This window comes from Hypanus sabinus, chromosome 4, assembly GCF_030144855.1.
Source record: "Hypanus sabinus isolate sHypSab1 chromosome 4, sHypSab1.hap1, whole genome shotgun sequence".
Lineage (NCBI taxonomy): Eukaryota > Metazoa > Chordata > Chondrichthyes > Myliobatiformes > Dasyatidae > Hypanus > Hypanus sabinus.
The window spans coordinates 162,637,347-162,709,435 of record NC_082709.1 but is presented as its reverse complement, the minus strand read 5'-3'; the positions used below and the strand labels follow the sequence as shown (position 1 = coordinate 162,709,435).

Sequence of the window (72,089 nt, the reverse complement as noted above, 5' to 3'; positions counted from 1 at the left end):
TTTCCACTGTCAGTACTCTGGCTTAAATTTAGAATGACGTTCGCAAATTCTGTTTAGGTTGTAACCACATAATTAAAAAGTTTTCAGTATTTGTATTAGAATTTTATTTCACATTTTAAATCTTGGCCTGCAAGAAAACTACAAGGCCATGGTGGGTAAACAAGCAGCCCAATCACTCTCAACTTGAATTAGCCAGTTGATAAACAGAATTAGAATATGGCTCTTCATGCCCCACTCCCTCGGCAAAATAATAATTTTACCCAATTTTGAGCTTGTGTTGTAATGCTAGTTAACCATTAGATCCTAAATCAAGCAAAAACAGCCAAGGACATTAAATGACACCAGTGGAAAGTACCGAGAACTTCCAATAAAATGGAGGCACACTTAGTTGTAGCAGCCTCTCTGGGTCCACCAAATTTATCTAAAATATTTGTCATGTCATTGCAAGAAATTGATGGGAATTGATAATACAAAATATTGTAAGTTCAGTTCATTGGCAAGACTGATGGCAGAGGGCCTGTGTGGATCAGACTCTTATGCGTGACGTTGCTGGTTGTAGCCTCCCAGGGGAGGGTAGTGTGGAAGAGAATGGGGGTATGGTTGGTATACTGGATCGAGGGCTGGTCCCTACTGGCCAGTTCTCCCATCAGTGCTGCTGTCCAGTGTTCACTCCCTGGAAGAAACTGGATTGCCTCTGTTTCTGGCTGACCCAGCAGGAGATGAGGAACCGCTGCATGTTTGTTCTTGCAGAAACATGGCTCCAGGACTAATTCCAATGCACCACCAATCTTGAGGGCATACTACCCAGGGTCTTGTGCTAATGTCATCTTGTGGCTGTGCGATCGGAACTATATGTGCTGTGTGTGACTGTATGGATTGTCTTGCACCTTGACCCTGGAGGAACAATGTTTTGTTTGGCTGTATACATGTGTCGTCAAGTCACTTTTTATTGTCATTTCGACCATAACTGCCGGTACAGTACATAGTGAAAATGAGACAATGTTTTTTCAGGACCATGGTGTTACATGACACAGTACAAAAACTAGACTGAATTACGTAAAAAACAAACCAGGAAAAAAACACTAGACTACAGACCTAAGCAGGACTGCATAAAGAGCACAAAACAGTGCAGGCATTACTATAAACAATAAACAGGACAACAGATCAAGGTGTCAGTCCAGGCTCTGGGTATTGAGGAGACTGATAGCTTGGGAGAAGAAACTGTTACATAGTCTGGTTGTAAGAGCTTCGGTGCTTTTTCCCAGATGGCAGGAGGGAGGAGAGTTTGTATGAGGGGTGCGTGGGGTCCTTCATAGTGCTTTTTGCTTTGTGGATGCAGCGTGTAGTGTAAATGTCATGATGGCGGGAAGAGAGACCCCGATGATCTTTTCAGTTGACCTCACTATCCACTGCAGGGTCTTGTGATCCGAGATGGTGCAATTTCCGAACCAGGCAGTGATGCAGCTGCTCAGGATGCTGTCAATACAACCCCTGTAGAATGTGGTGAGGATGGGGGGTGGGAGATGGACTTTTCTCAGTCTTCACAGAAAGTAGAGACGCTGCTGAGCTTTCTTTGCAATGGAGCTGATGTTGAGGGACCAGGTGAGATTCTCCGCCAGGAGAACACCAAGAAATTTGTTGCTTTTAACTATCTTAACCGAGGAGCTGTCAATGTTCAGCAGGGTATCTCTTTTGTTTTGTATGGTTGAATGACAATTATACTTGAACATAGAACAGGGTTAGGCTGTTTTTCCACAAGTAGCAGCCTCCTAATGGTTATTGGTACATGTGATGTGAGCCATTTTCAGAGGAGTTCTAGAGCCCTGCAAGTAGCTCATACCTAAGTTTAGCTGTTGCTTCAGTACTTGCGTGCTTCTAAGCAATGTACAAATGCATTTTTCAAGTGGTAATTAGGTGTAGTTTGCTAAATCAAAGATGCATCTTTGTAGGACATCGAACACCAATTAAAAATTTCAACTGAAGCTTTTCTTGATGGTGCTGAAAGCTGCCAAGTTGATGTGGCCAAAAAGGAACTTCGTCTGAGTCAAATTTTCAAATGGTACAAAGTTGATTTTGGTGGAACAGATGAAAAGGTAAGGAAGTAATCTGCAATTTTCATTTCCCGCCTATGTCATCATTTTCAGTGAACCATGTAATTGTACTTTGAGGTCACTTTGTTCCACAATATGCAATGAATGCTCACCCTGACAAGTAAATCCTACGCTGGCATGACTTCCCAGAATGTATTTTACATTTGACCAAATTGAAAACTTTGCTAATTCTTGACCTATTTATCTAGTTGAATAAGATCCCTTTGTAATTTTTAATAACCATCACTGATAACACCTATTTTACTAACATCCACAAACTTAGTAACTATGCTTTGTACCTGTACCTCAAAAATCATTAATATAAACAGACATCCCAAAATCCACCTCTGTAGTACACCACTTGACAAGGGACCCAGTCCAAGAAATATCCTTCGACCATCTCTCTACTTCTTATCATTGAGCATATTATGAATCCAGTTAGCCATCTCTCTGAGTATCTCAAGCATCTAACCTTATCAGAGACCTTGCTAAAATCCATATAGCTAGTGATTACTGCTTTTTCCTAATCTATCCTCTTGCCAAAACTGAGATTTGTCAGATACAATTTCCTACACACCAAACCTCACTATCCCTGACCAGACCTCGTCTATTCAAATTTTAATAGATCTTGTACCTCAGAATCCCATCCAGTAACTTTCTCAACACTGATATCAGACTTACCGGCCTGGGTTTGCTGCCTTTCTTAAATACCAGTACATTAGCAAATTACTCTTCTGGAATGTCAGCCAAAGCTGAAGCAAGTATCTCTGCAAGGGCCTTTGTACTTTCTTCCCTAGCTTTCCACAAGATTCAAGAATACAAACTTGGTAAGGGCCTGGGGATTTATCAAGCTTAATGTGCTTTAAGGCCACCAACACCATCTCCCTGGCAAGTCATATGCGGTCTTAGACAGCACTCCTTTCATAAGCTGTCCTTTTCTCTATAGTAACATCTGATGAACATGGTCATTAAAAATCTTACTCATCTCATGTGGCTCTAAGCATTGATTGGCCATGTTGATCTTCAAAGAGACTATTCTCTTCCTAGACAGCATTTTACTCTTAATGTGCCCGCTGCGTATCTTGAGATTTTCCTTAACCATGACTGCTGTTCCATCACATTTTACTGTTAAATGTACAATATTTCTTGTAAGCCATCAAGGAACTTGCTTGTTTTTGGTTCCTTAAGCTCAATCTGTACCTTTTTTTTCTAACAAGAGCCTGAATATCTCTTCAACCAATATTGTGTAAACTTGCCAGCCTTCTCCTTCAAGAGCATGTTTCTCTTCAATACTGAAAAGCCTCCCACTTACCAGTCTTTATGGGTTAAATATCCCACCTAATAAGACCTTTGCGTCCAAAATTGTCCTTGCTCCAGTTTGAAAGATGGACCAGTTCTTGGACAAGTCCTTTGTTCATAATTCTATTAGTTTTAGAATATTAATAGTTGTAGTCACTGAGGTCAAAGTGCTCCCCAACTGACACTTAAGTCACTCCATTATTCCTGAAGTTATTTCAAAACAAAGGTAGAAAGATTTCTGAGCATCAAGATAATCAAGTGACATAGAGCTAGTGCAAGAAAATAGTGATGAGATAAAGGATGAGATGTGTTTTCAACAAATCACAGAGCAGACTTGAAGGAGCAGTAAGCCATCTAGTCCTATGGCCCAGTAGCTGAATGAACATTAACAGTGGGGAAAATCAACCTTCCTTAAATTATTATTATTTAAAGATGCAACACAGAATAGGCCCGTCTGATCCTACAAACCACACCACCCAGCTACCAAACTATTTAATCTTAGTGTAATAGAGTCCTAGAGAAGTATAGAACGGTACAGAACATAGAGAAGTACATCATGCCCTTTGGCCCATCATGCCTCGACTTGCACCTATCCAAACTTCTCTGTAACATCAAAATTGAGCTTGTGTGCACCACTTGTGCTGGCAGCTCATTCCACATTCTCATGACCCTTTGCATGAAGTTTCCCCTCAGGTTCCCCTTGAACTTTTCACCTTTCAGCCTTAGCCCGTGACTTCTGGTTGTAGTCCCACCCAACCTGAGTGGAAAAAGCCTGCTTCCATTTACCTCAGTCTTGTAAAGTTCTATCAAATATTCTCTCAATCTTCTACTTTTTAAGGAATACAGTCTTAACCTATTCAGTGTTTACTTTTAACTCAGGTCCTCCAGACCTAACAACATCCTTGTAAATTTTCTGTACTACTTCCACCTTACTTATATTTTTGCAGTAGTCGGTGACCAAAACTGCACACAATACTCCAGATTATGTCTCTTCAACATTGCATCCCATCTCCTGTACTCAGTGGACTGATTTATGAAGGCCAAAACCTCTCTTTACAATGAATTGTGGACCTATATTCACAGATCCCATTGTTCTATCAAAGTGCAACATCTCGCACATGTTTCTATTAAGATCCATCTGCCATTTCTCAGCCCATTTTTCCAGTTGATGCAGATCCCTATGCAAGCCATGATAGCCTTCCTTGCTGCTCACTATACCCCCAATCTTGGTGTCATCCACAAATTTGCTGATCCAGTTAATCACATTATTATCCAGATTATTGATACAAATGACAAACAACAGAACCAACACTGATCCCCACAACATAACAGTAGTCACAGGCCTCCAGTCAGAGAGACACCATCTGCTACCACTCCCTGGCTTTTCCCACAAAGCCAGTCTCTAATCTAATTTACTACCTCATCTTGAATGCTGAGCAACTGAACTTTCTTGACCAAGCTGCCATGCTGGACTCTGTTACATGCTAAAGTCCATGTAGACAACATGCACTGCCTTGTAACTTCCTCAAAAAAAAAATCAGATTGGTTAGACGTGACCTACCATGCACGAAGATATGCTGACTATCCTTAATCAGTCTCTGTGTATCCAAATACTTATATATTCTGTCCCTTAGAAAACCTTATAACTTCCCCACAACTGATGTCAGACTCACTGGCCTGATTTGCCTCAGGATACCAAACACTTCTTTGTCTGTAATCTACAGTGTCCATGAAGTTGATGTCACTTTGCCTCATTTCTATAGTGTCTGTCCACTGAGTAAGTACAGGTGTGTAAAAAAAAAAATTAGGATTTCCCCCATCTGTTTTGACTCTACACATGGATTACCATTCTGATCTTCCAGAGGGCCAGTTTTGTCCCTTGCAACCATTTTGCTCTTAACATATCTGTAGAACCCCTTAGGAATCACTTCCTGTCTGCTGGAGCAACTTCATGCCTTCTTTTAGCTCTAATTTATTTCATAAGTGTTTTCTTGCATTTCTTAGACTCCATAATTAATGATTGCCTGATTGAGTTTTGTTGAAGAGGTAACAAAAGAAATTGATGAGGGTAGGGCAGTGGATGTGGTCTACATGGACTTTAGCAAAGCATTTGACAAGGTCCCTCACGAGAGACTCATCCAGAAAATCATGAGGCATGGGATAAGTGGAACCTTGGCTGTTTGGATAAAACATTGGCTTAAAGGAAGAAAGCAGGGGGTAGTTGTGGAAGGAAAGTATTCTGCCTGGAAGTCGGTGACTAGTGGAGTGCCGCAGGGATCTGTACTGGGACCGCTGCTGTTTGTGATTTTTATAAATGACCTGGATGTAGAAGTGGAAGGATGGGTGAGTAAGTTTGCGGATGACACAAAGATTGGAGTTGTGGATGGAGCTGTATGTTGTCGAAGTTTGAAGAGGCTTTAGACAGAAAAATGGCAGATGGAGTTCAATCCGGACAAGTGTGAGGTGATGCATTTTGGAAGGACAAATCAGAAGACTGAGTACAGGAATAACGGTCAGTTACTTAAGAGTGTGGATGAACAAAGGGACCTTGGGGTTCAAATCCATACATCACTCAAGGTCACTGGACAGGTTGATAGGGTAGTTAAGAAGGCCTATGGGATGCTAGGCTTCATTAACAGGGGGGTTGAGTCCAAGAGGAGAGAGGTCATGTTGCAACTCTACAAATCTCTGGTGAGACCTCACTTAGTGTATTGTGTTCAATTCTGGTCACCTCATTATAGGAAGGATGTGGAAGCTATGCAGAGAGTGCAGAGGAGATTTACCAGGATGTTGCCTGGTTTAGAAAACAAGTCATATGAAGCAAGGTTAACAGAGCTGGGATTTTTCTCTTTGGAGTGTAGAAGAATGAGAGGGGGCTTGATAGAGGTCTACAAGATTATGAGAGGCATAGATAGGTGGATAGTCAGTACCTGTTTCCCAGGGCACCAGAAGCAAACACCAGAGGGCATATGTACAAAATTAAGGGAGGAAAGTTTAAGGGGAGATATCGGGGTTTTTTATTTATAAACACAGAGGGTTGTGAGTGCCTGGAATGACTTGCCAGGGATGGTGGTGGAGGCTAAAACATTAGAGGTATTTAAGAGTCTCTTGGACAGATGAAAGAAAAATGGAGGGTTATGGGGTAGTGTGGGTTTAGTACTTTTTTAAAGGATTATATGGGTCGGCTCAACAAGGAGGGCTTAAGGGCCTGTACTGCGCTGTAGTGTTCTATGGTTCTATAAGCACCTCATTTGTCCCAAGCTGCCTATATCTGCTATGCACCTTTTATTTTTTTAAACAGGGCCTCAATATCTCTTGAAATCCAAGGTTCCTTACTTTACCTTTTATTCTGACAGGAAAATACTAGCTTTGTACTCTCAAAATTTCGCTTTTGAAGGCCTCCCATTAACCAAGTATACCATTGCCAGAAAACAGCCTGTCCCAATCCACTTTTGCCATATCATTTCTAATACCATTAAAATTGATCTTTCTCCAACTTAGAATCTCAACCTGTGGAACAGACCTATAGTTTGCATATTTACTTTTAAACTAATGGCATTGCAGTCACAAACATCTGACATCTGCCGTCTCATTCCCTAATAGCAGATCCAGTATCGCGCACACTATCTTCGGGAGTTCTACGTATTGAGTAAGAAATCGTCTCTGAACACATTTGACAAACTATCCCAGCTAGTCCTTTTACAGTATAGAATTCTGTCAATATATGGGAAGTTAAAATCACCCACTATCAACCTTATGTTTTTTGCAACAGTCTGCAATCGTTCTACAAATTTGTTCTGTTGGGTGGTCTCTTATATTCCCATGAACGTTGTCATATCTTTCTTATTTCTCAGTTCCACCCATAATGCCTCACTAGGCGAGTTCTCCAGAAAAATGTACAATTACAGTTCTTAAATTAAGATTCTTAATTTTAATCACAGAACAATTTGCAATGACCAATTAACCACCTAACTAGTACATCTTTGGAATGTGGGAGGAAACCAGAGCAGCTGGAGGATGCTCACGCACTCACGGAAAAATGTACGACTTCAATACATTTATTCAGTGTGTAAATTTAGGATTCTGAACAACTTTGTATAAAGGAGGAAGTCGTTTTCTTGGTATCCCATTTCCTTATACCTGCATCCAAGTTCAAAGGTTTGTTTATTATCAAAGAATACAACTCGGAAATTCTTCTTCTCTGGTTAGCCATGAAACCAAGAAAAAACGACAGCATAATCATCCCTCCTCACAGAAAAAATTGAACAAAAATGGAAGAGGCTCATCAACCCCCCCTCCCCCACACAATAAAACCGAGAAAATTCAAGTTTAATTGTCATTCAACCATACGTGAATACTAATAAATACAGCCAAATGAAACCGCATTAATGGCCAGATTCAAAGCACAGTACTAAGTCACACACAGCACAAGGCACATATCAGTGAAGTAGTCACACTGAAAAAAAATAGTCCAAGAAACTGAGTCCAGGAACATTGCAGCAATCTATTATCGAACACAAAACATTTTTGCTTCTGTCAAGTGGGGGGGGGGAGCAATACCGACTCCAGCTTGGTCCAGTGGAGCGCACCAGCTCTGATACCTCTCTCCTGGGCAGCTGTAAACGGGTCACTGCTACAAAAGGAGGGCATGTAGTGCCCCTGCTGTCTACTAAAATCAGTGAGTTGGGCTTGCAGCATTCTGCATCTACATCGTCCACTGCGGTCTTGCAATCACCAGTAAAGAGACAAAGACAATCACTCACCGTTATACTGCACATCACCTTCATGCACTGACTCCTCCAAAGCCTCTCTGATGCAGGAAGTTGCACAATCTGCACAAGTCCAGCTCCTTCAGTTTCTCCACCAACGAGCAACTAGCTGAGGATAAACCCCAAGTACTTTGTTCTTAATGTCCATTAGGGTCTTGTGATTGTAGAAAATACATTTAGAAAGGATACCACCACCCTTTGGTTGACCCCATAGAAGCTGCTGCAATTGCACTGCACTGCCATTATACCTATACCTGCCATTCACAAAGTGTTCACTAAAACAGGAGGATTTCTGCTTCATTGCCCTCTCAGACAGTGGATTACTCTGTTCCCCTCTAATTACTGTACTTAAAAAATAAAAATCGTGCTACCTAAAATCGTGCTATCTAACCATTCGGTTAGATACAATTATGGTCTGAGCACTACAACATAAAAATGGGCTCTTCGGCTCACCTAGTCCATGCCAAACTGGTATTCCTCTTGGTTCCTTTGACCTGCACCTAGATCACAGCCCTCCATGGTTCTCCCATCCATGTATTTAGTGACCAGAAATATTACAAAAGTACTTTAGGCTGACAGATTGCCACTTCCCTTAAATATTAAAATATTCATTTTCAGTTTTTAAAAATGTATTCCTATTTTCACTTTTAAAAAAGTATATTACTCAATGTAAAAGACTGTGCCTTATTTAAAACAATTTGATCTCTGTTTAGTTGCTGCAATGGGTGTTTGAGCACCTACAAGATTCACCAAAGAAGAAAGCACTGAAAGAACTCAGAGACCATGGAATCATCAAAATTGTTTATCTTCCATATAACTGGTCAACAAATTCTAAAGACTGATGCTGGCTGGGCATGGAACTTATTGCCCGATGCCTGAATTATCCCACTATGCTTATCCAATCGAATTAGTTTGACGTAACTTCACTTATGAATTTCTGACTTTATAGATTTAGTCAACTAAAGACGTGCTATAATTTAATCAATGTAATGGTGTAATCCAAATTTCTTATTTTTAAACTACTAATTTCCATTCTTTGAAAATGATTTTATTTCTGAATTTAATGATTCATTGATTGCAAAACAGTAGTTTTTTACAACTTGAATTCTTAGTTTCAATAAAGAGAGATCTCATCTATTGTAAGGTTTTGTTTCATGGAATTAAATGGACCATTAGAACTTGTTTCAACAATGTAGGTCAACGATTTTTTAAAATATCTGTGTAACACCAAAGAAATTTTCCTTGACCTTGTTTCAGCTCACTTGGACTACAGTACATTTTGTATTGGTCTTTGCCATTGGCAACTATCACCAGGCACTTGTCCAAGAAAGAATTACTCAACTGCCAGTGGCTTTTAGAGCTAGAAGATATTTTGAAAGCAAATTGTAGGTGGGATTTAGTGGCAAGATAGTGAACATGGATATTGATATAGCATAGGAATGAGAATCATGGTTTTAAGTAGGTTGAAAAGAAAGTTTCAGAAAAGACGAAATCAGGAAAGACTTAATCCCTTCTAGAACATTTGGAAAAAATGTTACTGTTGTCTACAGCAAATATTTCCTTCCAGAAATTCCTACTTTTGCATAAATTATTAGGCTCAATTTAAACCAATACAATCAACTGCTCATAACAAGATCTACTAACTTGAACGCAGCAATTACATGCTAGACCACAAGACACAGAAGTAGAATTAAGCCATCCAGCCCATATTCTTCTTTGCCATTCCAACATGGCTGATTCATTATCTCCCCCCCTCCCAACCCATTCTCCTCCCTTTGCCCTATAATCTGTGATGCCCTTATTAATCAAGAACTTATCTCCATTTTAAATATACCAAAGTTCTAAATTATGAGTTGCTTTTCAACTATGCTGGCATTGCATATTAATTTTTTTTTGTAACCACTTGTGTTCAACACCAAACATATTTAGTGGCTGGATGGTTCAGGCAAATTTCACATTGCAGTAAGAGTTAGTTACTCTGCTTATCTCATTGTGTAGCTTACAGAAATTTTGGTCAATAATTTTACACAACACTGTTCCTGCCAAAGTCAGGACAGCCCCGAATAATTACCAGGCAGACGTTTGCACATTTGGACGATACACCTTTTTAAACTCAATTTTAGTATTTTCCTTTCATAGTGTACATGGGCATGCCTATTTTAAAATGTCTCAGTCAGAAAGTTTGAAGTTAATAACTCATCCCCTTATACCGTAGGCCACGAACTTATCAATCACTCTGATGATTTAAACGGATGAGTTATCAACTTCAAACTTTCTGCATAATCACTCAGAGTTGACCTGCATGTAACAAGAGCTGTACAGTTCATCTCCTACCTTAGGCCATGAACTTATCAATCACTCCTCGTAATATAAAGCAGGATACTAAAAGTTTTTCAGTTATATGAGTAAAAGGGAGGTGAGAGTTGATATTGGACCACTGGAAAATGATGCTGCTGAGGTAATAATGGAGAACAAAGAAATGGCAGATGAACTTAAGTACTTTGAATCAGTTTTCACTGTGGCAGACACTAGCACTGTGCCAGAGGTCTGTGACTGTCAGGGAGCAGGAGTGAGTGCCAATACCTTCAAAAGGAAAAACCACTAGGCAATCTCAAAAGGTCTTAAAGTGGTTAAGTCACCTGGGCCAAATGGACTATGTCACCGAATCCTGTGAGAGGTTGCTGAAGAGATAACGGATGCATTGGTCATAAACTTTCAAGAATCACTTGATTTTGGCATGATCTCAGAGGACTGGAAGATTGCAAATGTCACTCCACTCTTTAAGAAGGAAGGAAGACAAAATAGAGGAAATTATAGGCCAGTTAGCCTAACCTCAGTGGTTGTGAAAGTGTTGGAGTCTATTAAGAATGAGGTTTCAGGGTACTTGGAGACTAATGATAAAATAAGTCTAAGTCTGCATGGTTTCTGTAAGGGAAAATCTTGCCTGACAAATCTGTTAGTACTTTGAGGAAGTATCAAGCAGGGTGGACAAAGGAGAGGCAGTGGATGTCATTTACTTGGATTTTCAGAAGGCATGTGATAAGGTGCCACCCATGAGGCTGCTTAACAAGATGAAATCCTATGGTGATAATGGCATAGATAGAGCAATGGCTCACAGCCAGGGGGCAGTGAGTGGGAACGAAGAGGGCCTTTAGTGGTTGGCTGCCAGTGTCTAGTGGTGTTCCTCAGGGGTCAGTATTGGGACTGCCACTTTTCACATTGTTAATTATCTGGATAATGGAATTGTTGGCTTTGTGGCAATGAAGGTAGGTGGAGGGGTAGGTAGTGCTGAGGAAGACATGCAACTGCAGCAGGACTTAGACAAATTGGAAGAATGGGCAAAAAAAGTAGCAGATGGAATAATGTTGGGAAATGTATGACAATGCATTTTGGTAAAAGGAACCTTCTCCCCAGTATCTAAATGGGGAGAAGGTTCAAACATCAGAAGTGCAGAGGGACTTAAGAGTTCTCATACAAGTGACTGGAGAAAGTCCAAAAGGAGGTTTATGAGGATGATTCTAGGAATGAAGGGGTCAACATGAGGAATGTTTGGCAACTTTGGGTCTGTACTCACTGGAATTTAGAAGAATGTGGTCTGATCTCATTGAAACCTACTTAATGTTGAAAGGTCTAGAAAGGGTGGATGTGTTTCCTATGGTGGTGGTAGCCACAGCTAGAGGGCACAGCCTCAAAATTGAGGAGGGCAACCTGTTAGAACAGAGGTAAGGAAGATTTTTTTTTAGCCAGAGAATAGTGAATCTGTGGTATGCTCTGCCAGACTGCAATGGAGGCCAAGTCCATGTGTATATTTAAAGTGGAATTTGATAGTTTCCTGATCGGTCAAGGCATCAAAGGATATGGCATGGGGTTGAGTGGGATCTGGGATCAGCCATGATGGAATGGCAGAGCAGACTCAGTGGGCTGAATGGCCTAATTCTGCTCCTATTTCTAATGGTCTTATGGATGTATACTGTCTAGTGAACTTTGTGCAAAAATAAAAATCATGAATCTTGACATACTTCTAAGATTATTAAGAACATCATCAAAACTTCTTTAACTTAGCCCTGCCTTTTACTAACTTTACCTTCACTTTTTAAAAAAAAACTTACTGAAACTCCTTGATTGTTACACCCCTCAGCCAATTCTATATATTATTGCAATTTTAAAGACAATTTTCAAACATTGTGCTGATAGTGAAAATCGTTTAAAGCAGAAAACTGTCACTATGACAGAGAGACATGGCCAAATCTTTGCATGTAAGTAAAATCTTCAAAAGAGAAGAACAGCAGTTCGTTGGAAAATATGCTATATTTTAAAAATGCCAGTCAGGCATCGATGGAGAGAAATGAGCAGCCAATGATTTGAGCCGAGACGTTGCATTGGGACTGAAAAAGAAGGGAGCTAAAGGCAGAATAAAAGGGCAGTGGCAAAGGAGCATGAGCTGGCAGGATAGATGGAAGAGGCAAAGGGCTGAAGAAACTAAGAAATGTAGCCCATGGAAGGAGGAAGCTGAAGGTGACAGTGAGTTATGAGGGTAGGGGAGGGGAAAGAGGAGTACATGAGCCATAAGCAGAAGAGAAAAATTGGAGGGGAGGGGCATAGTAGTTACAGAAAGTTAGAGAAATTGATGTTGATGCCATCAGACTGGAGACAACAAAGACAAAATATGTGCTGCTTCTCCAATTTGCATCTGGCTTCAACATTCCCATATCGGGAACACGAGATGCAATAATTGGCACGGATAGATTCACAGGTAAAGAGCTGCCACAGTTGGAAGGACTGTTTAGGGCCCTGAGTAGTGGTGAGGAAGGTGGTGTAGGAGCAGGTATAATATTTAGCATTGTTGCAAGGAGATAGATGGGCAAAGAGGCCCAAATAGTCAACTGTTCTTTCCTTCCATGGATGCTGCCTAACATACTGTTCCTCCAATGATTTGTGTGTTTCTCCAGATTTTTGCATCTGCAGTCACTTGTCTCCAAACTGTACTGTCAATTTGCACTGTTTACAAGTAATGAATTGCCAATGTTAACTTTTTACTATCAATTGAGAAAACAAAATCTTTTAAATGTTCTCACTTTTGTGTCAGTTACAAAGAGAAAGGAGAAGCTTAAAAAGGTCACCAACACATTGTTCTCCTTAGGCTAGGAACATTCACTTTTGTGAAGAATAGGATAAGAGAACAACATTTATAATCAAACCACCCATGAATCTCTTAATTCATTAGAAAACACGATACAAGTTACTCACCATAAGTTTACTTCCATTGATTTTACAGTTACTTCAGAAAAATAATAACCACAAATAGAGACAGTGATTTTTTAATCAATAAATTCAGGCAAAATACAAAAGAAATGCTAATTTTTCAAATCTGTTTCAGAGAACTGCATCAAGATTAAATGTTCTAGGCCGCATCCACTAGAATGACTGCAGTTCAATTATGGCTCAGCTTGAGCTTTGTATTAACAAACACAAAAGTAGAATAATGTACAAATGTTCAACAAGGAAGCACAAAATGTAGAACTTGCTAAACCAGATATAATCTAATTTTAAATAGCCCCAATACAAATAATCAATAGAGAAAAGTGCAAAAGTTATCATTTCAAAAGTGTATTTAATCTTGTGTGGAAACCTTTACCAATATCAATTTACAAATATAAGAAAACATTGATACCATATAAGGCTTTCCTCTCTTAGTTGTCAGTGCCTTTTTTGATAAAGAAATAAATAGTTCTTTAAAGGCTTACTCTTAAATCATAAGGAAAATAATGCTGTGATGGCTTGAGCATGACAACTGTACCCCAAAGTGCCAATGAAGGACAAACTTCTACCATGGACAGAAGGGCAATTTATTATGATCTGCAATTGGTTTCTTCTAAGCAAGCAAGCTCTATTTCCATGTAATCCATCTATATTTTAAAAGACCACCCATTCACAATTTAATCTCTAATAATTACAATAATGTTTGAATTGAAAATATGAAACCAAATTGTATAAATGGTAAAAATGTCTTCAAATGTACACTTTACTACTTAAAACAGTAGTTTATATTATTATTTTACAGGCACCACAGTAACTGTGAATGGATAAATCATACTCGGAAACAGTGTAATGCTCATTGGGAATTTACATTATGCTTCTCTGCAAATTTTACAGTAACTACCTCTAAGATACAATTACTTCCATTATTTGCTGGAAATTATCAATAGAAAACATTTTCCAGCATAGTTTAGTGCACATGTTAAAAATAGACAATTAAGCATACTCAATTCTAAAAGTAGGAAAAGGCCCAAATATAAAGTTTAATCTCTGAACATTTAACAGCATTTTTTTTTTAAACGCCTGCATGATTTACAATCTGGATTTAATAGCAAATGGCCTTGTCACAAGATGGTATATCTGCAAATGGGCTCAACTCTTTTTCCAGTTTCATTTATACCTACTATATGTGACATTTCTCACCATATTTTCTTTTTTTTTCAGACAATTATCAAATTAGATGAGTTACAGCTGTCTAGCAGTTAACAGAAATTCATTCTCCAAGTTTAACACTGACAATTTTCAATATGCCTTTTATGGGTAAAGATCTTCTGTTCAAGCCTTTATCCAGCCGTGACTTTAATGATTTAAATTATTCTAGTGTTGATCCAAAAAAGTAAATTGAAGAGAATATTGAATTATGTGAAAACAATCACACAGTAATATGTGACACAATATATATTTTAAACATAAAAAGCAAATTAGTCTTCAAAACTTAGTTGGATTACATGCAGTTTGTTGACCATAAAGACTGTTCAAGGTGAATGAAAAACAAACTATAAATATTGATTGACCCTTTTCATCATGTTACTGGACAACAAAATTGCACTGTGTAATCTACTTTTGCATCTAAGAACACTTTGTTTTAAAAAAAAAAGGTGCACCCTCAGGTCATCATTGTGGTAGTCATCTACTGCATCGCATGCTTTCAAATATACAGTGAGAAGTATGTTATTTTCCAGGTCCAAATGTGAAAAAGTGACCATTTCCCCTATCTCCATTCAGAGTATTTATTTTGGTGCACAGCAACCAGCTTTTCCAACAGGTTATTATCAATGAGTCAAAGAAGGGGAGTGGAGTACGCACTTTTAACTCTGCATTTACACTGGTTTTTGTTTACAACTTCAATGGTAAAAGTTAGAGGGAGCAAATTACCATAGGCAATACTCTGAAATGGCTGATTTCTTCAGCATTAGAGTGTTCAGTACATTTACCTTTTCACCTACTTTGTTTCCTAAATGCATTAATCAACTAGCACAGAGCATTAACACAATTTTTTTCAGTTGGCGATGAGGTCTTTAAATATTATGGTGGACTTTCAGACTGCTGGCTATAATGGAATATAACAAAAACTCAGGTTATTTTCTACAAATTAATTTAAAGCCTTGTACTCGTCAACAGCCAAGGATCCCTGCGCACAACATAAGGCATCTGAATTGAAGTCTTGTTTGCCCAAAAAGTGAGTTTTCTATACAAACTCATTTTTCATATATCACAAATGTGGCTTTATTGCTTTAAAAAAATCCTTGTAATCGTTAGAATACATTTAGCTTTTCAGAGATTTTACATAAAGGCAACCTCTGGTCATTCTGATCTTCAAGGTAGATTTTAAATTTCACTAAGCATTGCTTCTCTTCCCCCCCTCCCCATTTAAAAATTTATAAAATAATTATTATGGGGATGTAATTTAATCCCCAAATCAATCTGATTTGCAAATAACTAATTCAACTTTGGAAGTTTATTGTGAAGATGAACAAAATGTTCAGAACTGACAAGCTTCAAGAGATATTGCAGTGGATTAGGAGAACATTTAACACATTTGTTGTGGTAAACAAACAAAATCTATTAATAGTTTTCTTCGGGAACCATACTAATGACATACTGATCTGCATGCTACACTTGCCACTTTATCAAAGTAACTTTAAAATGTAATGTAGAAAAGCAGGGAGTCAAAGTCCACTGTTTTATAAATGATAGGATTAGCCTTAACAATACTAATACATACACTAATATAGTATCATCACTGCATTACAGCAGAAGATATTGCATCAAGAAAAAATATTTATTAAGCTAGTCAAATTTGAACTTTGTGTTCATCCCTTATTTCTTCAGCAAATGCAGAGAGCAGTAACTCTTCAACACTGTTGTTTTGGAAGACAACTAGCCACATATGTAATTACACTTGTGAGCAATCCTCTTCAGCTATTATAATAAGCAGCTTTAAGGTTTTTGGCTGAATTTAAACCAACTTGGATATGTTATACTTGTGCTCAAAGGCACCTATGTTGGGCCAAATCTACCTGAATAAATATTGTTCATGATGCAGAGTGTTGCTAATTCCACAAAACTGACCAGCAGATTCAGAGCAAGGGATACACCATTGCACTGAATCTCCAGAACTTGCTCCATGGATTGGCTCCTAAAAATGCCCCTCATCCTCACCTTTCCAATTTTAAGAATTTCTCAGCTTTGTATTATTAAAAGCCCAAAGGCAACATGATTAAATTTATAATTAGAAGCACATGGTCTTTTAATCCCAGGATGAAAGTTAATGAAATGCCAATATAATCATGCTATTTCAGAAAGGGATTTTTTTTTAAACCATCAAATCTCATTCCTATGTAGTAATATACTTCTTTAAAAAGTTAAAAATTTATATTTTTATCCCTTCTCCATTTTTGTTTTTGTGGTAAAAACATTGCTATTCCATCATATTGGTACTTGATCTGGCTCTAGTTCACCCATTTTCTTTCTTTCTCTCTCAATCTTTAACTCTCAATGATAAGATAGTTGACCCAGTCATTACCAAGGTCCCAAATACCTTGACATCAGTTCAAATTACATCCAAGCATTTACATTAGAGCTAATGTATGCAGGAAGTTCAATTAACACCACAAAATGCTCAGCCCCAGCAAAATTTGGCCATGCAAGTTGTCAGGTGCTTCTCTATTGTGCTGTTAGATTGTTGGCCCAAAACAAATTAAAAATAAACATGAGTTTCCAATCTGAGGAGGTAAAACAAAGGTTCTGCACTTCAAATCCATTTCTACAATGCATCACATTTTTCTCCGTACTTCTCCAGACTCCTCAGTGTAAGATCCCTTCCTGAATAAGTGCTACCACTTTTAAAAAGATGTCCTTAAAGACAGAAGCTTGCTATTTTGTTGCCCTTGATCTTTTCTGTCCTTACATGGCACTTGGATTAAGTGAAGGTGAACTCTGCAAGTTGATTCCTTTGTTTGACTATCAACTGCTATGTCGGAGTGGCCATTCACTTGCAAGGAATTCCTAGTCACCTGAAAGGCAGAAATTATTCACAATTATTCACATGCACTCGGTGGCCACTTTATCAGGATACACCTGTAAACCTCCTCATTAATGCAAATATCTTATCAGCCAATCATGTAGCAACAACTCAATGCAGAAAAACATATAGAGGTTGAACTGTTATTCAGTCCAAACATCAGAATGGAAAGAAATATGATCTAAGTGACTTTGACCATGCAATGTCATGGTGGCAGTTGGGGTGGTTTGAGTATCTCAGAAACTGCAGATGTTCTGACTTTTTCCACACACAACAGTCACTAGAGTTTATAGAGAATGGTGAAAAAAAACACCCCATGAGCAGCAGTTCTATGGGTGACATTGTCTCGTTAATGAGAGGTCAGAGGAAAATGGCTACACAGGTTCAAGCTGTCTAGAAAGCAACAATAACTCAACTAACCAAGCACTGCAGTGGTGTACAGAACAGCACCTCTGAGCACACGTGATGAACTCTGATAGGACAGTCTGCAGCACCTGAAGACCATGAACATAAGCTCAGCAACTACTTTATTAGGTATAGGAAGTATCTAATAAAGTGGTCACGGAGGGTACATTATTTTTGGTAAGTAGTTCTCATCATACCAGATGGCAAAATCTACTTGAATTAGAATTGCAAGTGATTCTTCTCTTAAAACAGTTTAATATCTGAATATGTCCTCACTTTCTATTGAGGTTAAATAAACACCATGGACTTCCTGTGCAGTTTAAAGGTTAATTGGTATGTTAAGTTACTCAAAGACTGCTGCTGTTTACACAGATATATTACATATGCGCTTTCCTACAAACTGCTCTTACCAGCATATAAAAATACATTTATTTTGCTTTCTACAATTAAGTCAAATATGCACAGTCTCAATTTATTATAACAGCAAAGGTTAATTCATACATGTACCTAAAACAAACAGAACAGAAATATACAACCGCAAAACTTGTTCCACTACTTTCCACAATTTCTGCACTAAAACGAGAAATAGCTGCAGCACGGCCCAGGCCATTTGATACAAACAAAAATCTCTGTCTCTATCTCCGGAGACTGCATATCCACAGATGTCTATTATAAACCCATGGACTCAACAGCTGCCTGGGCCATACCCCTTCCCACCCTGTTATTTGTAAAAATGCCATCCCCTTCTCTCAATCCCCTATCTCCACTGCATCTGCTCTCAGGATGGGGCTTTTCATTCTAGAATGAAGATGTCCTTTTTTTCCAAAGAAAGGGGCTTCCCCTCCTCCACCATCAACACAGCCCTCAACCACATCTCTTCCATTTCACATTCGTCTCCTCTTAATCCATCCTCCTGCCACTCTACCAGGGATAGGGTTCCTCTAGTCCTCACCTACCACCACACCAGCCTCCGCATCCAGCACGCAATTCTCTGAAACTTCCGCCACCTCTAACGGGATCCCACCACCAAGCACACCTTTCCGTGCCTCCTTTTTTCTGCTTTCGGCAGGGATTACTCCCTATGCGACTTCCATGTGTCCCAGCCCACTGATCTTCCTCCTAGCACTTATCCTTGCAAGCAGAATAAGTGCTACACCTCCTCCCTCACTACCATTCAGGGCCCTGAACAGTCCTTCCAGGTGAAGTGACATTTCACCTGTGAGTCTGTTGGGGTCATATGCTGTGTCCAGTGCTCACGGTATGGCCTCCTGTATATTGGCAAAACCTGACCTAGATTGGGGGACCACTTCACCTAGCACCTATGCTCCGTCCACTTGAAAAAGTGGGATCTCCCTGTGGCCACCCACTTTAATTCCACTTCCCATTCTGATATGTCTATCCATGGCCTCCTCCAGTGCTGTGATGAGGCCACACATAAATTTAGAGGAACAACACCTTATATTCCTTTTGGGTAGCCTAACGGCATGAACATCGATTTCTCGAACTTCAGGTAATCCCCCCCCCCCCCCGCCTCCTTCAGCATTCCCCATCCCCTTTACCCTCTCCCACCTTATCTCTTTGCCTCCCCATTATGTCCCTCTGGTGTCCACTTCTCTCCCCACTACCACTTTCCTTTCTTCCATGACCTTTCGTCTCTTTTACCAATCTACTTCCCAGCTCTTTACTCCATCCCCTCACCGTCCAGGTTTCACCTATCACCTTCATTTTCTCTCTACCCACCCCCACCCCCCACATTTAAATCTACTCCTCAGCTTTTTTTCAGGTTTCAGCCCGAAACGTCAACTGTACTTTTTTCCATAGATGCTGCCTGGCCTGCTGTGTTCCACCAGTATCTCGTGTGTGTTGCTCGGATTTCCAGTATCTGCAAACTTTCTCTTTTTTGTGAATGGATTGCTGGAGTTGTTATTCTATGCTTTTAAAGTCTCTTGAACACCATTGTTATGCTTGCTACCTTCCAGTCAGCTGGAAATAAGGAATTTTGTAAGATCATCATCACTGTATCTTTTTGAAATGGGATGCAAGCTATTAGAGCCAAAGGAATTAACACATTTTGACTACTTTAATTGAGTATTTCTTAGTTTTTTTAAAAAAAACTTCTTTATCATTAGATCTTTACTACTTCATTATTTATATTTGAGTCTTCTACAGTAAAGACAGATACAAAATCCTTGGTTAATACTTAAATCATTCCATATTTGCTCTTAACTTTATCTTCAGAGGTTTAAAACATTTTTTTACTATTCTCTTTTTACTCTGTAGCAGATCTTAATCTTTATTTATTACATTTCTGTAAAACTTATTCTCATTGTATTTCTACTTCTTCAGATTTTTATGGTCATCCATTACTGACTCTCAAATTTAACAATCCCCATGCTTACTAACTTTACTGGGAGTATTTTTAACCATATTTTAATCTTCAAGCCTTTCTTTATATCATTTGGTTTGTATTACTGTTCTATTCAACTAATTTTTGTTATGCCTCTGAGTTTATATTAATGGAATCAGTTGAGAAATATAAAGTGTACCTTTAAACATTTGTTACAATTTATCAACTCAAGGAAATTTAACCCAGTTCTTTGAAGGCATATCTAATTGGTTGGAAAAAAAACAGCTGACACTTCTATAATGCTTAACCACACTACATTTAATGATGATGTACCTGAAAATGGAAGAGTGGTTGCCATACAGGTAAGGCAGACCAGAGCACATCAAAATTTTCATTATCTCATTAGCAGTTTGAGGAGATTTGGTATGTCAGCAAAGACTATAGCAAATTTCTACAGATGTACTGTGGAGAGTATTCTAACTGGATGCATCACCGTCTGGAAAGAGCTATAAAGGGCTATTAACTCAAGCCAGTTCCATCATGGGCACTAGCCACTCCATCATCGAATACATCTTCAAAAGGTAATGCATCAAAAAGCCGGTATCAATCATTTAGGAACACCATTACCCTGGACGTGCTCTCTTCTCATAACTAACATCAGCAAGGTGGTAGAGGACCCTGAAGACACACACACAACATTTTAGGAACAGCTTCTTCCTTCTGACATTATATTTTTGAATGTTCCATGAACACTACCTTACTGTTTGCACTCTTTTTGCAGCTTTTTATGTATTTCTTATTGTAACATCTTTTTTTTTTATGTATTGCACTGTACTGCTGCTACAAAACAATAAATTTCAGAACATTATATCAGTGATAATGAACCTGATTCTGATACTAACAGGAATTGGTCTGCAGCACTTTTGCTTCATTCAATCTAGACAATGAACTCTGGAAGAAATATCAGCACAGGCTTCTGTTCAAGATTAATAGAAGCTACACAATTACTACATATACTTTATGGTTTTCAAATGAGCTTTGGATTTATTTTCTATGTTACAGGCATTGGAATTCTTTTGATTTGATTCACTTGAGAATCTTTATTAAGCAATGTATACAACCACTTGTAAATTTTACTCAACTCTTTCATCATTCACAGTTTAACTGGAAAATTGTAACTGAGGCACTACTTATCATTTCAAAATGCAATGAATTTTATTAACTGAATTACTTGCTTATACTTGATAAATTAAGTTTAACTGTGTACTTACCCTCATCACTATCTGATTCCATAACAAAGAGTGGTCTACAATTTTTCTGGGAGCTGTGTCCTTCCAATGCTTCAATGCTGTTGAAGATCCTGAAACATTTCCGACATATGTGCCGATCGTTTATTACATTAACTGCATTCTCATGTGACGTGGGGGACTGGTTTATGTTAGTAGACAACTTCCTTCGTTTTGGCATACTGATATACCTTTCATCCAGGTAGCTTGGTGGCTGAGGCCTATAGTACTTGTGCTGCCTGCCACCTCTTTCAGATTCTCCCTTACTGTTGCTAATATTCTTACTACTACTGCTGTTCTGTTCTTGATTGGAGGACGACTGCAAACCTGAAGGAGTCTTGTTTTGCTGTGACGGGCAGCCACTGTTTTGTGACACTCCTGTAGCCTGTTCCCCTAAAGCTTCTTTTGAAATGCTATTATTCAACATTGCTGATGTAGACTCTGATCTTGAATCATCCATTGAAAGACTAGCCTTATCCAAATCAGCGATGCCATCATTTGGCATATTACCTGAGGAAAGTGTATCTGCATTTGAATTATTGAAATTCCCTTTTAGTTTATCATGTCCATTTATAATTTGTTCACTATTAATACAATTTAAATTGCCTGACTCAACAGTCAACAATTTTTGTTCCAATTCAATGGAAGCATGTGGAGTATCATTAAGTGTGCCTGTTTCATTTTGATTTCCACTTTGCTTGCCAGACAAACTGTGAAGATAAGTCTTTGGTTCTAATAACTCTTTCCGTGACTTCCACGACGGAACTGGGAATTCCACAACGCTCTGTTCATTTTCCAAGCTCGCATCTTCATTTGCCCTTGCTTGATGGCTTAGTATTGTATTTGCTTCATTTTTACTACCGTCACAATCAGTGATGTGAATAGGTTTGCTACTTAAGTAATGCTGTGTCTCATGTTCATAAAGCACATCAACTCTGTCAAACAACTTGTCACAGTCACCAAAGCTGCACTGTGCTTGAAAAACTTCATGACTTTTAGAATGGGTTAAAAGCTCTGAAGCTGATTTAAACCTCTGACTACAACCACACTGTAAACAGAAGAATAATTTGGGATACACATGCCTTTTTAGATGATCAATTAAATGTTGAGAATGAATAAATTTTCTTTGGCAATAACGGCACTTCCCTTTATACCACTCCATCAGGTAATCCCGTACACTTTCATCGGAGGAGTGAAATTTCCGTGCATGCTTAATCAAAAAATGGATCTTAGTAAATACCTTTGAACAGCCATGGCTTGGACAATTAAGGAAACCATCAGTTCCTGTATTATTTTCTGTTTTTTCTTTTGACATAGCTTTATCTTCTATCTGTTCTTGTTTGCATAGAGCTCCATTATGTCTGTGACCTATTGAATTTTGCTTGGAAAGAAAACTGCTCTTCATTTTCTTTTTGGTTGGAACAGCAGACACATCTGAAGCAGACTCTTTTTTTGCCACCTGAGCACCTGTAGCATTATCAGCAGCTGTATCAGGAGCAACATCTTTGTTAGGATCTTCCTGAGTTTTGAAATTTTCATTCAGTGCTCCATCCAGACCAGCTGAACTGTGTGGCTCAATTGGAAGATCAACAATTTTTAAATCCTCTTTTTCTGTAAACGTTTTAGAGTAAGTCTGTTCATCTGCATTTGCAGACTCTGAAGTAGTTGATACTTTTGCATCAAGAATCCCATTTGTGAGAGGACCGGTTTTCTGCGTGTCATTGGCAGCACTAGAAGATTGAGTTTTTTTGTATGCAGCAAGTTCTTGTTTTTGAATCTTCCTCAGATGAGTCTTTAAATGCTTCAGCATTTGCCCCCTCAATCTGAACTTCCTTGCACAAATGAGACAAGGAAAGGCACCTTTTTGCTGATGAACCTGTGCATGTCGCACAATGTGTCCACCAAGGAACTCTTTTTTACACAACACACAACGATGCATCACAGCACTGTGGCCGTCTGCCCGGGACGTGCCTCGGCTGAGCAGCAGCCTGTCGGGTTTCTCCATGGTCTTGGTATCTGTGGTACTATTAACTGACACGTTTTTTCCAAACTTTACAAGCAAATCTCTTCCACGAGCTTTAATTAAGGCCACTTTGCCACGCATTAGAGCAAGACAGTTTTTCTTCAAAATCCGCCAGTCCCAAAATTCTGGATCAAAAGGCCAGGTGTTCTTTAAAACAAGCAGTAGCTCGCAACGAAGGAAGCTTGGAACTGAGCTGGTATCTTCAGTGTATGGCTGATCTGGCTGACTGTATAGATTTTCAACAGCTTGAAAAGTTTCTAATGTACACTCAGAGAAAAAAACTGTAATAGTGCATGCTCTACAGAAATCCAAATCATTTGGCAGCAGATATGACAGCGTTTTACACACTAAAGTTTTTGTATTTGGTTCATCTTGATAATCCATCCGTAGAGCACGTGCACAGAGCTCAACGCAGAATTGCAGACCTTCAGCTCCAACCTACATTACATATTCACAAGGTTAGAGATATTCACATTACAAACAACAAATGTAAAATTGTCTAGTGGCAAAAGTATATTTCTTCATAGACTTCCAATGAGACACTTATTTATATCATCATATAAAACTATTTGGATAAGGAATAATGATAAGACAGTTTATTAACAAGAAATATTTTTGAAGAGGCCATGGCAGAAGAGTGGTATTACTGTTATACCCCCAATATACTCCACTAATGAAATAGCTTAACACTCTACAAACCAGTGAAGGACAAAATTTTCTTCTGAACAATTCAGCCACTTGGCACTCAAAATAAAAGCTCAAACAACAATCAAAAGCTTCCACAAGAAATAAGTTTAGGAATTTTTAACAATCTAACATACACACAATAAATTAAAAGGGCCTATAGGTGTGAAATAAGTAGGTCATAAAGTTATCACCCACAGAGTATGCAATTATCATGCTTCCCTGGAATGTTGATCACAAAAGAAAAATCTCCAGATCTCCAAAATGAACAAGCACACATTAGTAGGCATATGTTCATTACAATTCAGCTGAAGATATCACACAATAGGATCAATTGGATAAAGATGTGTGATTCAATTCCACAGAGCAACTTTGCCCTTTATATCTGAAACGAGGAAAAAATAATTCCAGATTTAAAAGTAACAACTGACCTCATATCAATTTCAATCTGCAAAAGATAGTTCTAAAGTTACAGTTCAATTTACCCCAATGCTTTCCTCTAATACAGATTGAATACCCCTTATCTGAAATTCCAAAATACAAAACTTTTTTGAGCGCCTACATGTCACAAATGGAAAATGCCACAAGGCAACAGGTTTCCATGCAATGCTCACACCAGAGAAGTTTCTGAGAATTGATCACAAATATAATAAACAAAAATGGATGAAAAATAGAAAAACACTGCAGTGAAAAATGAAAAGCTCAATCGTGTAATGAAAGAATTGATTTGTTAGTGTCAGAGTAAATATATGCCACTTAACGGTATGCTGAACATGAACATGAAGCAAGCAAAGATCTATCATGATGAACTGAAAATTGAAAAGTAATTATGAATATTCAAGCAGGCTGGTTGCAGAAATTTAAGAAAAGGCACAGCATTAAATGTTTGGTGACAAAGCATCTGCTGATCACAAAGCAGCAGAGAATTTCATCAATGAGTTTACCAAGATCATCAATGATGAAAATTGAACACACAGAATGGCTGCATCAGTACATAAGTGTGACGAACATAGACTGCTTATCGGTAACGCACAAGTTCAGAGTCAGAAATAATGGTGATTCCAAGCAATCTTATTACATATTCCATAATCTGAAAAAAATCTGAAATCCAAAACACTTCTGGCTCAAGCATTTCAGATATGGGTATTCAATCTGTATTTTCAAAATTCAAAACACTACAAATTTTCCAAATACAAGAGAACATAATTCTGATTTGTGTAGCAACTCATTCTAATTCAAACAATACCGTAATAAATTTTTGTGGCTTTCCCTCTACAACTCATATATTCTTCCTGTGATGCTCACAATTAAACAATGTATTCAAAGCATGATTAATAGAGCTTTATAAATTTTAGCACAGCAACTCTTAAAATATTGCCCACCAGAAATCAACAATTATGTGCTTTGTCATGTTTATTAGGTACACCATCTCCCATTCACTACAGGGGATGATCCAAGCTTAATAAAGAAAAACTATCCAAAGTAATAAACTTAAAATACACAACCTTTCATTTACAATGCAACACGGTAACTCACCTCATTCTGAATAACCCTGATAAAGAGAAAGATATGGTTGACATTTCTGGATGTTAATAGAAGGTGATGACACTTCTCTAAAAAGTGTTGCTTGGATGCATCAAGTTTCAGCTGCAGCTTACTCCACACTAATATCAACTCCCTAAGTAAGATGAAGCAGATATCATTAAATTCCAAAGTTACCGTGGGATAATTACATATTTATGTTAACTAAGTGGCATATCATTTGATTTTATCTGGTTTGGCATGCTAATTAGGATTTATGCAAGTAATTTAAAGGAATACAACTTATCAATCTAATTGCTGTTCTTCATTAAAAAAATCAAAACTTAATAACATACTACAAACCAATGCACAGGGGAAATACCACACTCAGTTTATTGAATGATTATGAAATCATTTGGCTCAGCAATCTTTAGTAAGTACATTTTGAATAGAGCATCTATACTCAAGCTACAGTGGGAAAGTGTAAACAAAAGTTTAGGGAATAAAAATAATGGAGACTTGGTGAAGGCCATTTCTTTACATAGACTTTTCTGAAGCCTGGGTTTTCATTGAATGGATCCAGCAATACACATGCAGCAACTATGTTCCCCAGCCCTGTAGATTGAATTTGGATTCCATCCTGCTGGCTGAGCCAGACGAGGAACAAAGTCCTTAGCAACCACAGGGCCTTGAATGATGTCAAAGCCATGAAAAAAATTCAGTGCTTCTAAATACCCATGACACTCAAAAATATTAAAAGTGAAATAACTTTAAAGCTTTAAAAATTTGAAAAGGAAATTGATCCTAAAGCATTTAAAATGAGAGCTCACATTAGTTTCTGTCAGAAATGCAATTGCTATTGGAAGAATGGGTAAATGGATCCTGCAGGAACACTAACTGCCAGAATATTCAAAAGCAGTTTTCCTTGTATAAATTCCAATATAAATATTGAGAATTCTTAGCAAGTCCCTTTGAAACTGTTAGTAAACTTCATTTTTTCATGGTTATATAGCAGTTCTGAAATGCACTGGCACTAATCTAAAGAAATGGTGGGAACATATGAACATGCAGAAAAAAATCTGGGTCAATAATAACAATCACAAAATTCATACATGAATTAAAACAACTTGAAACATAGTAATTAAAAAAAGAATACTGACAAATTTATTCAAAACTAAACCACCTAAAATATTGAAGTTAGTATCACAGATTTGTAACAATTTACATTATTAAATTATTAATTTGTTTATAACACACAAATCTCTGGAGGAACTCAGCATGTCAGGCAACATCTATGGAAAGGAATAAAGAGTCAACATTTCAGGCCAAGGCCCATCATTCCTCTCCGTAGATACTACATAATGTTGCTGAGTTCTTCCAGCATTTTGTGCAAGTTACTCTGGATTTCAAGCAACTGTAGAATCTCTGACAGTTATTAAAGCAGATTTCCCCCTTAACTAAAATAATCTGAACTGAATTTTTTTAACACAACAAATACGTTTCAGTTTTTTTTTTAAATGGAATCCAGTAAATAATAGCCATAGATCAGAAATTTATTATTAATAAAAAATAACTAATCTTAAAATGGATTTACAACATGTCCACGCAAAGCAAGGTCAAATTTAAGACGTAAACAGATTTAAAATTTAAACGGATTTAAGATCCATTTAAAATTTGCTTACTATCTGGAATGGTGTTTACAAAAAAAAAGAATATTTACCTTGTACAATACATGTCTCCATTTCTTAGCTGCTGAGTAAGGAAAGCCACACACAAAATCCATGACAATTCCACTTGCCCTTCTGAATCCAGTCTGCAAATAACATCAAGGGCTTCCTGGCAGTCAATTCTAGAAATCTTTGAGGGAAAACAAATGGAAAAAAATGAAAAAAAAACTCATCTTCCCCTATAATTTGCAAAGTTGTGCTAACAGCCAAGAAAAATAATTGCGATTATAAAGTGCATCTATCCTTTGAAATATGTATCTTCCTACTCCTTTCATAGTCACATCTTCTGACAAAAAATACATCATAATGTTAAATTTAGTAAATACTGTATTTTTTGTTGATACTTACAAAATTTCATACAAATCCTTACCTCCTGCAACATGATTTCTTCTGGGAATGAACGGCATAACCATGTTAAAAATAAGTGGAGAAAATACTTGTTTTTGCCAGTTTGCGGGTGATTCACACAGTATTTGGTCAGCGTCATTGCTTCTTTGATATGCTTATACTTCATCAAGTATTTCACTCTATATTCAAAGAACACTGGAGATTCTGATCCCAAATATTCATCTACTGTAAAAAGCACACAATAGACAGAAACACAAAATGAAGTCCACCAGATCATTCCTGTTAGTCTAATTCCATGTAGTCAAATCAATAATGAAAATGCAGTTTCAGCAAACGTAACAATGTATAACACTGGTACAATATCAACATCAATGATCTTGTTTATAAATTCTTCCATATGACTTATGTGGTACATGCCATGAACTAATATTTCTATAAAAAGAAATCAAAGCACATTTCCATGCAATATTCAAGTTTAATTGGCGTTCAACCATACAGGACAGCCAAACGAAACAGTGTGACTCTGGAGCCAAGGTGCAAAACACAGTACCAATAGTCACACACAACACATACAAGCCAGCAGTAAAATACAGTCACAGAAAAGAAGTCCAAGTCCCTGAGTCCATGAATGTTGCAACAGTCTGCAGTTGAAAACAATGCAGTTGTCTTCTGCTGAGCAAACACCGAATAGTGGCACCAACTCCAGTATGTACGCTGCACCACAGCCACACTGTGTCCCGGCTCTCTGATGGAACACACCAACTCCGCTTGAGGCATAGTCCTCACTATGACCGAAGCCATGCAGTTCCCCTGCCGGCTGCCAATAAACCATTGAATTGGACTTGCAATATTTCACATTAATGCCCAACAGGACCTTGCAACCACAAGAAAAGTGACTAAAACATTCACTCGCTGTTAGACTGCACACCTCCTTTGCACACCCATTCTGATACAGGTAGCAACACGATCCGCACCAAATCCTGCTCTTTCAGTTTTCCTACATATGAGCAACTCGCTGATGGAGTAGACCTGCAGTACTCCAAGTTATTAATGTCCAGCAGGGTTTTGCAATTGCAAAAAATGTTTATAAAAGACGAAATCTTTCAAAAATAAATTCACACTATGAAAGCAAGGCAAAGGATGTGTCAACTCAACAGCCTTATAATGCTTATTGAAATATACTGGATCAGCAGATGGAACTGCAAAGCAAGTCATCATTGTTCCACAGTCGACTGAAAGACCAAAAGAAGCTGCAAATGTGCAATCGTTACAATCCATTTGATAAAATGACACTTCTGGCAATACACAAGTGCAGTTCCCGATAGTTCTTTCAATTTGATAGATTGTTGATGGCATGCCACTATAACAATTAGTATCCTATGCATCAGAATTGTTCTGAAGATAAAGTTTTAATACACACCCCTCTGAGAAACTACAGTTAAAATAATATGCACACGTGAACACAAAAACATTTTGGTTAATTGTACACTTAAAATACAAAACTGAATGTGCAACTGCTTCTTCAGATTTTTTGGACAATTTAAACAAAAAGGCAGAGCAAATCAAAATGATTTTAACTTGTATGAATAAATATGCACCATCCCCAAATACTAAGCAGGCTTGTCATTAAATCCAAATAGTTGAGGCAATTCCCTTTGCTGCTTTAACCATGACTGCTTACACTTTCAGGGAATTTTAACTCTGCGCAGCATTGCTACTTTTCAAATTTTTAGTTGAAAAGCTGGGTGCTCAAACCTTTAGAACTGATTTTGTTCCTTATTTTAGAAGAAGTTGATTTTAGGAGTTGAAGTTTAATGATCTTCTCATAAACTGGTGAAGACAAACATTGTTTATAAACAAAAATGTCCAAGGGTCAATTTCCGTCATGAACCAATCCAGCTAAGCTCAGCAGATTGTGACAGAACAACCATAATCACTGATGGCATCTGGAACAAAATAATCAGCCAAGATTCAAGCTTCAATTTATTATTCAAAGACTTCTCATTGAAAAATTCAAGTATATATTTATTAGTTACAAGTATATAGTTACCCACCTGCTTCATGCTTCTGGAAAATGTTAGGATGTTGTAGTATATTACCACTGTAAATTATACCTATTCCCATATAAATCTCATCTCTTCATTGCTCTATTTTGCTGTTCTATGAATACATTTCTCACATCAACTCTCAATCTTAAAAAGACGTCTACACAGTTGTTTCAGCTTGTGTTATTGACTGAACAGTAAATAACTTGCTTTTCTTCTTTGCTCCTCTTCTTAAAGAGTCCTTTGGGATTAAGGATGACTTTTGAGGGTTCCAAGTTGGCTGATTAGGCCAATGTGACGCAATGGACTGGTGCATTCCTTTCACCATTCATGCAAGAACATTGTTATTGAGAACCTCTAGTTCATGCCTCAAGAGTACAATCTTGCTTTGGGATTTCCAGCATATGCAGAATTTCACACGTTCAGGATTTGCTGCTCCACTGCAAAGTCTCTTCAACGGATGCCTACCCTGATTAAGTTTAAATCTTCACTTCAATGAGGGTTCAGTAAGACCCTCTTTTACTGCTCTCCCTCTGAGATCTCCGCTGCTGACCAACTCTTGCTAACACAGCCACATGTCCTTCATGGGAACTTGTCCATTCTCTGCTCCTATCAAATTCCTTCCTCTCGAGTCCTTTACCTTTCCTACCTACCTGGCTTCACCAAAAACCTTTCAGTTATCCTCTTTCCCCTCCCTCACCTTTTTATGGAGGCACCTTCCCCCTTTCCAGTCCTGAAGAAGGGTCTCAGCCTGAAACATCAACTGTTTATTCATTTCCGTAACGCTGCCTGATCTGCTGAGTTTCTCCAGCATTTTTAATGTATTGCTTTGGATTTCCAGCACTTGCAGAATTTCTCATGTTTACTATTTCTTCACCACCTGAGCAGTCAAAGATTTCTAGATGCCTTATCTTTTTTCCAGTCATCTGATAATCTTATCACATGACAGAGCTCAGAACAGACTGTCTGTGTTGGGAGTCATGGCGAGCAGGAGAACAATATGCCTGGCTTAATACATAGCTGGTTGATGCAACACAGACCCAAAGCATCCATATCACAAAACCATTGTTGTAAAACAATCAACAACAAAGCTCAAGAACACAACTATGACATCTCTTATCAATTAGCATCTTGCACGGTGCCCAGTTTATAAACTTCTGCACCACAAAGAATTAGGACTGGTTTGAAGATAATGGTCAGGAGATTAGGGTATAATTAACTGCAAATGCAAGGCCTTCCTGGATTGTAACTCATTCACTCCTAGACAGAAGGATTTTACAGACATCTGAAATAAAAGATTTAGCTGAAAACCCACGACTAGAGGAATACTTGGTTGATAGAGAGCGCTCTCAGTAATTTGCTGACATATTCAGTTTTTCAATGCTGTCATAGCCAACTAAACTCAAACATCAAACATAATAGTCAAGAATGGTGCTGAATTCTTCAGGTACCAATACTGTAGTATCCCAATAACCACTAGAAGAAAACATGCAGGATCTTATATAACAATGATATGAACATTCTTTGCAGCAACTTAACCAACTACACATCTTGAGACTTAAAATTCCAAATCAAAGGCCACATCATCCAAACTGACAACATAATCACCTGAAATTATGGTGAATTAGGAACAAGGCAGACTTTATACTTCCTGCCCTACAAAGGCAAATCATGTAATTAAATCTTTTTAAAGTAACATCTTGTTTAAAAATAGACCCTATATAAACTTTACTAAGCACTAGTACTTGGATAAATTGAATAATCATGGCTAACATCAAGTTCGTTTTTTAAAACCAGGATATTTGTATAGCTGTAAATAGCACTAAAGTTAATTTCAACAGTACATTTAAATATTTGCTCAGTGAAATATCTGGATTTTCCTTTCAGGGAATGCTTGGTCAAGATTATCTTTTGTTTTTAAGACAATGAGCAGCTGTGTCTATTTGTTCTGATGTTGTGCCTGCTTTTATACAGTTGTCATTTTTTGAGAGGGACGCAAGTGACTAAATTGGGGAAAAAAATCCTCAAACTGACAAATGCAGTTGCCTATCAAAACAGATATGCAACTTCTCTTAGTTGGATCCAATATTTGTATGACCTCTTTACAGTGAGAATTCTAATTTTGTCTTCTTTGCATTAGTGCATTAAGTTGGCCAATTGTTTGTTCACTGACAAAATAAAATTTATAGCTTTATGCAGCAATTCTCTTCTACATCATACATTTCATCACTCAATATTGAATGCATCATATCTCTGTCAAGAACTTTTATTTTGGAAAAAAGGTCAATTTGTTTGAATATTTAATCATTGCAACTATCTAAGTCTTTCTCTTTCTGCATCCATCTAACTTCTAGGATTCTATACATTACAATTCAATGGAGAACCTAATAAGATGCAAAAATTTAAAAGGAAATCAAATATCAGTTTAAATTTCAAGATAGAAACAAATTTTGATCACCTCAAAGCAAAAAAAAACTAAAAATGCCTGATTATATTCATGTGAACACTGAACTAAATGAGTTGTGATATCTTTTACCAATTCGAATACACCACTCCCACTATCTTCACTGACAGGAATTCTCGGTGTAGATTAATTATTTTGAAGAGATTAAATATATCTAGGTTTCTCTGGTCAGTAACATAAAAGTATTCACCTCCCCTTGGAAGTTTTCATGTTTTACTGTTCTGTAACATTGAATCACTCTGGATTTAACTTAGCTTTTTTTTTGACATTGAACAACAGAAAAAGACTTTTCGTATCAAAGTGAAACCAGATCTTGACAAAGTGATCTAAATTAATTACGAATATAAAAACCAAACTACCTGATTCTCTGGTGCAGCCAATTGGTTTAAAAAAAAATCACATAATTAGTTAAATAGAGATCACCTGTGTGCAGTCAAGGTGTTTCAATTGATTGTAGTAAAGATACACCTGTATCTGGAAGGTCTAACTGCTGGTGAGTTATTCTGGCAAAATCTGCACCATGAAGACAAAAAAAAAACACTCCAAGCGACTCTGTGAAAAGGTTATGAAAAGCAGGAGATGGATACAAGAAAATTTCCAAGTCACAGATAAGAGTACAAATAAAACAATCATCAAGAAATAGGAAGAATATGGCACAGCTGTGAGTCTGCCTAGAGCAGGCAGTCCTCAAAAACTGAGAGACCATGCAAGGGGACAAGTGAGGGAAGCCATCAAGAGACCTATGACAGCTCGGGAGGAGTTACAAGCTTCAGTAGCTGAGATGGGAGAGACTGCTCATATAACAGTTGCCTGGGTGCTTCACCAGTCGCAGTTTTATGGGAGTGTAGCAAAGCGAAAACCACTGTTGAAAAAGCCTCACATGAAATCTTGGCTAGAGTTTGCCAGAAGGTACGTGGGAGACTGAAGTCAGCTGGAAGAAAGTTCTATGGTCTGATGAAACCAAAACTGAGCTCTTTGACCATCAGACTAAACACTGTATTTAGCATAAGCCAAACACCACACATCATCAAAAACACACCATGACTACTGTGAAGTATGGTGATGGCTGCATCATGCTGTGGGGATGCTTCACTGCAGCAGGCCCTGGAAGGCTTGTGAAGGTAGAGGGTAAAATGAATGCAGCAAAATACAGGAAAATCCTGGAGGAAAACCTGATAAGGTCTGCAAGAGAACTGTGACCTGGGAGAAAATGTGTTTTCCTGCAAGACAATGACCCCAAGCATAAAGCCAAATCTAACCAGGAATGGCTTAAAAACAACTAAGTTAATGTCTTAGCAACACACACAAAATGTTGGAGGAACTCAGCAGGCCAGACAGCATCAATGGAAAAGAGTACAGTCAACGTTTCAGGCTGATATCCTTCAGCAGGTCCTGCTGAATTGTCTCAGCCTGAAATGTCGACTGTACTCTTCTTCATAGATGCTGTCTGACCTGCTGAGTTCCTCCAGTGTTTTGTGTGTGTTGCTTGGTCTTCCAGCATCTGCAGATTTTCTCGTTTGTGGAAGTTAATGTCTTGGAGTGACCAAGTCAGAGTCCAGACCACAATCCAATTGAGAATTTGTGGCTGGACTTGAAAAGAGCTGTTTACTCACGATTACCATTTAATCTGACAGAGCTTGAACAGTTTTGTAAAGAAGAATGGAGAAAAATTGCAGGGCCCAGATATGCAAAGCTGATAGAGACCTACACCCATAGATTCAAGGCTGTAATTGCTGCCAAAGGTACATCTACTAAATACTGAATTGAAGAGGGTGAATACTTATGCAATCAATTATTTAGTGTTTAATAAGTAACAAATTTAGACAAATTTGTAGAAATTTGTTTTCTCTTTAACACAAAAGTCTTCTGTAAAAAAAAAAGCCACACTAAATCCACGATGATTCAATGTCTAAAAAAATAAAACAAGGAAACTTCCAAGGGGGATGAATACTATTTATAGGCACTGTATCTGACTTCTAGCTCAATGTCTTTCCACAAAGACATTTTAGCACTTCATTCAAAGTAAAAAGTTTTGTTTGTACAATAAGGCTGTCTATGCACCTAGGAAAATGACAGCCATATGTAGGGGAGGGCTCCAATGACATGTCAACACTGGCCCGTTGCTATCATCTGAACTAACTGCCAATGTTGTATTGGTCAAGACAAATGCATTTGCTTCCCAAATTAAGATTGCAACCTGGAACACCAAGCTACTTATAGATAACCCATACTGATAACCCCAAACATTACATTGCTCCCGTAATCTGAGAATTCCATCAATAAATTAACTGCCCCAAGTGAGAAACAATGGTGGAGAAGAGCACCTCAAACAACAATGTAGCAGATACATCTTCTTTTGGAAGGCCATATTGTAAAATGAATACCATCTTCAAATTGGCTTCACCATCAAGCATGATGGGATCTTGGTGACTAGTGTGGAATAATCAAATATCTTGTGACCATCCTGCTCTCTTTAATGTGGATCCAGCATACAACTCTAATTCAGGAAACAACAGACGAGGTCAAAGGCAATTCTATTCTTACAGTACTAAAACTGGAAAGGACATGAAACTCTGGAAAATTTCATTTGGCAAGGGGTGGAGTGGAGAAATCTAACTTTAATGTAGTCCTTCTTCTGGTAAAATGCCTGGAACATAATCTTGCCGTAGCGACAAGACCTGATGGCAACATGCAGAAGTACATTGTCATTAGTGAGGGGCAGCAGGCATATCCATACCATTTGTGTGAAGACATGTTCCGGTAATCGCCCAAGCATCAACCACTTCATTCACTCTGTCAATTCAAACAACCTAACAAAAACAATATTGCAAACATTGCAGAGAATTCATTTCCAAAGAAGTCAAAAGAATCTGCAAAAAGGACACTACCCAATCAACACTTGAGCCTGAAACTCCCTATCAATATTAGTCCACTGACACAAGAGGTACAGCAGATGCTGGAAATCTAGACCAATGCACACAATGTACTAGAAGAGCTCAGCAGGTCAGGCAACATCTATGCAGTCCACAGTAAACTGTCTGCCCTGACATTCACTATAATCACCTGTGAAGTATTTCCAGGTTTCCAAGTCAGAAAATTAAGCAATACAAGCAATAGCATCTCACATTTGTGTTATTTTCTTTCTGAAGCACGTTAAACAACATTTGCTGTTAGTTATAACAATCATACAAATAAAAACTAGGTTTTACTGCGATAGATTAAACTATTCAATATTGTGAAGTAGAGGAAGAGAAAAAAAAGGACATTACTTGAGAAGCTATATTCAGGACATCAATTACCATACCTAATTCCTGAGTAATTAACTCTTGGTTAAGGATGGACATCAGCACTGGATTTTGCCATGGTCCTCCATTTTTACTCATCCTGATAAGTACATCAAGTTCTGCATTCAAGTCCTTCTGTAAAACAACGTAACATTCCTGTAGAAGACAGAAAAATAAGTTAAATATGAAAAAGGATGAAAATTATGTTGATTTTAATAGTGCTAAAATAACTGACATTCAGCAGCTATAAATAAACTGTGCATTTCTTCTTGAAATGTGGTTTACAATGACCACTGTCACCAATAGTTTTGAGACACAAAATTGCAGATGTTACCTGAATAGTTTTTAAAAATTCTTCCCAAAACTCTTTCAGCGAGTCATCCTCTCTACAGTATAGCAATACTTCAAAGCAGCTCCTATAAAAAAAAAATGGACATTGAAAACAGAATTATTTGAAGGAGTGAGCAGGTTACTTTTATCACTACACCCTAAAGGATACTGTAATATTTAAGTTATAATGTTCAACAAGTTCCAATGTCAATAGTAAGTATCTTGTTCAAGTTATCATCATGTAGGAAGTGTCTCTAATATCTAGCATATGCAATCATATCATGTCAGTGGATACAAATGTACTTCTGGCAAAATATTTCTGTTAAGAATCAGGAATGGTAATCCGTTTTAATAATGATTTTTCAATCCTTTGGGACATTGTTCCCTTTCTGATAATGGTCCTGTGGCTGAGAAATCAGAACAGAGAACAAGCTTACTGAACAGGCTCATTGAGTAATTTTGTTTTGATACCAGCTGAAGTTACCGATAAATCAAGTTTTTGATAACGCTTGTGAAATGCCCTCAGGTATTTTGCCTATATAAAGGCCTAGCACTGCTAGACAAATACCTCTCCAACAATATTTATAAAATTGATTAAAAAGTACAAATATTTAAAATTATCACCATCTAGTTATATTGAAAAAATGCAAAATAATACGACAATAAAAAAACCTTGTTCACATTAAGAGCCGAACACTTCCTGTCCCTTTAAAGAATATTATTCTTTGAAAAAACTTCGCACATCTCTGGCAACACTAATCTTATTACATTTTGGACCATTTGACCTGTGATACTTTTGCACCAATATGACTGCATCTGAAGATATGACTGACAAATCTGTAATACAAGTTCTCGCTTCTTCATGGAAACTGAATCTAGCTACAAATTTTCAAAGTATTCAATTAGGCTGGCTAATAAACTTGCATCAAAATTACTAAAGACATCTAAACACAAAACCAACAGCAGCCTTACAGAAAGCAACACAAATCCTTTTTAAAAAATTGACAAATACCAGATATATACCGTATGTATGGAAGAAGAGGCTGCAAAAAGGCACATGCAAAACAATAATCAGGAGCATAATGGAATACTTTGCTCTTGACTCTCCAAGTTCAAAGTCACTAACAGTTAAGAAGTTCCATCCCACATAATAGCCTATCACAGACTTCCACCAATGCACACCAGCTGCCGTATGTACCATCTACAAAATACACTGCTGTTATTTGCCCACAGCATCACCTACCAACAACACATACAAAGCAGATGAATGGAAACACCAGACTGCCCTCCAACACATGCACCTTACCACCTTGCAAATACACACAATGGCTACTTTATTAGGTACACCTGCTTGTCAATGCAACTATCTATCAGCCAATCATGTGGCTGAAACTCAATGCATAAAAGCATCCAGGCATGGTCAAGAGGTTCTGTTGTGGTTCCAGACCAAAAAGCAGAATAGGGTTGAAATGTGTGACTTTGACCATGGAATGACTGTTGCCAGATGGGGTGATCTGATCATCTCGGAAACTGCTCATCTCCTGAGACTATCACGCACAGCATTTTACAGAGAATGGTGCAAAAAACAAAAAATATCCTGTGAGTGTGGTGCTGTTGACAAAAACACTTTGTTAAGAGTTCAGAAGAGAATGGCCATATTAGTTCAAACAGACAGGAAGGCAAAAATAACTCGTAACCAATTGTTACAACAGTGAATTGAACTGAATTAAACTGAACTGACTATTTCTTACGTCCTTCACATACACAAGTAAAAATCTTCACATTACATCTCTGTCTAAATGTGCAATCAAACAATTTATAATAAAAAGAACAGTCAAAGTAACATAGAAATACACTCAAATCAGCGCGAGTTAATCAGTCTGATTGTCTGGAGGAAGGAGCTGTCCCGGAGCCTGTTGGTCCTGGCTTTTATGCTGCAGTACCGTTTCTCAGATGGTAGCAGCTAAAGTAGATTGTGGTTGGGACGATTCAGGTCCCCAATGATCCTTTGGGCCCTTTTTTCACAGCTGTCTTTGTGAATGTCCTGAATCATGGAAAGTTCCCATCTACAGATGCACTGGGCAGTCTGCACCACTCTCTGCAGAATCCTGCGATTAAGGAAGGCACAGTTCCCATACCAGGCAGTGAGGCAGCCAGTCAGGATGATCTCAATTGTGCCCACGTAGAAAGTTCTTAGGATTTGGGGGCCCATACCAAACTTCCTCAACCATCTGAGGTGAAAGAGGTGCTGTCGTGCCTTTTTTACCACAAAGCTGGTATATACAGACCATGTGAGGTCCTGGGTGATGTGGATGCAAAGGAACTTAAAGCTAGTACCCTCTCAACCCCAAATCCATCGATGTTAATAGGTGTTAGCCCATCTCCATTCTTCCTGTAATCCACAACTAGCTCCTTTGTTTTTGTGGCATTGAGGGAGATGTTGTTTTCTTGACAACACTGTGTCAGGGAGACGACTTCATTACTGTTTAAAATTAGGCCAATCAATGTAGTGTCATCGGCAAATTTAATTAGCAGATTAGAACTGTGGGTGGCGACACAGTCATGGGTATACAGGGAGTAAATGAGGGGTTCAGTACAAAGCCCTGAGGGGCTTCTGTGTTGAGAATTAAAGGGGTGGAGGTGAGGGAGCCCACTCTTACCACCTGCTGGCAATCTGAAAGGAAATCCAGGATCCAGCTGCACAAAGCAGGGTGAAGGCCAAGGTCTTTGAGCTTCTGGTTGAGCCTGGATGGAATTATGGTATGGAGAGAAAGCAGGTACAGGGTTCTGAGTTGGATGATCAGCCATGATCATACTGAATGGTGGTGCAGGCTTGAAGGGCCGAATGGCCTACTCCTGCACCTATTTTCTATGTTTCTATGGTGTTGAATGCTGAACGGTAGTCCAAGAACAGCATTCTCACATTAGCATCCTTCTTCTCCAGATGTGTGAGGATGGTAAGATGTGTAAGTGGTGTAGAAAAGAGCATCTCTGAACACACAAGAGGTCAAACTTTGAAGTGGATGGGCTACAGCAGCAGAAGACCACACTTGCTTCCAGTCCTTTACCTGATAAAGTGGCCACATAGTGTACAGTGCCAAGAGAAAGTATTCAGCCTCCACAACTACTTCACATTTTACTGTCATTTAAAAATTTTTAAATATATTGAATTAGGATTTTTTGAGTTAATCTACAAAACATTGTGCACCATGTCAAATCAAAAGAAAAATCCTAAACACTTAACAAGATAATGAAAATTAAAACCAAACTTGTGAGGCTGAAGAAGTATTCATCCCCTTTGTAATTACTACACTGGCACAACACTGTATATTACCTTAACAACTCACTCAATTTGTTGAGGTAGAAAACCATAAATCATCTGTTCTCAATGAATTCATAAGAATAAATATTCCTTGCTCTGTAAGGTCCTACTCAGAACTCAGTGCGGTCAAATCAATGAAAAATTGGAAAAAAATCTGAAACCACAGCCACACTACCGACATCATGCTGCCCCTCTAAACTTAGATGCCAGAGAAGAAAGGCACATGTAAAAGTGGCTCAACATGCTGGAGGAGCTCAGCAGGTCAGGCAGCATCTGTGGAAACGAGCAGTCAACGTTTCGGGCCAAAAAACGAAGGGACTCAGCCCAAAGTGTTGACTGCTCATTTCCACGAATGCTGCTCAACCTGCTGAGTTCCTCCAGCGTGTTGTGCGTGTTGCTTTGACCCCAGCATCTGCAGTGTATTTTGTATTTGTAAAAGAGGCTACTGTGATGCCAACAGTCGCTCTGAGACTGAGTGGCTGCAAATGGAAATGAAGATGATGGCTCCACAATCTCTAAGAAGATGAACAAAAAGGTTATTTATTAAACAGTCACAAAGCAATCTCGTCTTAAAAAAAAATTGCACACCCTTGCCCATAAAGACTTTGCAAAGCATCACTTAGAAGATACTGTGAAGATGTGGGAGAAGGCCTTGTTGTCAGATGAGACTAAAGTAAGACACTTTTGGCCTCAACATTAAGTGGTACGTGTGGCACAAATCTAATACTGCATATCAGCCAGGAAAGGTAGCATCATGCTATAGGCAAGCGTTTCTACAGCAGGGACTGGAAATTTGGTCAGGATTGATGGGAAGCTGCTGAATACAGGGAGATCCTGGATAAAGTCTGCTAGTCTCTGCCAGATAGCTTACATTTCAGAGGAAGTTCCTCTTCGATAAGGACAATGACCCAAAGCACACTGCCAGAGCAACCAATGAAGAAAACTGATGTCCTAGCATGGCCCATTCAAGTCCTGATCAAACATCACAGACAAGATCTCAAGATAGCTGTTCCCCACCAATCCCCAACTAACCTGGCACAGCTTGAGCAATTTTGCAAGGAAGAATGGGAAAATCTTGCTCTATCACGTTGTGCAAAGCTGGTAGAGACTTTTCCAAAAAGGCTACTGACAAAACTAGCTGTGAGAGTTGGTTCAAATAAGTAACTGAGCAAAGAGGGGAAATGAATACTTTTAAACTGCTGACATTTCAGCTTTTGAATTTTTAATTTTTCATGCCTTACAATTTTCCCTGTTTTTGGGGCTCTGTGAAAAAGGAGCATGTGATTTACAAATAAAAATTCTCAGCTAAATTGATCAAAGTCCCTGGTTGTTATACTCATTTATATGAACAAAGGGTTGTGGATTGAGTACTTTTACTTGGCACTATAATCACCAGTCTTCCATCAGTAGGTCCAAATCCTGGAATTTACCTTCACCAGAACTGTTGAGGTTCAAGAGTAATTAGGGATGAGCAATAAATGCTAGCCCAGCCAGTGATGCCCAGATGCAGAGAACAAATATAAAACCCAAAGGGCAGAGGAGACAGGGGAGAAGAATTTAATTAGATTATAATGCATAATGTGTTGTTAATTGAAAGTTACTCAATTTCTACTGAAAGACCAAAGGGAGCAAGAGAATGTCACAATTCTTTTGGAAGAAAAAGCTTAAAAGAAAAAGTAATAAACAAATTTATTACATTGTTATATTTTCAAAAATATGTTGTTTCAATGACAACAACTCCAAAATATTGGATTATTTTTTTAGAAAATACATTAGCTATGTTACAAATCCAAAAGCAAACCAAGGACCTGAGCTTCCTTCCAGTTAGAAAGAAAAAAAATTCTTTTTTCATAGCTTGAAGTTACTCCAGGATAATGTGTAAAGATGTGGAGATTGGCAACCTGAATTGCCAAACAATAGTTTCTTAGTATTTACTGTGAATGCCCGCAAAAAAATCTCATGGTAGCATATGGTCTTATATGTACTTTGATTGGGGAGTGTGGAAGGGATACCACCTCTGGTGAAGGAGCTTGTTGTGTTAAATCAACTAATACCAGACACTCAGCACCCACCTGTGGCTCCAAGTAGCTGTTTGGATGTGACAGCAGCCGCACCCCAGTAATTAGTTTAAACAGGCGGGCCTCATACCCAGGTGAGATATGGGCTTGCATGTCTTAGCATGCAGAGTCAGCTCCAGCGGACTGGGTGGATGAGATAAACAGTGAGCTCTATGGAGAGCATAGGGCATGATGGGGCACAGACAACATGGTCATCCAAGCCAACCAAGAGAGACACCAGTCGTACCGCTGGACCTGGACTACTGAGGTTGTGAAAGTGAAACTGCTGCAGTGTAACAGTTTTTTTCACTTTAAAAACTCTCCCACACAGGTCTTTTGTCGTCATCAGATATGATGTTCAAACATTCATATGTACTTTGATAATAAATTTACTTTGAGCTTTGAAATTTTATGAGAATTTCATAGATGAATTCTCTCCCATTCACTGTACTTTCGGTAATAACCTAAAGTTAATTTCTCCTTCCAGTTTAGGAGCTGTATGTGAACTGTGGCAAGTAAAACAAGTAACATGTTTCTCCATAGTGTCATTCTTCAATACTTAAACTCTTTCAAACTTCACAGCAGAGATAGTTAGCACCCACTGGAAGTAGTACTTGGAAGAACTCCTTAAAATAAGCCTGTCTTTGATGCTAGCCTCCTTGATTTATTCCACAAAATATTTGGAGATTCTGTTTGGCTGCTACTGAGGAACTTCTGGCACAAATTCACCTTCTCCTCCTTTGATCTTGGAACAGCAGAGCCTGCCAGAGCACCTCAGATTTTAAACAAGCAGTTAAATCCATCCATGCAAATTACAGAGTGGTTTGTCTGTTTTGAGAGGAATTATACTGCCTTTGCAATGTATGGATCCTCCACATACACCTCTTCCAAATAGCCAAACAGCTCCTCCTCAAGTTAAGAGTGCAGATTCATGTACCTAATCAAAACTTATGCAAAAACTGAGGAAGCAGTATCAATGACTTGATAACCAAGATTATTTGGAAACATTACGTATTTTGCTCTCTAAGATTTGCCGTGAAGATGCATATACCAAGAAGAATTTTAGCATAAATACTGTATGTTTGTAAAAGATGGAATTGCAGGCAATAGCTCAATTGTTATATTATTAGCTGCTCAGGAAAATTGGGACAGATGCCCTCTCATTCAGACAGAACTAACACAACACAAGGATATTAATGTCCCAACTGATATCAAATATTCAAATACTCTGCTCTCTTCAGCAGAATTAGCAACTTGGTGATGCCACAGCCAAGGCTACAACCAGAGTACTTCTGTGCATTTTTCCCTACCATCCTGACCTACTGCTACAAGACACATACTTTCCAAGTGAATTTCACTGTGTGGCCTGTTAATTAAATTGTCAAGTTTTATCTCCAATTTGATGCCTATTAAATGGTCGTAATATTAAGCTGCAAGATACATTTTGCTGTTCAGTTTAATGTCCATTTCACTTTCATTTGCTGTGTAGATCATATTTACACTTCAAATTAAAATCTATAATCACTTATCCTACATATTAATTTTAAAGATAAACAAATTTTTGTAATCAGAAATTACTTGGCAACCTGTCAACATCAGAAGTCTCTAATTAGTAAGTTTTCATCTGTTATTTTTCTTCCAATTTCTATTAGTACTAAGTATAAAACACTTATTTCTTTGAGCAACAAACAAAATCCTTCATCAGGGTCTCAGCCTGAAATAACAACTCTATTCCTTTCCAAAGAAGCTGCTTGACCTGCTGAGTTCCTCCAACATGGTGTTTTGCACTCTGGATTTCCAGCAACTGCAGAATCTAGAGTGTTTTTCATCTTTGAAAAACAGTACGGTATTGGAACAAAATCTGCAAAATTGCAAAACTCAAATAATTCACTCAGACTTTCCTTAAAATTATCTAATGTATATAGAATTACTGCAGTACTTAAGAGTCTGCTTTCATTCTCAGTTTTGAATAAACTGGGATGTTTTCTTGTTTTATTTATTACTGCCATAACCACTAGTATGAATTAATTAAATTTAAAATGTTGAGTCCTTTAAAGCACAGAAAACAAATCATTGTTCATATTAAATATGTAAATAAAGAAAATCAAAGAAATGATCGATGGATTTTCATTTGGCCAAGTGCTATTAACCTGTACTCATTCAACACCTACTCAAGGATGCTCCCCATGAGTTCCATCCAAGTCAAATGTGCTTTAACTAATCTTTATTTTCCTAAATATGGATAAATGAGCCGCATGGCAGAGATTACATAAGAATACCTTATTTTGGTCACAAAACAGTCTTGGAATAATGCAAATCATGGAATCTTAGTAACAATGAAATCAATGGCTCTGATCATACCTACCACATAGAAATAACCAACTACCTAGCCTCGGGATTTTTCTCTAAGCACTTCTCATGGGATTGTCTTAGGTCCAGCCATTTTAAAGCAACTACACCAAGAGGAAGGAACATGTTTGATGTTAAATACACATCCTTGATATCTTTCACAATCCCAAAAATTGTGCAACAACCCTTGCTTGATCTTGATACTACAATCAAAATTTCAACATGCAGCAAATGAGTCAATATTGAGCAGAAATTTAAACAAGCAAGGTTTAAAAATGAACTCAACACAAGAGAAGTTTTCAGAAGTGCCCATCATGTACATACTAGGTGGATGCAAGGACTATTTTACCTGGCAACGCTTTACGGAACACTTTTATACAGTACCTTTCACCAGGCAAAATAATCCCAAATTACTCAACTAAAGCATTTTTGTTACTGATCAAAAAAAAACTCAGATGACTGAGGACTGTGGACTTCAGAAAGGGTCAGGATGCCATTCAATGACTACATCTCAGCATTTAACACCTTCATTCCTATAGCTCTGACAGAAAAGCTGCAGAACCTGGGCCTCTATACCTCCCTCTGCAACTGGATCCTTGACTTTCTAACCAAAAGACCATTATCTGTGCAGATTGGAAAGAACATCTCCACCTCACTGACAGTCAACATAGGCGCACCTCAGGGATGCGTGCTTAGCCCTCTGCTCTACTCTACAGCCATGACTGCATGGCTACGCACAGCTCAAATGCCATACATAGGTTTGCTGATGTACAACCATTACTGGTAGATTCGCAGGTGGTGACCAGAGGGTGTATAGGAGCGAGATACACTAGCTAGTTGAGTGGTATCGCAGCAACAACCTTGCACTCAACTTCAGTAAGCAAAGAGCTGATTGTGGACCTCAGAAAGGGTCAGATGAGAGAACATACACAGTCCTCAGAGGGATCAGAAGTGGAGACAATGAGCAATTTCAAGTTCTTGGGTGTTAATATCTCGGAAAACCTAACCTGGTACCAACATATTGCTGCAGCTATAAAGAAGGCAAGATTGTGGCTATATTTCATTAGGAGTTTGAGGACATTTGGTTTGTCAGCTAAAACACTTGCAAATTTCTACCGATGTACTGTGGAAAGCATTCTAGCCTGGTACTGGGGGGGCAGGGGCCTATTGCACAGGATCGAAGTAGATTGCAGAGAGGTGCAGAGTTTCATAATGGACACTAGCCTCCATAGTATCCAAGACATTTTCAAGGGCAAGTACCTTAAAAAGGTGACATCCAACACTAACGACCCCTCCCACCCACGACAATGCCCTCTTCTCACTGTTACCATCAGAAAGGAGGTACAGAAGCCCGAAAGCACACACTCTACAATTCAAGAACAGCTTCTTCCTTTCTGCCAAGCGATTTCTGAATGAACCCATGAACACTACTTCACTATTATTTTTACTTGCGTTTCTGCACTATTTATTTTAAAAATATATTAATTCTCGTTTTTTTCTATATTATCATGTATTGCATTGTACTGCTGCCACAAAATTAACAAGTTTCACGACATAAGTTGGTGATATTAAATCTAATTTTGATTCATAAGGTGGAATTAAATGACATCTTAGAAGGAATAAAGAGCAGTAAACACAGAGGGATTTAGAGGACAGACCCTACAGACTAATAGCAATCTAGAAAGCAGGGCTGGTAATTTGAAAATAAAGGATTTCAAAAATATTTTGTTAACAAACCCGAAGAGAATGCAAGTTAGTAAGTACTATGGATGAAAAAAATCTTTTCTCTCCAGCTATACCTAGTTCTCATAAATGGAACCATCTTATTCTCCACTGATATGGATTCTCCATAAACAGTGTTGGGGCTCATCACCAATAACGATGAGACAGCCTACAGAAATAAGGTGAAAAACCTTAAGGCCAAGTGTCTATCTCCACTTCATTCACCTCAACACTGAACTGGTTCCAGAACCTATGGACTCAGTTTCAAGGACTATAATTCATGTTCTTGATGCTTATTAATGCTTATTTTTTATTATTATTATTATTATTATTATTCTGTTTTTTGTTAACTTTTGCACATTGGTTAGTTGTCCGTCTTTGTTGTGTGTGGTTTTTCATTGATTCTATTGTGTCTGTTTGTATTTACTGTGAATGCCCACAAGAAAATAAATCTCAGGGTAGCATATGGTGACATATGTATTTTGATAATAAATTTACTTTGAACTAAAGTCCACTGTTCACTATAATTTTTCATTGGTAACAACTATTGTTCTTGGTAGCTAGAGCGTTAACACTGGGTGCATGGTGCAGGTACATATGCTGGTAGGCAATATTAAATTTATAATAGTACATACTAGTACCTAGTAATGAACTGAAACATTTAAATAAATCCCGTGACAATAGTGAAAATCCTGATCGCTCTTTTTTTGACATGAATTAAAAAGCCAATTAGTACCTTTGTAGGTTTACTGAATATCATCCACTTGAAGTTCTAACTAAATTGCAGGGATCATAATTAACATTAGCCTCCCCAGAGATAACACCAAGTACAAATGTGTCTACAGAATTCTAAGCTGCATCATGTTACTGTGCTAAAGAAATTAGGAAATATATGATAATCCCCCAAAGGAAAGAGAAAAGAACAAGGTCACACCGCTAAGTAGACAGCCAAGAGCAAAGCAGAGCAGCCTGGCAGACAACAGTTCATACTTAGCTGAAGCAGTATCTACAGAGAGAAATTGACAGTTGACGTTTCAGGCCGAAACCCTTAGACACAAGCGTTTCGAGCCAGGTCCAAGAACTCGGCTGTCCATTTCCTTGCATGGATTCTGTCTAACCCGCTGAGTTCCTCCAGCATTTCGTGTGTTGCTCAAAATTTCCAGTTTCTGCAGTATCTCTTAAGTGTGACAGTTTGTATTATAAGGTGCAATTGGGAGGAGAAATAAGGAGAGAAGCATACATCTAACATAAAAAGAGCTCCAATCTTGCTGAAGGGTCTTGGCCCAAAACAGCGACTGTATTCTTTTCCATAGATGTTGCCTGGGCTGCTGAGTTCCACCAACATTTTGTGTGTCTTGCTCCAAAAGGCATGCATGTTTACCTGAAGATCCAGTCAATACATACTAACACAGACTCATGGACAGCTGTCGGCCATAAGTCTCGCACAATTAATTTGTATAAAACTGTAGAGCAGCAGATACAGTAACCAATATTAACAAAACCATTACATTTAACAACTTCACTTTTCACAGTACAGTAACTCTGATTATTTACTAAGCAGTTCAGCAATTAGTTCACTGGGAATAATTTCACTTGAAACTCACCGAAGTCCCATTTCCTGCACTCTTTTGAAATTCACCACAGCCCTCTTCCTGCCATCCCCTCATACTCTACAGATTCTTACTGTGTTCACTAGAAAATACTGTTCACTAGAAAATAAGTAGTTTAAAAAGTATGCTGGGGCAATAGTCCAGTAAACTTGGCAGCCAGGCAGGCACCATAGAAATCCCAAATATGCCAGATTAAGAGTATTACTAGTGATATTAAAGCCAGATATAATAAAATAGAAAGATTAAAAACTACTTACAAAGCCAGCCGGCTCAAGACATATTGAACATGTTCACATTCTGCAGCGAGAAGTGGTCTTGCTTTGGTAAAACAGCAAATCGCATTTTTAAGCACTTGAAGTAGTGGCAAAGGCACCTGCCATTTCCCAGCATGCCATTCAGTTACCTGTTTGAGGAAGAGAAGACAGAGGGTTATATGCTGACTTCTTTGGCCATCACTTTTCTAGCTTTTTACAACAGTTACTAAAATGTTGCAGATACAATCCAAATCTCTATTTCTATAGTTCACAATTCAATCGTCAAATGTGGAGATTAGGACATATTGCCAATAGTGTTTGGAAAATTACGCTGAAAGAGGCATCAGAATAAATGGATTGGTACAGGCACAATAGAGCAATGCTGTGACAAATCCAAGAATAAAAGCAGATACACAATCTGTTGAAGTGTAATCCAGAGTGAAAACATGGAGTAAAACGCAATCTGGTATCTTTTATATACTGTACCATATTTCTTTTTCAGTAAAAAATATTTTATATTTAAGAAATGGCTTTGCAATATTAAACGGTTGACAAACAATCCAACAAATTTTATCTTTTTTGCCCCAAGTTGGTCACAGCAACAAAGATTATAATCAAACATCAAATCAGACAAATACCCTTCATGTTACAAAAGTTTTTCTTTCAAAACATGGTTAATTTTTGCTCAACTATTTCCATGAGGGTTCTACAGGATAAGGATTTACTTTTTTGTTAAACTTGCTCAGTAGCAAGTGACTCTACTATCGCTAAGTACCTTATTAATTTTAAGGATGCAGATATATAGCTATGAATAATGCAAGGCTCAGAGAACAAGACATCCAAGAGGTGGTCGTGGAAGACTGAGAAACGATTATAGGATTGCCTTGAGTCAGTGGACTGGGCCAAGTTCAAGAACTCATCTGAGGACCTGAATGACTACACAAGGGTTGTTACAGACTTCATTAATTAAACAGGTGTGGATGAGTGTGTCCCTATGAAATCACTAAGGGTTTTCCCCAATCCAGAAGCCCTGGATGAACAATGAAATCTGTAACCTGCTGAGAGCCAGATCAGAGATATTCATAACTAAAGATCAAGAATGCTACAAGGGGTGCAGATATGATCTCCAGAAAGCCACCTCTCAGACAAAGTGAAGATTCCGGACTAGACTGGAATCAGTGAGGGATATTTGACAGCTGTGGCAGGGTTTGAATGCCATAACCTCCTACAAAGTTAAATCTTGCGACATAGGGCGACAGCAGAGCTTCACTTCCAGATCAATTTAATGTCCCTATGCTCGCTTTGATCACTAGAACAGGGAAGAACCATTATACACCACCACGTCTCCCCATGATCCTTTGGTTTCAGTGTCTGAAAATGACGTGTGGGCTGCATTCAAGAGAGTGAATCCAAGGAAAGCATCTGGTCGGAACAGAATACCTGGCCGAGAATGAAAGACCTGCGCCGATCAACTGGCTGGTGTATCTTCAATCTCTCACTCCAGCAGTACGTGGTTTCCACCTGCTTCAATTGTACAGGTATTCAAGAACGTGGTAACTTGTCTAAATGGCTTTCGGCTAGTGGCACTTACATCTAGTGATGAAGTGTTTGGAGAGGCTGGTGTTGAAGCATATCAGCTCTTGTCTGAATGTGACTTGGATCCACTCCAATTTGCCTACCAAAGCACCTGCTGTAGACTTTTTGCTTTCTTGTTGACTCTTCACACCAAAGAACAGCTGGATAGCAAACATGCATACATCAGGATGTTCTTTATTGATTACAGCTTGGCACTTAACACCATCGTTCCCTCAAAACTAATCAATAAACTCCAAGACTTGGGCTTCAATAGCCCCTTGTGCAATTGGATCCTGGATTCCTCGCTTGTAGACCCCAGTCAGTTTGGATTGGCAAAAACATCTCCATCAGCACATGAGCATCGCAGGGATATGTACTTAGACCCCTGCTCTACTCACTTTACACCTATGACTATGTGGCTAAGCACAACTCCAACACAATATATAGGTTTGCTGACACCCACCACCGTTGTGTATCAAAGGGGGTGATAAAACAGCACACAGGAGGAAAACTGAAAACTTGGCTGAGTGGTGTAATAACAACAACCTCTTACTCAATGTCAATAAGACCAAAGAACTGATTGTAGACTTCAGGAGAGAGAAACCAGAGGTCCATGAGCCGTTAACCGTCAGGGATCAGAGGTGGAAAGGGACAGTAACTTTAAACTCCTGGATGTTACTATCTCAGAGAACAAGCTCTGGACCCATCATATAAATATCATTGTGAAGTTAGGACAACAGTGCCCCTATTTTCTCAGGATGGTGCAGAGGTTAGGCATGTCATTGAAAAACTTGGCAAACTTCTATACATTTGTGGTGGAAAGTATGTTGACTGGCTGCATTACGGCCTAGTATGGGAACATCAATGCCTTTGAACAGAAAATACTACAAGAAGTATAGTCAGACCACCTTATCCGCGGGGTATTGGTTCTGGGACCCCCCCACAGATACTAAAAAATGTGGATGCTCAAGTCCCTTATTTAATCTGTCTCAGTGCGGTGGATTTTAGGACCCAGGTAGATGTCAGGACCCACTGCCAGCAGTGTTTCTGTTCCGCTGATGGAAAACAATCAGATTGAAAATAAAGTGGAAATAATAAAGCAATCGGAAAGAGGTGAAACACCGTCACTGAAAAAGCGTTAGGCTACAGTTGGTCAATGACTGGAAACATTTTAAAGAATAAGGTGAGAATAATGAAGCATGTGAAAGGCCCTGCCCCGATGAAAGCTACAATTATTACTAAGCAACGCAGTGGTTTAATTATTGAAATACATACATTTCTTATGTGTTTTATATGCATAGAAAGGTAAAATATATACCTAAGACAAATGTTTGACTAACTGATGCTAAATAATACTGGATGTATCTGTTCCGATTTACTTATAATACCTAATAAAAAGACAGAGAACTTCTGGTTTTTTTTATCCTGATCCATGGTAACCTATGCACATCCTCTCATATACTTTAAATCATCTCTAGATTACTTATAATACCTAATACAATGTAAATGCTACGTAAAATAGTTGTTATACTGCATTGTTTAAGGAATAATGACAAGAAAAAAAGTCTGTACGTGCTCAAACAACAAGGGCTGGAGAGAGAACTTCCAGGTTTTCCCGATCCACGGTCGGTTGAATCTGCGCATGCGGAACCCGTGGATAAGGAGGGCCGACTGTAGTGGGCTTGGCACAGTATTTCAAGGGCAAAACACTCCCAACCATTGAGAACATCTACGTGAAACGTTACTGCAGAAAAGCAGCATCAATCATCAAAGATCCTCACCATTTAGGCCATGAACTTTTCTCGCTGCTGCCATCAGGTAGAAGGTACAGGTGCCTCAGGACTTGCACCACCAAGTTCAAGAGCAGTTTCTACCCCTCAACCATCAGGCTTCTGAACAAAAGGAGATAATTACACTCATCTATTGAGATCTTCCCAGAACCAATGATCTCACTTTAAGGACTCTTTAATCTTGTTATTTCAAGCTCTTGTTATTTATAGTTACATTTTAACAGTTTATTGTCTTCTACATTCGTTCTTTCATTGATCCTGTTTACATGTACTATTCTATAGGTTTGCCGAGTATGCCTGAAGGAAATAGAATCTCAGGGTTGTATGTGGTGATATGTATGTACTCTGATAATAAATTTAACTCTGATGATAAAGTTCCAGTGTATTCAAACCAAGCTACTGGCAATCAAAAGCTGATATATCAACTACAGGAGATTTAGCACTTCAAATCACCTTTGCAACTCCCTTATATTCTTCAGTAAAAAATGTTTCACTGATTTTTTTTTCTGAACTATGCGTGTATTTTGAACATCTAAATGTGTATTTGACAAAAAATGTACCATATTTTTGTCACTTGACAATGTAATTTTTAATATGTCGTAGCCACATTTTAATTCTTTAAATAATGGTTCCACACAAGCCTGACAAGATACATAGTTTGTAATCGAATAAAACCCATCTGAAGGCCCCAGACCTGTCCAATTCAGACAAGTGTGCAGGTGACGTTGGACATTTGATGAAGGTATATCTCAAATCCAGCTATCCACCTCTGTATCACACATCTAACAAATAACTATAGACCTGAACGTTTTAAATGAGCCAGCCCCTATATTAGTTTGGGGTGGCAAAACCACTAACATTTCAATTTCTTCCAAGTAATTTTAAGATTGCTCTCATGCTCTGGATTCAAAACACATTTCCTTTTGCATTTTAACCCCAACTCGAGGAAAACAAGAACTGTCAATCAACCTTGTCCACAGATGTTAACCCTCTACTTTTTTACTATCACTGAGGTAAAGCTACACTGTGCCGTGATTAAGACAATGTCAAAATACAGTACCTACAACTGAACAGTTCAAGTTATACTTACTGCTAAACCACCCATAAGGTGATCTTCATGAAAAAGAATGACTGCAACTCCCATAGATATAGTGATTCATCAAGTGAAACAAGCTGGAGACCATATACACAGATACCTGATCTCTGGCTCCATTGCTGGACTTAGCACGTCCACGGGAGGAATTCAGTCACACTGAACTGCCAGGATAGGTACACTGTGTGTCTGGCCCCTCAGCTTTATGTCAGTCATGGATGGAAATGGAACACAATACCATTCATATAAACAGGGTCATTGACCTAGACTGAAAAGCACAGGTACTTTTTCTTCCAGTGTTTTACAATCTTAAGGATTTTCTATTACTGAAGTAGCTTCTTAATGCTATTAACTGTCTTATATGGCTTATTGACCTTTGACAGCAGCCAACTGCCAAAGGATAGTGTGGCGGCAAGGGCTGAGAATCTGCTGGTTGTGGCCAAGTCACCTAATCAGCAGTCAGACATCTTGTTTCAAGAAACAGCGATGGCAGCAAGATACCCAGAAGCATAAAGCAATTGAAGTCACAAGGACAATATCAGAAGCAAGCAGAGGATATAGGGCAAGCCCAACAGATGAGGAATGACTTCCACACCTTTCCACCTCCAAAATCAAAGCAAACTTCCCATATGTTTTGTGATTACATATGTACATCCAAATCATCTTGTACTTTGCAAATCTTTCTTATTTTTACTCTTCATATCCAGCGTGAAATGACATCACACTTCCCCATACCATATTCAGCCTACAATATTTCTGCATGGTAAACTAATCTAAGTTTTTTTAATGCAATTTCCTCCTCCCGACAACACAATCTGTTTTGCTTTCCAACTGACCATCATTCAAAAACCAAAATTTACAACTTCCTATTCCTGCTTTTCAATCATTGTTAAATAGGGTAGAACAAAGGTTCACCCAAACAATTATCAGCGAGTTGTAAGGTCGTTGAATCAGTCATACAGCACGGGGAAAGCCCCTTGGCCACTGAATTTGAGCTGCTGTTTGAGCATTCACTTCTATGAATCCCTCTTTAATATCAACTCCTCTCAGCTTTTGATACTCACCCATATGGTACAAGCAATTTACAATTTCCCAACCTGCAAGTCTTTGAGATGAGAAAGGAAACCATGCAGGCAGGCCACAATACTGTGCTACCCCAAATCAAATCATATTGCCTCTAACCCATGTACTTTTTACTGAAAGCATCTTGTTTGCCTTCTTAAAGTCCATGTAGACATCAATAGGTGAAGCCTGAATGACACCCTTTTGGCCAGAATCATTAACTCTGTTTCTCTATCTACTGATACTACCCAATCTACTGAGGATTTCCAGCGTTTTCTGTTTTTGTTTTAAACAGACATCAATGGACATGCCTCATATATGACTTATTGTTTTAACTAGAATTTCTCAAAAATAAATTTTCACTAAATTATTCTGCTTTTTTTGACATTGATATACATTTAAGAACTCAGTTACACCGTCCATAAACTGCGAGCATACACTGCTGGCAAACTGACAGGTCACTAATTTCAAAGGTATATATAAAATATGAATATGCCAGTGAACCAAGTGAGCTGAAGGCAAACACCAGAGAAAGGGCACCAGTGAATATAAAGGAAGTATGGGAAACAGAAACAGATGTATCATGTGCCAAACTATATTTAATAAATAATCGTAGTTTTACAGTATTTTAATTTTTTTTAAATTTCAAAAACAGAATTCTGAATTGCAACTGGATTGCTTGGAAAAATTAAAATCAGCAGCGATCCTGAATTCCTCTACTGTTTCTTGAACCATCCTGATCTGCAAAACATAGAAAACCTACAGCACAATACAGGCCCTTCCATCCACAAAGTTGTGCCGAACATGTACTTACTTTAGAAATTACCAGGGTTACCCATAGCCCTCTATTTTTCTAAGCATGTAGCCATCCAGAAGTCTCTTAAAAGACGCTATCGTATCCACCTCCATCACCGTCGCTGGCAGCCCATTCCACGCACTCACCACTTTCTGCATAAAGAACTTCCCCCTGACATCTCCTCGTACCTACTCCCCAGCACCTTAAAACTGTACCCTCTTGTGCCTTCAGTCATGGGAAAAAGCCTCTGACTATCCACATGATCAATGCCTCTCATCATCTTATACACCTCTATCAGGTCACCTCTCATCCTCCACCACAACATGGAGAAAAGGCCAAGTTCACTCAACCTATTCTCATAAGGCATGCTCCCCAATCCAGGCAACATCCTTGCAAATCTCCTCTGCACCCTTTCTATCAGGATCTACAGAGTTGTCAATCTTGAGTTTTCTTATATTCAATACTTAAATAAAACTTAAGGATTTCAACCTTGCAACTAACTTTTAGGTTCTCTCTGAAGATGTTTTGAACTTGACCTTTAGCTGGCAGAAGGTTACAACATCTTAATGAACAAGTTTAAATTTCCCTATATTCATTATAGTCTCATGCATGTTTGCAATAGTCCCACATATCCGTTATCACTCATTTGAATTCCTGTACACTACTTTTCATACTTTATCGTGCACAACCAGAATTTTTGTCAGACTCCTTCTTTCTCCCTTTTGACTGGATTTCTACTTTACATTATCCCTGTGGTACAGCATCAGATTTTGTTATGAAATGGTTTGCCTTACCTTGCTGACAGACAGTTATACACGTCCTACTCCAGTTATTCAATAGTTTCCCTTGGTGTGTCACTAACTCTTTAACTAATAAGAGTTATTGCAGTTTCCAACTCTGAGAAGGAATGATCCAGGATATAAATATTTCCAGAGGAGCTATGCCCATTCAGGACAATCCATCAAATTTCCACATTTAAACATTGGCGTTCTCAATTCTAAATTTAGTGTCCAGAAGATGGATTTCATTGGTTTACTTCACAAGCTACTTTATTTTGCCTATTATTTCAAAATAACGAACAACATTGAGTTTATCCTGGCTGTATTAATTTTTTATCTTCCAATTCCAAAGTCAAACATTCTTATGAGCAAAATATCATAACTATCAGGAGAAAACTTTATTAGATATGCCCAAATCAGGTTAAATGTCAATAATGAGCGAATCTATGAATGTTAAAATATAAAGCAAAGCTGTTTGCACGCTTCTCAAAAACAAAAAAGACAAACCATCATTTACACTTACGTCACACAAAATTCAGCACTGGAACTTTTTAAACATTTTGGGCACTGATATAGTAATGCAAATATTTGCTAGCTTTCTCAGACTATAGAAATGTACGTAATGAATAATGTATTGACAAGACCGGATAGACCATCACACCTCCTTCGGCATCAAGTAAAATGCAGAGGCAGAAAATCCTAAATAAAACTGGGAACTGCTGGGAACAATCAGCTTGTGAATGAAGCAGCACCCATGGAAAGAGGAGAGTTAACATTTGTTAGAACATTATCTGTCTCCACAGACGCTGCCTAACCTGATGAGTGTTTCCAGTATTGTCTATTTATATTTCATATCTCCTTGGTCAATTTTGCAGCTTTTTGATGAAAGATTCAGAAATGCTGTTCTCTATAACAAAAAAACTGGATAATTTGCTGAAATGTAAGTTCTAAGATCCCTACCATCTGATTTCTGAATGGACATTGAACTCATCAACACCACTACTTTCTTCAATTCCTAGTTATTGAAACTAAAATATGTATACTTACTCTAATTCAATTTTCTTTATTCTCTCTTCTTATGTATTGCTTTGTAGTGCTGCTTCAAAGTTAACAGATTTCATGACATACGCCGGTGATATTAAAACCAATTCTGATTTATTAAAAGAACACTACTGCTTCATGAACTATACTATATAATCCCCTCAAGTGCCTTCTCAACATCCAACCCTTTCAGAAAATATAATTTGAGCAACAAACAAGAGCAATCACTAATCTCCATATTGCATGCAACAGAAAATAGTTGCTATTTTGATTATCAAATCTTAAGTGGTTTATTAAAGAACTGTTGTGATAAAATCGACATGACATTGACGATGCAAATGCAAATCCAGAGGAAAAAAGTTACTGTATATACAACACGTCTTCCCATAATAACTATAAACACTCAGTTAAAAACAAACAAAAATGTTGTAAATTCAAGTAGCAACATTTATGCTATAATGTAAAATAATCAATGAAAGAGTTATTAATATTAAGAGTAAACTACAGCAATGTTGAAGTGATTGTAATGGCCCAGCAAGGCACTAAAATTTGCATCAATTATGTTTCACTCTTACAATGCAACTTAGCTTAGCTATTCTCTACAATAGATATAACATGGTCTCAGCTACAGATTAACAAGCCACAGGAATTGTAAAGTAAAATCACGGTTTGGAAGCAAAGAACAAGTGCACAACTATAAAATGCATTCTATCTTGGAATACCAGGAAGTGGAATGCTGCAAATGTACAAATCCTTAGAGAGCATCTATTGTCGATTTCTTCTCAACCCTAGAAATCCCTGACTTGGCATGTTTACCTTGCCACCTGCCTTCTTGCTGTGAAGAATCTCAAGAGTCATCCTTGTCTCCTCATGGCCCCATTTGTCAACCTCAGTTTAAGCAACACACACAAAATGCTGGAAGAACTCAGCAAGTCAGGCAACATCCATGGAGTGGAATAAACAATCATCGGCATTTCGGGTCAAGAGCTTTCGTCGGGACTTTTAAGAAGTAGTGCAGAAGCCAGAACAAGAAGGTAGAGGGAGGGGATGGAGGACAAGCTGCAGGGGATTAAATGCCATGGTGAAGGGAAAGATGGGTGGGTGGGGGAAAGAGGGGATGCAGTAAGAAGCTGTGAAGTGATAGGTGGAACAGATAAAGTGCAGAAGGATGAATCTAATAGGGTAGGATAGGATAGGATAAAGAATAGGACAGCCAGATGCTTATTCCCCTCCATAGATGCTGTCTCAATTGCTGAGCTCCTCCAGCATTTTGTGTGTGAGGCTCAAGATTTCCAGTATCTGTAAGGTCTCTTGTATCTTTTGGCTTGGTTTGACATCAGTCAGTGTTGCACTGACAGCTTCTGCAAAAAGTGCCTACATAGAAACACAAAATATGAACTATGTACCTTTATAGTATGAACCATCTAAATACTTATATTGCAGATTTAAGGTATCCCACTGACATATTTACCTACATATACAGCTGGGAGGCACTTATAGATCATAAACATCAGACTGCCTGGCCCAAGTGGCCTGAAAACAATTATATATAGCAAAATACTGGGAGAGAAAAAATATACATGTTACACAGGTCAGGATCTTGGTCCTAAATTATTTAATGTAATAAATTCCAGAAGTTTAAAACTAATGCATTTAAATTAGCACGATATTTTAACTGCAGGTTGAAAAGCTGGAGTCATACAAACCATCAATTTCTTTCGCCCTATTCACGACAGCAAACCGTCTCCAGTTACCAGAATCCAATTAACCGATAGGCCAACGATTAACCAGTCGATAACACCTTACCTTCTTTCACTGAAACTTTAGTTATCATCATAGGGCCTGACAGTTTTGTTGATGCACAGTGATAATAAAATGCTGCCTTCAAGGTTGGGAGAGTGATCACAACTCGCACACACAAAAAAGGAGTTTCAGCTGAGACTTAGCAACTCTATTCCGGGTAGGGGGTGGGGGGGTAAAAAGTTTCTTATATGGAGATCGTCCTTCAAACTCTGACAATTAATAGCCAAGCAAGGTAGAGGGAAGGGTCAAACGGCTCCGCCAGGAACGAGACACATCAAGTATTGCAACTGTGGCATTGCCCAGCGACGGAAAGGAGGGAGGGAGGGTGGGTTACTGGGGGCTGTCAGGCAGCTCACTCCCACATCGCTGGATTCCTCCCTAGCACCCCCCTTCCCCCCCCCCCACAAAATTAAATACCCTTACAGTGAGGCGCACTCACTCGACAAAACTTCAGGCAGTATTCGTTGGATGCAGCGACCAGACCCAGGGACATCCGCAGTTCGTTCTCTATATATTCCAGTTCTTTCCTCAGACTCGCTCCCTCCAACTCCTCTTCTTCCGCCATGCTTCTCAGCCCTACCTGCGCGTACCCAACGTACGGACGCGCCTCCGTCACCGCACTCACGCTCGGGCACGTACGTGCCATCCATGGTCCCGCCCCCACCGTCTCCTATCCCCCACATTCCAGTTGGTTCCCCCTCGCCGCCTGCGTTACACGAAGACGTGACGTCGCTCCGCAGTGATGCCCGACTTGTTCTACTGGCCTTTACGGGAAAAGGGGGTGGTCTCTCTACTGATTGACGCTCGATGTCAGCCAATAATCATAAAGCATTAAAAAGAGAAAATATTGCTGCAAAATTGGCGAATAGGTCTTGGCCGGTTCTATTTCATGTCCAAGGTTCACAAACAAGACTGTCCTAGTATGGTTATTGTTTCGGCCTGAGTTTGTCCCACTGAACATCTCCAAACTCCAGTTTCCCACCCCACCTCCATCCAGTCCCTTCTCATAGGTTCTCCACCGTTCTGACAACTTCCAATGCCGTGGCTGTCACCATTGACATCCAGTCCATTTATATCCCCAGACCTCATCCAAAAGGTCTCAGGCTCCAGTGCGTGTGGAACATAGACTGGTACAGTATTGGAACAGGCCCTAAAGTCCACAATGTCTGTGCCAGCGATTATCCCAGTCTAAACTAATCCTATCGGCCTGCATGCTGAGCTCGTTGACTTCATTAACTTTGCCTCCAACTTCCACCCTGCCCTCAAATTTACCTGGTCCATTTCCAACACCTCCCTCCCCTTTCTTGATCTTTCTGTCTCCATCTCTGGAGACAGCTTATCTACTGATATCTACTATAAGCCTACAGACTCTCACAGCTACCTGGACTATTCGTCTTCCAACCCTGTCTCTTGCAAAAATGCTATTCCCTTCTCACAATTCCTCTGTCTCCACCACATCTGCTCTCAGGATGAGTCTTTTCATTCCAGGACGAAGGAAATGTCTTCCTTTTTTAAACAAAGGGGCTTCCCTTCTTCCACCATCAACTCTGCACTCAAACGCATTTCTCCCATTTCCCGCACATCTGCCCTCACCCCATCCGCCCACCACCCCACTCGGGATAGGGTTCCCCTTGTCCTCACCTACCACCCCACCAGCCTCCAGGTCCAATGTATAATTCTCCGTAAATTCTGCCACCTCCAACGGGATCCCATTACCAAGCACATCTTTCCCTCCCCCACTTTCTGCTTTCCACAGGGATCACCCCCTACGCAACTCTCTTGTCCACTCGTCCCCCCCCATCCCTTCCCATCGATCTCCCTTCTGGCACTTATCCTTGTAAGCAGAACAAGTGCTACACCTGCCCTTACACTTCCTCCCTCACCACCATTCAGGGCCCCAGACAGTCCTTCCAGGTGAGGCGACACTTCACCTGTGAGTCGGCTGATGTGATATACTGCGTCCAGTGCTCCTGGTGAGGTCTTTTATATATTGGTGAGACCCGACGCAAACTGGGAGACTGTTTCGCTGAACACCTATGCTTGGTCTGCCAGAGAAAGCAGAATCTCCCAATGGCCACACATTTTAATTCCACGTCCCATTCCCATTCTGATATGTCTATCCATGGCCTCCTCTACTGTCAAGATGAATCCACACTCAGGTTGGAGGAACAACACCTTATATACCAGCTGGGTAGCCTCCAACCTCATGGCATGAACATTGACTTCTTTAACTTCCGTTAATGCCCCTCCTCCCCTTCTTACCCCATCCATGACATATTTAGTTGTTTGTTTTTTTCTTTCCCTCTGCCCATCACTCTGCCTGTTCTCCACCTCCCTCTGGTGCTCCCCTCCCCCTTTCTTTCTCCCGAGGCCTCCCGTCCCATGATCCTTTCCCTTCTCCAGCTCTGTATCACTTTTGCCAATCACCTTTCCAGCTCTTAGCTTCATCCCACCCCCTCCGGTCTTCCCCTATCATTTTGCATTTCCCCTCCCCCCACTACTTTCAAATCTCTTAGTATCTTTCTTTTCAGTTAGTCCTGATGAAGGGTCTCGGCCCAAAACATCGACAGTCCTTCTCCTTATAGATGCTGCATTCCACCAGCATTTTGTGTGTGTTGCACAGTACATTTTTTTCCTTTCGAGTAGCATGTCAAGATAAAAAAAAAAGACAGATAAAGGATGTATTCACTGGTTCATAAACAATGAGTATCAGGTGATAATAATCATAAAAAAGCTGAAATGGCTGACTGCATTGGAAAGATTGACATCTTTGATTGCACAACAGATAATTGTATACTGATCAAATTGAGCTGTATTATAAGGCAAACAGAATAGCCGATGAGAAACGAGTACCAATTTTGCTGAGTTTAAAGGCAAATGCTTTGCTTAGAAGTTTCACTGCTACATCCAAACCAGCCAAAATGAGCTTTGCTGATATCATGAAAGTAATACAGGAACATTTAGAACTGAAACCAGAGCCAGTTGAAGAATCTTTTAGGTTTCATAAGCAGAACCAAAAGGAATGAGAGTTAATTTCAGTATGCATGGCTAAATTGAAGAGATTGAGTATAATCAGTTCACCAATGGGTTTAACGATGCACTGAGAGATCAATTAGTTTGAGGAATATCACAATAAGGCATTCAAAAACAGCTCCTAACTGAAGCACAAATTTCATTGAAAAGAGCAGTTGAAATAACTACTTCAATGGAAACAGCAGAAAAAGACCCAGCTGAGCTGCAGTCAGGAATGAAAGTGAATGTGAACCAAACTGCGACATCTGAACAGAACCTGCCTGACTGAACAAATTGTGCTGCCATTGTGGCTGGTGCTCACACACACCAGACCAATGCAGAGTTAAAGGTGAAACTTGTGACAAATGCAACAAAAATGGATACATACAAAAAATATGCCAGGCAGACAAAAATAAATGTACTGCACAGAGAGAAGACAAAAAATAAGTCAAGTCGCAGTTTAAAAAGAGCACAAATCTGTTTGCTGTTGATGAAAAATCTGATAATGATGAGTGCAACATAGGAATGAGTAGATGTATGACTTACAATGTGAAAACTAACAATAGACAAGCAATATAGCTGCCACCAGAAATGAACAGCAAATTAATTAAAATGCAATTGGATATGGCCTCAGCTGTTCCAGTCCGTCCAAAACTGAGTCTGAATTTCAAATAAGTTTGATTGGCATTTCAAAAATACTGAACTGAAGCCTGCAGATATCCTATTAAGAACTTACACTGGAGAAAAGATAACTCCTGTGGGAAATGACATTCGTAACAGTGGAATGCAAGAACCAACAAAGCCACATTGGGCTCGTATGAGGTAAAAGCAGGAGGGTCAGCATTGTGGCGACGTGGTTGGCTGAGACAAGTACAACTGCCCAGGACAGAGGATACCTTTGCAAACCTCTTCACTGGAAAACACTTCAGCAAAGTGGACTTAGACAAGGCCTATCTACAGATGTTAATGGAAGAAGACTCCATAATGATTCTCAACACCAACACTCGCAAAGGGCTTGATCTCTATAATAGACTTATCTTTGGAGTAGCATCTGCACATGCACTCTGGCAGAAAGTTCTGGAACAGGTGCTGCAAGGCTTCCTAGACACTCTGTGTTACCTGGATGACATCATTGTTACCTGTAAGGATGACAAGGAACACCTCCAAAATCTCTAGATAGTGTTAAAAAGATAAGAAGATTAATGGTTCAGAGCATGACGCAACAAGTGTGAATTCTTTAAACCAAGCATCACTTACTGTGGTCACACCATTGACACACAAGAATGTAGATAAGATTCAAGCAATGGTGGATGCTGCAAGACCAAAGGATGTATCTCGGTTGTGGTTTTTTCCAGGATTTGTCAATTACGATGTAAGTTTCCTACCAAACCTGGCTATTGTGCTCCACCACGAACTCATTAATACAGATTGGGAAAAAATGGCACTGGGCAAAGTATTTCAAAAAGACAAAGGAAAGGTGATGTCAGACACTGTGCTCATGCATTATGATCCACATCATTGAGTGACACTTGCCTGTGACACCACACTTTATGGGATAGGCACAGTCTTGTCACATGTTATGAATGATGCAAGTGTACCCCCATAGTGTTTGTATCATGTTCCCTTACCATTGCAGAGATAAATTACACACAGATTGATAGAGAGGCTTTGAGTCTGGTTTGGGGTGTAAAACAATTCAACCAGTACTTGTATGGGTGCGAGGTTACCTTTGATACTGATCATCAACCACTAGTCTCCATTTTCAATCCACAGAAGGCAGTTCCACTAACAGCAGCAGCATAAATGCAGAGATGGGCTCTGTTTCTTGGAGGACACAGTTACAAGATCAAATTTAGGTGGATGTCTAATCATGGAAGTCGTGATAGATTGTCCCAGTTACACTTGGAATAGGAAATGCCTGAAAACGTACAAAAGATGATATTCCTCTTTACATATTTGACTGAATGCAAGTATCTGTCTCCCTATTAAGACAGAGATGTTGTGAAGGAAAACCAGAAAATACCCCCACAGTCTTAGATCTACATGTCCACTGGGATCGACAGCAGTAACTCTAGCTCCCTCATTTTTACCAGTGCTAGGATGAACTTGCCCCTCACTGGAGTTGCCTAATGCACGAGATTCAAAAGGCCATTCTTCTGAGTGTGCCAGTATTTACAGTGGCCTTGGCTCATCAGGCTTGGGTGAAGTAAAGCATCTGATATGTTTCTCTCTTTCCATTCTCACTTGTTCAATCCACATCTGTTAGGGAATAGTAGTGTAGTGGGAATGGCTCCAGGGGCAGTGTCTTGTACTGTGTGGGGGATGCCAGAAGTCTGGGAGACCTCCGGTGTCCCATATAAGCACATCTGCACCAGGTACACCAAGCTGCAGCTGCTGAGAGAATATATTAAGGAACTGGAGCTGCAGCTTGATGACCTTTGATTCATATGGGAGACTGAGGTGGTGACAGACAGGAGCTACAGGGAGGTGGTCACCCCTAGCTTGCTGGAGACAGGTAACTGGATGACTTCCAGGGGGAGGAGGAGAAATGCACAGCCAGAGCAGAGTGCACCTGCGGCTGTTTCCCTCAATAATAATTGTACAACTTCAGAAACTATTGAGGGGGATAACCTAATTGGGTGGGGGGAGGGAAGAAGGCATAGTGACTGGGTCTCTGACTCTGGTGCTGTGGCTCAGGAGAGCAGAGAAGTGGAGGAATGTGGAGTTGATAGGAGATTCCATAGTCAGAGGAATGGAAATGAGATTCTGTGGGCGCAACAGAGACACGCAGATGGTACGTTGCCTCCCTGGTGCCAGGGACCAGAGTATCTAGGATCAGGTCCATGGTATTCTCAAGGGCAAGGGTGAGCAGCCAGAAGTCTTGGTGCATGTTGGCACCAATGACATAGGCAGACAAGGTGAGGAGGTCTTGAAGAGAGACTTTAGGGAGCTAGGTAGAAAGGTTGAGATGCATTCAGTACTGAGTAGGAGTTTATAGGTAAGCAGCAAAGAGTGTTGTGTATTTAATATTTCAGTAATATTTGAATAATATTGTAAATATGTTTGGTTAAGCATTCTTTGTTTACATATTGTATTTCAGGTTATATGTAAAAGTACACAAAGTGCATACGCCATTATGCTGCCACATCGTACACCTGCACTTTGCTTAAAGTAAAAGTGAAGTTGGACTCACATTCCAGACTCCCTTGTTTTTCTTCCAATGGGTTTTTATGTTTTGGGGTTACAAAACTTAATTATAATTGAGGCTTTCCATTCCAGGGTATCTGGGATGTCCTCCTTTTTCAGGAAGCATGGCTTCCCTCTGCTGTGTTAATAGCCTCACTCACATCTCCACAGTTTCACTCACTTCTGTGCTCACCACACCTCTCTGCAGTTAGAACAGTGATAAATTTACTTTGTGTTTTTCCATCTTTCAACCTACCAGTCCCAGCATTGACTGCATCATTTTTCAACATCTCTGAGGCTATATGTAGTTCCCACCTTGTCTTCTGATTGGTTAGGCATTTTTTGCAGTTAGTGTCAGACTTTAGGAGAAAGGATCTCTGGCTTCCTGAAATGGTGATATCATAACGCTGGTAATGAGCCAACCCACCGTCAAATTAACATGGACAACAGATAGGAATGTACGAAGCAAAATTTTTAATGAAAAATTTAAAAATTAAAAATATAGAATGGTTGGATTGAGTTGTTTTTCGATATTGGCAAATTACTCACAAATGTGTCTCCTCATGCAGTGACAAAATATTTTCAAGTCATTTGCCAAGATTGGAGAATATTTCAACCTAACCATCAGCCACCCAAGCTACACAGTTTCAGAGTTATTTCCAATATAGATTAGAACATAGGCATAGAACATAGAAAACCTACAGCACAATACAGGCCCTTCGGCCCACAAAGCTATGCTGAACATGTCCCTACCTTAGGATTGTTGAGGAATAATTCACAGTTTCAATTAAAGTGAAAATTTATACATTTCCTAGGTTAGATATTATTTAAAAATCTTATTTGAGAACCTGGTGAAGAGATTGGAGAGATAGAAATAATCATTATGAGAGGTTTCATCAAAGGGGTATAGTTACAGTAGAATGGAAAGTTGAACTAAAATAATAGTTCTGAAAATGACAGGGATAACTACAGATGTTTCAGTCATAACTTTTATAAAAACAATGGATTAAGATTAGAATTCACAGCAAAGCCAGTGCAACATTCACTTCTTGACCTTCAGATCTTTCTGCTTCCTAAGCACCTTTTCCTTAGTAAAAGCAACATACTCACTTCTTCCCTGAGACTAAAATTTCTGGAATGCTACTGGTGTCCATAGTGAAGACTGACACAGGATACTTCCTCAGTTCATCTGCCATTTCTAGATCTCCCTTGACGTCAGTTGTGTCTTAATTCTTATCTAACTTCTTTTTAAATATACTCAGCAATCAGAATCAGAATCAGACTTTAATGGCCAAGTACCTGTACACATACAAGGAATTTACTTCCAGCAGATGTTGTCTCTCTGCTCATAACAATAATAATAATAAATATAAGTGAAAATATAGATTATACATACAAGTAGTGCAATCCAAGTAATAGTTAGCCGACAGTTAACCGGCAGTTAACTGTTCAGCAAAGTGACCGCAGTAGGGAAAAAACTTCTCCAGTGCCTATTAGTCTTAGTCTGGAGGGATCTGAAGCGCCTACCAGACGGAAGCAGTTCAAACAGTCTGTGCGCAGAATGGGAGGAGTCCTTTATGATGTTCCCCGCCCTCTTCTTCAACCTGGAAGAGTACAGGTCCGCAATAGAGGGCAGGGAGGCACCAATGATGCGCTTGGCAGTCCTCACTGTGCGCTGTAGTCTGGTTCTATCCTGCTTGGTGGCGGCTCCAAACCACACAGTGATGGAGGTGCACAGGACAGACTCAATGACTGCAGTGTAGAGCTGCAGCAGCAATTCCTGAGGCAGACCATATTTCCTCAAGAGCCGCAGGAAGTACATCCGCTGCTGGGCCTTCTTCAGGTGACTTGTGGCAGACAGGTCCAAGCTGTCACCATGCTAAGTGAAGCAACTTCCTCTCATCTTAGTCCCAAATATTCTGAGACTATTACCCTGGCTCTAGATTCCCAGCAAGGAAAAACATTCGATGCATCTAGTCTGTTAACCCTGCCAGAACATTGTATGTGTCAACAAAAGCAATTTTCATTGTTTTAAAGTTCATTTCTCTGAGACAGAAAGGCTTCATGCTATGATATTGGTAATTTGTTAACTGAAAGATAACGTACTGGCCATATTCTTTTTATAGCACTGGTTACAAGAATGTTTGCAACAGCCTTATATAGAACACAGAACAGTATAGCAAAGGAACAGGCACTTCAGTCTATAATGTATCTGCACTACACTGAACTAAATTAATTCCCTTCTAATTGTATATGATGAATCTATCTCCATTCCCAGTATATTCATGTGTCTCACAGTCTCTTAAATGATATTATTATCCCCAATTCCGCCACTCTACTTGGCAGCCCATTCAAGACACCTTTCCCTCTCTATGTAAAATAACTTGCCCAACATAATTCCTTTAAACGTTCTCCCTCTCCCTAGTCTTGACATTTCAACCCTGGGACAAAGTTTCTGATTGTCTGCTGCATCCATGGCTTTGATAATCTTATAAAATTCCATCAGGTCTCCTCTCAGCCTCCAGCAAAAGTAAAACAAGTGTTGTCCAACCTCACTTTATGGTTTATAACTTCTAATCCATGCAGCATCCTGATAAACCTCTTCGTCACCATTTCCGAAGCTTCTGCATACTTCCTGTTACAGATTGACCAGATTTGCACAGAATACTCCCAAATGTGGTCTAACCAAAATTTTATATAGCTGCAACATAACTTCCTGATGCTTGAATTCAAAACTGTGACCAATGAAGCCATGCATGCCAAATGACTTTTTAAAAATCACCCTATCTACTTGTGTGGCACTTCCAGTGAAGTATCGACTAAGATCCCAAGATCCTGATGTGCATCAATGCTGAAAGATCTTTCTATTACATTATACATTCCAAAGTGTAATGCCTCACACACTGCTTGGATTAAGCACTATCTGCCACTTCTCCACCCATAAATTATCTATATTCTGTTGTATCCTTTGGCAATCTTCTACATATCAACTGATTATTGAGTTGTCTGCAAACTTACTAACCCACCCATATGCATTTTCATTCAAGTCCATTAGATCATGACATATAGGAGCAGACTTAAACGATTTGCCCCAATGATTCTGCTCTGCCATTCAATCATGGCTGATCTTTTTTTTAACCTCTCCTCAGCCCCATTTCCCAGCCTTCTCCTCATAACCTTTGATGCCATGACCAATCAAGAACTAATGAATCTCTGCCTTAAATACACTAATGACCTGGTCTCAACAGTTGCCTGTGGTAACAAATTCCATAAATTTACTGCCCTCTGGCCAAATAAATTTCTCTGCATTTCTGTTCTAAAAGGACACCCCTCTTTTCTGTGCTGTACCCTCTTGTCCTGGACTCCCCCACCATGGAAAACATCCTTTTCTACATCTAATCTGTCTAGGCCTTTTTAACATTCAGAAGGTTTCAATGAGATCCCGCCCCCCCCCCCCCCCCCCCATCCTTCTAAATTCCAGTGAGTACGGACCCAGGGCCATCGAACGTTTCTTGTGTGATAACCCTTTCATTTCCGGATTCATCTTTGTGATCTCCTCTGAATCCTCTCCAATGCCAGCACATCTTTTCTTCGAGGAGGAGCCCAAACCTGTTGACAATACTCAAGGTGAGCCCTCACCAGTACCTTATAAAGCCCCAGCATCACAGCCCTGCCAACATTGCATTTGCCTTCCTCACCATCAATTGTAACTGCAAGTTAACCTTTGAGGTGTTCCGCTCAAGGACTCCCAAGTCCCTTTGCATCTCAGATTTTTGGATTTTCTCCCCATTTAGAAAATAGTCTGCATATTTATTTCTACTGCCAAAGTGCATGACCATGCATTTTCCAACATTATATTTCATTTGCCACTTTCTTGCCCATTCTCCTAATCTGTCTATGCCTTTCTACAGCCTACCTGTTTCCTCAACACTACCCTTCATCAATTTTCATATCATCTGCAAACTTGGCAACAAAGCCATTTAGCCCATCATCTAAATCATTGATGTAAGGCATAGAAAGCAGCGATCCCTACACCAGCCCCTGTGGAGCACTGCTAGTCACTGGCAGCCAACCAGAAAAGGGTTCTTTTGTTCCCACTCTCTGCCTCCCTCCAATCATCCAATGCTCTAACTGTGCCAGTAACTTTCCTGTAACTTACGTATCGCCTACAACAAATGCCCCAATAGCAATCCCTGTGGAACACTAGTGATCATGAACCTCCAGCCAGAAAAGCACTCTACCACTGTGACCTACAGGCAAGCCAATTTTAAGTCTGTGGACACCATGTATCTTAACCTTTTGGATCAGCCTACAATAAGGGACGTTGTCAAATGTTCGTGTGAAATAATGAAGATGTATGGATCAACTAGTTAATATAAATTTAATCATCCAATATTTAGAAACATAGAAAACCTACAGCACAATACAGGCCCTTCGGCCCACAATGCTGTGCCGAACATGTCCTTTCCTTAGAAATTACCTAGGGTTACCCATAGCCCTCGATTTTTCTGAGCTCCATGTACCTGTCCAGGAGTCTCCTAAAAGACCCTATCATATCCGCCTCCACCACCGTCGCCAGCAGCCTATTCCACACACTCACCACCCTCTGCGTAAAAAACTTACCTCTGACATCTCCTCTGTACCTACTCCCAAGCACCTTAAAACTGTGCCATCTCGAGTTGGCCATTTCACCCCTGGTTCAATGATCAATGGCTCTCATCATCTTATGAAGGATTTGCAAATCAAGCTAGTGTGCCATAATGCCCGGTCTATATGTTATTGTTAAAATATGAGTTTACTTTTAGTGGTTCATTGCTGGTCATTTGGAATGCTGAGCATCAGTTAAGGGAGATTTTTGTACCTATATGCCTGGGCATGATGAGTATTGGAGCAGCTTGGCAGTCCAAGCATAAAGTAGGAACCCACCAAATTGTCTTCTACTTTGTATTTCTCCCATGCCTTCATTAAGTAAGTTAGCCTCTTCCGGACCTTCTCTCTGCTTATTCTTGTTCAGGTATGGAGTTCCGGAGTTTTTGACACTATCATATACATATAAACTATTATTATTGCCCATGTTAGTTTAGTTTAGTGTTTTTTTTTCTCAATATATATTTTTTCTTGTATTTTTAATTTTTTTTTCTTTTGATGATTATTTTTTTCATATATAATTATTATAGGCTTGATCAATTAATGTACTATTTTCTTTTTGTTGATATTTAATAGGATATTGTTATCTTATTATTAATGTAATTTCAAGTCTATTGCACTTATAACCTATTCATTATTATGTTATGTTTTTTTTATATATGAAACTCAATAAAGAGATTGAAAAAGAAAAAGAAAAAGTAAGTTCAACTTATTACTTATCCCAACCACATCATCAGAAAAGCAATCCTTTTACCACCAGAAGAGAATGTCTGTAATAACAGTCTTTCATCACAGCAATTACAAAATCAGCCTTCAAAATAATGTTGCTAATTGGTGGCACATTTAAATTCTAAAATAAGTGCTAGCACCTATTTTAAAAGATGCAAAACTTATACTTTTATTTGTACTGCATAACTTGTCTTGACCCGAGACACTCAGTTTTCTTCCATAACAGAAACGAATATGTTTATATCAAGTACCTTGCTTCGATCTATCCGGTAATCAGTTGATAATTATATTTTCTGTGGGCTTTATCTGCGATGTTTGTTTTCCAATTGCACTCACTATTAAATATTTGCCTGGAATTTCCATGACACCTTTAGTACAGCCAGATTACCTACTGCATGTTATGCAAATGATGAAGTCTACAGTTAGGAAATCTGCTAGCACACAGACACCAAGACCTTGCCCTTCATATTCAGCCATGCTATATGTTCTTTCTTTGTGCACTATGGAAGTACAGGGAACTCAAAAGATTTTCAAGCAAGGATGAACATCAGGAGAAGGAAACTGAAGGGAGGTGGAAAATCGTGGATCGAAGAGGAGATGGTGATCAGTGATGCGAGGTTTCTCATCCTCAAGTAGTGCATTGGGTAACTGGGGTGGGAGTGTTTGAAGCAGATGGGATTGCCCATTAGAGATAGTGGACGAGGGCACTTGATTCAGAGAATGTGTGCAAATGAAGAGTTCAGGTCAGGTGATCAGCATCATGGGCAGAAGAACTTTGGTCATATGGTTGGTGTCTGAAGAGTGGTGATGGAGTGTTGATGAGATCTGTGATTAACGTCTGGCAGTAGACAGGGTGAGGGTGGAGGGTACAGCCAAGGAAGTAAACAGCTTAGATATAAAATGTGATTCAGAATTGAAAGCACCTGGTAAAATTTGCAGAGTGGTGCAACAACCATGTAAAACAACAATCATGATATTATCATGACAAACAGGATATTCCAGGAAATATCCTGCTAATTTGCTTTTTCAAAGCAGTGCTCATTTCGGCCACTGGAGGTTGCTAGTTTACAAGATTTGGAAAAGTACTGGCATGAAAGCGAAACCTTGCTTGTTGGAGAAATTCTAAATGAAGCCAGAAAATTATCAGCAATTCAAATAGCGACAGTTTAAAGAATATTAATATTAATATTTAAGATTAACAGAAAATCACTTAAAATTGCAAATGTGAGACTAAAGCAAGGTTTAATTATGGTTTCTAAAGGTTTAATTTCATCCCTTTTAACACTCTATATGTCGATGCCCTTTTACACGGTAACACAACATGATGCCATAGTTATTTTAGGAGCGCTGGCACTTGTGAAAAGAGAAGGAAGGTAGGAACGTAGGAGACAAATGGTTACAACCTCAGGCGACCCGAAACACCCAAAGTACTTTTGCAGTGTCCTTGTCCTTTAATAGGTAGTGTCACAGGATTTTCAAATGGTATTGGAGCCAAAAAACTGATGATCCAATTTCAGCCCAAGGTGCATCTGTCTTGTCAGTGGTAGTCAACTGATGAATATATACACTATGTGGACACCCTTTCAGGTGCTTCCCCAAGTGCAGGTTTGTGGTCTTCTGCTGCTGTGGCCTATTCGCTTTGAGGTTTGACATATTGTACACTCAGACATGCTCTTCTGCACACCACTCTTGTAATGTGTGGTTATATGAGTTACTGTCACATTTATGCCAGCTTGACAGTCTGGCCGTTCTCCTCTGACCTCTCTCATTTTCATCCACAGAACTACAGCTCACTGGATTGTTTTTTTTTGTTTGTTTTATTTTTGCACCATCCTCTAAACTCCAGAGACCGTAGTGCATGAAAATCCCCTGAGATCCATAGCTTCCGAGATCCTCAAACCACCCCATCTGTCACCAACAATCATTCCACAGTCAAAGTCACTTAGGTCACATTTCTTGCCCATTCTGATGTTTGGTCTGAACAACAACTGAACCTCTTAATTTTGTGCATTGAGTCACTTTCATAAAATTGGCTGATTAGGTGTTTGCATCAACAGAAGGTGCACAAGGGTACCTAATAAAGTGGCCTCCGGGTGTATGTTCTGATCTCCAAAACCATCCACATTTCCTTAGAGTCATTCTCGCTGTTGCTACCCAGTTCACTTACGTAACCGTGAAAGAATTATGTCTATTGATCCACATTGTGACATTTGCATTGCTATATACCATCTGAATTTACCACAACACTTCTCTTTGTAACACATTAAATTATGAGAATTCAATGACTGCCTGCATTCAATACAATCCAAAGCTCCTTTTATTTAAAGATTCAAAGATTCAAGACATTTTAGAAATTATGAAAGCATTGTCACTCTTTCACACTTAGTGTTCCCTACCTGTCCATGCAGATTACAAATTTACATGCATTAATCTTTAATGCTTCCACATTAGCAGTCTCACATTTCCCAAGATGACTATCTGAAATGCTATAAGATTTCCTTAGAACAGCCAGGAACTCTGGTGAGATATCTCCATTGCACATTTTTATGTTTCAGTGCCATTTATTGCTCCTTTATCTGACTTCAAGACCTTATCCTTTCCCCCTTTTATCTACACATAGTATTTATCTGTCTGCTTATGCTGCGTGTCCGTCTGAATATTTCCAGCATTTTTTTTACCCAGTAGATGGCTCTGTTATCCACCATTTTTAACCAAAGGTTGGCTTTGTCACACGTGCATCGGAAACATTCAGTGAAATGCGTCATTTCCATCAACGATTAACAGTCTGTGGAGATGCTGGGGACAGCCTGCAAGTGTTACCATGCTTCTGGCGCCAACACAGCACGCCCATGATGACAAGGGTAGGTGAAGGTAAATGCAGAAGATACTCAAATCCTCATTTATGGACGTTAGGGTAGAAAGGCATTGATGTCTCTACCCAAAACAGAATGCTACAAATTCCGATCCACAAATATCCTGGATGTTTGCCTGGACGTGAATTCCCACGTCTCTGGGAACGTGGAGAGAAAAGTAAGAGAGAAGCAGAGCTCGATCTCACATACTACCAGTATTTACCCGTCATATAAATGTCTTTCTTTTTTTAAAGATTAATTTGCTTTAACATATATTACCAAAACAAGTTCAGAAAGCGCTTTATAGTCACAGAATTAACTTGACAAATTTATTAACTGTAGTCATAGTAACAAGGAAAATAATTGGGAATCTTTAGAAATATAGCGCTGCTATATTGAAACATTGAAATAATTATGCTATCCCCCATAGATGCATGCAGAATGTTGT

At 39.0% G+C, this 72,089-nt stretch overlaps 2 protein-coding genes across 3 annotated transcripts in view; one reads left to right on the top strand and one right to left on the bottom strand.

The window, feature by feature from the left end:
* Positions 1-9,301, top strand: part of zgc:152951 (uncharacterized protein LOC569013 homolog) — a 98,309-nt gene extending 89,008 nt beyond the window's left edge. For both annotated transcript variants that reach the window (XM_059968656.1, XM_059968655.1), the window contains exons 10-11: positions 1,950-2,093; positions 8,872-9,301. In XM_059968656.1, the coding sequence (XP_059824639.1) occupies positions 1,950-2,093; positions 8,872-9,000 (273 nt within the window). In that variant the 3' untranslated portion in view covers positions 9,001-9,301. The remainder of the gene's footprint in view (positions 1-1,949; positions 2,094-8,871) is intronic.
* Positions 9,302-13,460: 4,159 nt separating this feature from the next.
* LOC132393432 (zinc finger protein 654-like) lies at positions 13,461-57,816 on the bottom strand. Its single transcript, XM_059968654.1, has 9 exons — positions 57,655-57,816; positions 47,280-47,425; positions 35,967-36,048; positions 35,653-35,788; positions 27,862-28,064; positions 27,485-27,621; positions 25,780-25,921; positions 21,522-23,997; positions 13,461-17,490 (listed from the first exon to the last, which is right to left on the bottom strand). Exons 1-9 carry the CDS (start codon positions 57,778-57,780, stop codon positions 17,483-17,485), a joined length of 3,456 nt encoding a protein of 1,151 aa, XP_059824637.1. The 5' UTR covers positions 57,781-57,816; the 3' UTR covers positions 13,461-17,482.
* Between the last annotated feature and the right edge of the window lie 14,273 nt (positions 57,817-72,089).

Bases quoted from the DNA above. Each gene is read 5' to 3' on its own strand.
- LOC132393432 (XM_059968654.1), bottom strand. From the start codon at position 57,780: ATGGCGGAAGAAGAGGAGTTGGAGGGAGCGAGTCTGAGGAAAGAACTG. The intron at 47,426-57,654 runs GTGAGTGCGCCT...TTCCTCAAACAG, and splicing joins ACTGCCTGAAGTTTTGTCGA to GTAACTGAATGGCATGCTGG. The intron at 23,998-25,779 runs GTGAGTTACCGT...TATGTAATGTAG, and splicing joins TCAGGGTTATTCAGAATGAG to GTTGGAGCTGAAGGTCTGCA.